Below are 72,089 nucleotides of genomic sequence, written 5' to 3'. Positions count from 1 at the left end.
GAACCTCAAGTACTCAATGCTCTTTCCAGCTAAGCTGAGGGTAGAGGTGGATGGTCGCACGCACTTCTTCGACCGGCCCGAGGCGGCTGGGGACTGGCTGGACACTCTGCCTGGAGATCGGGGCCGGGGGGGCGGGGGGGGCGCGGCTGGCGAGGAGGGCCCGCCGGAGCAGAATTGAGGGGTGACTGCATAGGCCGTGCTCTGGCCGTTGTTCCTTCACCATTTATTGATTGCGTATTTTCCCCTCCTATGGAGGTCGTGCGGGGTCTGTTGGGGGCTTCCCTCCTCCTCTGGGGGACTAGTTAGTATTTTAGCTATGGGGCGACAGGCACACTGCACTTTGGGGGGGCTGTCTGGGCTCATGCAGGGGTGCAGGGAGGGGGGAGTTTTGTTGGGACCGGGGGGTGGGGGGGGGGGTGTGTTGTTTGTTAGCACCGCAGGGCAAACCCGCTACTATGTTGTTGTTTTTAGGATGCTCGATGGGGGACGACCGATTGTTTCGACGTATGATGGGGGGTAGGGATTTGGCTGTGTTGTCATGGAATGTTAATGGCCTGGGGGATAGGATTAAGCGTGGTGTGGTCCTGCAGTACTTAAAACGTATTTCACCAGATGTTGTCTTCCTGCAGGAGACGCACCTTATAGGTAACTCCTTTCATGCAATGAACCGGCGGGGATATCGTTTGGCGGCCCATTCTGGCTTCACCTCGGGCTCGCGGGGGGTGGGTATTATGATCAAGAACTCGCTCCCGTTGGAGATTGATGAGGTGCGCCATGATGAGAGGGGACGTTACACGGTTCTGGTGGGAAGAATGGAGGGTAGAGTGTTTATCTTTATATCAGTGTACGTCCCGCCTGGGTTACAAGCCACCACATTTGCGGACCTGGGGCGCCTCCTTCTGGACCTTCCGAGTGGCCTGCTGGTGGTTGGAGGGGATTTTAATGCGGTAGCCTCTGGGTCTATGGATCGCCATCCCCCTAGGGACCTCCCCCGGGCACAGGCGTGGCTGCCCGGCCTTCTGGACACGCTGGGCCTGGTGGATTGCTGGCGATTAAAGCATCCTGCATCGCGACAGTACACCTTCCACTCGGGTGCCCATGGTAGCCTCTCGCGGCTTGATTACATCCTTGTCCCGGCGGCCCACGCAGGGAGGGTGGGGGAGGTGCGCCATCTGGCGCGGGGTATCTCAGACCACTCCCCATTGTTGTTGCATCTCGATGTCTTCCCGAGGGGGGATGGCAGGGTGGCCCCAATCAATGCATGGTATTTGCGCGACCCCACCATTCGTGCTGATTTGATCAAATCCCTACAGCGATATTTCGATGAGAATGTGGGGTCGGTCTCTTCGGCCATCTCCCTGTGGGAGGCTTTCAAGGTAGTCCTTAGAGGGGAGGCCCTCTCCTTTATCTCCCATGCCCGGCGGCGCGAGCGGGAGGAGGCGACCCGGGTAGAGGCCGAGATTGCAGAACTGGAGGGTGACCTGGGAAGCGGGGTAACAGACGACAAGTTGCATGTTCTACACCTAAAGCAGGCGGCCTATCGGGCCCTCGTCACGGAGGCGGCCAGGGGCCTCAGTAGAGAGCAGCAGGGGCGATTGTATGATGTGGGTGATAAGGCTGGCAAATTGATTGCGTGGTTGGATAAGAGGGAGAGAGCGAGCCGTGTGGTGCCTTTGATTGAGAGTGTTGATGGTGCGTGTGTCACTGAGCCGGAAGCCATTGTCTCCTGCTTCGCGGATTATTTCCGCGAAGTCTACTCCCCGGTTTCCCCCTGCTCGGAGGCAGACTCCCATGCCCTGCTTCGGGACATCGCACTGCCCTCCCTAACGGTGGAGGACAGGGATTCGCTGGACGCCCCTCCCACCTCGGACGAAATTGCCTTGGCTATTCGCTCGGTTGCATCCGGCAAGGCCATGGGCCCCAATGGTATTCCCATCGAGCTCTACAAGCTACGCCCGGATGTGTTGGCACCCCACCTGCGCGCGATGTTCCTGGCGGCCCACTCGCGGGGTTCCCTCCCGCCGGACCAGCGTCTAGCCACAATTGTGGTGATCCACAAGGAGGGGAGGCCCCGTGAACGGGTCACATCCTATAGGCCGATTTCGCTTTTGAACGCGGAGCCCAAAATCCTCGCCAAGGTGTTGGCCAACAGGTTGGTTGGCGTGGTGGGCGATTTGGTCCACCAAGACCAATCTGGCTTTATACCGCACCGCAACACGGCGCTTAATCTGCGGTGCTTGCACGGGGTGCTCGCGCGTGTCCCATTTGTGCGGGAGCCGGCCATCTTGGCGTCCTTGGACGCCACCATGGCGTTTGATACGCTTGAATGGCCATACATCTGGGCGATGCTGGCAAAATTCGGGTTTGGCCCGGGTTTCATTAGCTGGGTCAAATTGCTATATTCGGGCCCATTGGCGCAGGTGGTAGTGAATGGGCGAGTCTCGGCCCCATTCGCGCTGGGGAGGGGTACGCGACAGGGCTGCCCCCTGTCGCCTCTCCTGTTTGCCCTGGCCCTGGAGCCCCTGGCGGAGTGGCTGCGGTGGCACCCTTCTATCCGTGGTCTCCGCTGGACCCCCGAGTATGAGGACCGTGTGTCCCTCTATGCTGACGATATCCTTCTGTATCTCGCCTCCCCGCGTAAATCACTGATCGTCCTGGTTGATGTTTTGCGTTCATTCGGTCGCAACTCAGGCCTGGTCATCAACTGGGCGAAATCCTGTGTATATGTGCTTTCCGGGGAGGCTCCGGCCCTACCACGGGACTGTCCGATCCAGATTGCCTCCCAAGGTTTTCGGTACCTGGGTATCTATATCACTCTTGACCCGGAGGCCCGCTACGAGCGGAATTTGTTACCCCCCCTTCGGCGTTTGAGGGAGGACGTGGTGCGCTGGCGGCGTCTGCCGCTCTCGCCGCTCGGCCGAGCGGCCTTGTTTAAAATGATGTCCCTGCCACGCTTCCTCTACGCCCTCCAGAATACTATGGACTTGGTCCCGGCACGCTATTTCCGTGAGGTGGAGGGCCTCCAGCGGCGCCTGTTCTGGGACGGGAGGCCGCGCATTGCTCTGGCTAAATTGACGCTCCCGTGGTACGATGGGGGGGTTGCCCTCCCTGACATTAAACGGTATTACTGGGCCTCCCAACTAGCTGCAATTAATCATGGCCTTTACGGGCCCGCCTTGAACCCGGCATTCGAGATGGATAAGCTGCTCCTGCCCGGTGGCGATTACAATCGAGCGCTCTACGCTGGCGCGCCCGACTACCGTTTGACGGGACCGACGCGTGTCATGGTGCGTGTCTGGCACGCGGCTAATGCAGCTATGGGGTGGAAGGACCGTTTGACCCGGGCGTCACCGCTGTATGCGTCTGAGAGGTTGGGCTCCCTGTGGACGTCGAAGGGCTTCGAGAAGTGGGACACGATCGGAATCAGCACGGTGGGAGATCTCTGGACGAGGGGGGGATTCAAAACTTTTGAGACGCTGCAGGCGGAGTTCCAGCTACAGGGCAGTGAGTACTTTCGGTACCTACAGGTCCGCCATGCGCTGGGCTCCGTCTTCCCGGATGTCGCATCCATTCCGGAGTCTTCCCCCCTGGAGGACAGAGTCCTAGATGGCCATGTCCCGGACAGCACGATCTCCCTCATATACAAAAAACTGATCAACGATAGATCGTGCCTGCTGACTAGTCTCCGCGAGGCTTGGGTTGCCGACGGGCTGGAGCTGGACGATGAGGATTGGATTTCCGCGGTGGCCTCTCCGAAAGAGGTGGCCATCCCGGCTCGCCTTCGTTTCGTCCAGCTCAAGATCCTTCACCGGGTTTACGTGACGGGGCCAAGGCTTCTGCGTATGGGTTTTGCTGGTGACGGAATGTGTAAGCGTGGCTGTGGTGCGTTGGCGACTTTCATGCATATACTGTGGGAGTGCCCGAAGGTGGAGCGATTCTGGCGTGGTGTGCATGAGGTCCTGCGTGTGGTGACGCGTGTTGCGCTGCTGCCTGAGGCGAGGAGATGCTTGCTGAATGTATGGGAACCGAATGACTATTCGGTCCCGCAGACGCGGTGGGTGACTCTGGGATACATGATAGCCAAGCGCGACATTGCTCAATTGTGGGGATCCCAGAGGCCCCCTGCGGTGTCGGCCTGGAAAGAGCATATGGATTGGTGTATGTTTCGTGAAAAGGTGGTGTATGTGGCGAGAGGTAAGCCTGGGGCGTGGGTGAAAATCTGGGGCCCCTGGAACGCCTACCGCGGGGGTATTTGTGAGCCACCACTGCTACAGGCTGCCTCGCCTGCTCCGTCTCCCTAGACGGCCCCCCTCCCTCAGCCGCGGGCGCGCGGTCCCCCAGTCCCTGATCTATTCCCATTCCCCTCTCCAGAGTTCTGCTGCTGGTTTGGATCCCCCACTTATGGAGCACGTGCTGTTATTTTGTATCGCGGGTTGCCTTGCGGGTGTGGTTTTTTGGTGTTGTTTTGTTTCAAGAAAAGGGAACCGTACTGTGGGCTTGGAGCTGTGTGGCCTGCACCATTGATTACTCCTGTTTCACTGCTCTACACTGCCTAGAGACTTTTACTGTATGTGTGCAATATGTTTTTGTCATTCTAGCGGCCGGCCGGATGGTTGTAGGCCCATACCTGTAACTTTTACGAACTGCAATAAACGGTTTCAAAAAAAAAAAAAAAAAAAAAAAGACCGATATGGCCACCATCGTGGTCCTTCCTAAATCCCAGCCACCTTCACCTCAGTGCGTGGACTACCGTCCCATCTCCCTTATAAATACAGAGTTAAAATTGTATGCCATGATACTCGCCCAGCGCCTCAAACCCCACTTACACACACTGGTCCATCCAGATCAATGCGGGTTTATGCCATCGCACGGTATACCCAAAATTTTCTGCGGCGGCTTCACTCGGCCCTGGCCCACCGTCACCTGATTACCCCCTATCTCGCACTCCTCCTGGTAGATTTTGAGAAAGCCTTTGATTCGGTAGACTGGGGGTTTCTGGACGACATCCTGGCGGAGAAGGGTTTCTGTCCCCGCTTTCGCGGTTTCATCCGCGTACTGTATACTTGTCCGAGGGCGCGTGTCCTGGTGAATGGAGTTATCACAGAACCATTCCCAATCTGCAGGGGAACGAGGCAGGGGTGCCCGATCTCTCCCCTGCTCTTTGCTGTGGTGATGGAGCCCCTGGCGGCCCTGATATGCTCAAATGGACAGGTGCGGGGTTGGGAATGGCCCAAAACAGAAGCAGACAAAATCGCCCTCTATGCGGATGATGTCCTGATTTATTAGGCAGACCCTGCGAGTTCGGGCCCTCACTGCCTCTGGATCCTCCAGTCTTTTGAACAGGCTTCCGGCCTCAGGCTTAATCCTGATAAGTCGGTCCAGAGAATGTTTCGATTGGGAGTCCACCATACCGCTCCGCCGCTAATCATTTAAGTACCTAGGGATATGGGTGACTTTACTCCCTGAACTCAACTGGGCTCTTAATGTCACCCCCCTGGTGAAGCGGGCTAGGGCGGACCTGTCGAGATGGCAATCACTGCCTCTGAATCCCATGGGAAAAGTTGTACTTTTCAAAATGATGATTCTTCCCAGACTCCTCTACATGCTTCAAAATACCCCCCTCCATTTCTCGAGACCGTGGTTCTGGGAGCTTTACAGCCTATCTTCCAAATTCCTCTGGGGAAAGGGCAGGTTCCGATTGGCCCTGGGCATTTGTCGGATCTCTTCCTTTGATGGGCGCTTAGGGATAACCCATTTATATCTATAATACCTGGCTACGCGTTTGCTCTCCCTGCATGACTGGTTTAACGGAGGATGGTTTGATCCGGCTTATAGGCTGGAACTCAGTGAGTTGGGCCTATCCAACCTCTAGTCAATGATGTGTGGGGTACCCGTCCCAGCTTGTCTGCCGGAGGTGACGTGTTCCATGTTCCTGGCCTGGCGGGCTGCGCTGCGTCACACCCAATGGACCCGCAAGTTGACCCAGTGCACGCCCTTGTGGCAGGGTACCTGGCTCCGGGAAGTCAACGGGCTACAGGGCTTTCGGTCTTGGGACCTCATAGGTATTTCACAGCTGGGCGACGTTTGGGTGGGTGATCACATGCGCTTCTTTAAGGACCTTCAAGCCAGATATTCCCTACATCAGCTCACAGTTTTATAGATATTTACAGCTGCGCCACGCTCTCAAAGCACACCTCATGACTGGTACACGTCTCCAGGACCACAGCCCGCCTGAAGCGCAAATCATGCTGAGGGACCTGGGGAGGGGGGGCATCTCCCGCATTTATCAGACACTCATTAACAATACTCGGGGTTGACTGGTGCGCCACGCAAGAGAAGATAATGTATGCAGTGCGTGGCTGCCCCAAGAAATATCATAGGGCCTGGGGGAATTGGTTTGGAGGCATGGTTTAGTCTTGCTGGGAATGACTCCAAAACCTGTCTTTTGAATTCGTATGAGCTTGGCCTTTGGGTGGTCCAGATCATTGCTCATAATTCTTTGTTATCATGATATCTTGTTGATTGGCTGGTGCTTTTTGTAAAATCAAAAAAAACTTGTTTATCAAAAATAGAATTCATCCACCATGACTGACAATTCTTCCTCTGTAAAACAGGAATTTCTTCTCCAAACCATTATCAATAAAAAAAATTATGTAATGTTATGGTCCACAAGATAATAAATAAAAGAAGAAATAAGGAACAAGCAACAGAGAAAGCAAAAACATATAAACCAAAAGTTCAGCTTGAAAATGTTGTGATATAGTGGAATGGCAAAGGATCATGGTCTGAAATGGAATGTGGCTTATAGTGTGGTATGCAGGTGTAGATAATTAGGCAAAACACATCAGGTGTGTGGTGCGAGCATCCGTCCAAAAGCCACATGGAAAAGTCCAATGTTGAAAGCGTCCTGCAATGAAATTAATCTATTGGCAATTTGTCGCTGGAACACCGCCAGCACAAATATGCCTCCTTTACACGCATGCCGTCACCTCGCATACAATTACAACGCAGTTGTTACAATGACCGCGTTGTAACAACGCATACCATTACCCCGCAAGTTGGAACACTGACTTGCGGAGGGGGGCGATGGATGTTGGAATAGTATAATTTACTATTCCAACTCCAGTCTGTGTGGACAGTAGGGAAGGTGTTGGATTTTAAATCCAACACCTTATCCCCCCTCCACAAATCGATGTTTTGACTTGCGGGGTAATGGTATGAGTTGTTACAATGCGGTCAATGTAACAACTGCTTTGTAATTGCATGCGGGGTGAGGGCTGTTTACCCCGCCAGCACAATTGCAAAATCTAAATAGCCTGGGGGCAATCCCACCACACCGATGGTGACAGAGTACTGTTCACCAGCAGAGGAGACAGCTGCGTTGGCTGTGGTGAGATGCTTACACGATGGTAAACATTCTGTCTACATGGACGAAGGTTCAACCAGCATCTATATAGGGCGGTTGGGATTCCGTCAGCTTCGTGGAGTACTTGTACACTCCCTCACAGAGGAACGGCCAGTGTTCCACCAAGATCTAAATCAGGCCCTGGGCTGTACCTGGATGGGAGGTGCAGATGTCCCCCCTGCTGAAAATTAGATTTTAGATTATTCTCTTCCCAATAGTAGGAATGTGTGAAGTTACCTAGAGTTTCCAAACACATCTGTATAATTGTGATTTTTATCACTTTGTGATGTTTCTGAAATGTTCAAAGTTTGTAAAGTGAACAATATGCAAAAGTAGGATACATCTTCCAGCATGAGTAATCCTGTAGCACAAAGGCTTATGCAGAGCCCAGTCTAGGAGAATTCTCCTGTTGAAAAAAATGTTTCGCAGAATTCTCTTGAAATAATTATTTTTGGCGCAAACATCTTCTCCTACAAGCTTGCGAAGTTTGGCAACGTTACGTGACTCTGCAATCTTTGGAAACTGCTCAAAGTGAAAGAATAGCAACTTCTACATCCTTCATTGCCCCCACCCCCCCACCAAATAAACATCCAAGATGTCTTATTTCAACGTATAAGAAGCACTCTTATGATGTCTCTGTCACAAAAAAGAGATTTAGGCTAATGTGTGTCTGTGCCCAGATGTGAGACCCTTTTTCCAGAAACAGGTAAAGCAACCATCAAAAAATGGTAGTGGCTGGGAGTTGAGGAGAGGACAGTTAAGCATGATTTAGTGCATAAATACATTTAATTTGGCCGACAATAACTGACAGCAACAAATCAATGCACATACTAGGTCGGGCAATGGTCCCTGTGCAGGTGTTATTGGAAAGTGTGAGGGTACATTTTATGACACTATCATCATCTAGCGTAGAACTCTTGTATTGAGCTCTGCACAGATGATCTAATTACCTGTTCTTCTTACACGTGCACTCATCATGCACCTTTATCTCATGGCAGAATTGGTTCCAGCACCACAGCCTTGCTGCACTGGTGTACAATGAAAGCTATGCCCCTGGCTTGCAGGAAGTGTGAATGTGATCATGTGTGCCACGTATGCATCACTGGCAACATTCATCACACAACTCAGAGACACCGAATGGTCGACCATTGTGATGATGGATTCCCGCAAACAGAGGGTCAGGTTGGGTCTCTCGCAATACAACTAATCAGAATCTTCCTAATTAGTGTGCAGACATCCACCCTTGTGTAGCAGGCATAAAACAGATAGCTCATGTGAGAACACTGTGTACTGTGTGAAAAGAAACAACACAACTTCACCCTGTTGCATAAATTACAAATTTGACGTACCGCTACAAGGTGTGCTTTCCCACCACGGGTGGCACAGATGAACTAGTTTCAATGCACCAGCAATGATTGTGAAAGACAGGTTATTGTTGCTCAACAAAACACTATTCAATGTGTAACTGAAATAGAAGTATTGCTTCTGGTTTACTAACAATCTCATAAATGGATCAGGGCACCATGAAAACAGTGACAAACTGTATTTTGTTATTTTTTGTATCACACCCACCGTACTACGAAGAATGAACATTTTTAAGTAAAAAGTATGTATTAGTACAGGAACTATCTGTATCTCAGTACATCTAAAACAAACACAGAATATTATAAAAACAGCAAGAAGGCACAATAAAGCAAGAATAAAATATTTCCAACATTTTAAGAATGTCCTTTAAAATGTCACCTAGAGCCTAACACTTTAACTTCTACTTCTATGCGCTAAGAGAGCATGGACGACAGAGCAACTTGCAGTCTAGTGTTTCTTCGGAAGATAAGAGGCACTTCATAGCTTGTTGACAGCAAAGGCGGTCTTAATCAGTGTAGGTGTGAAGACAGTGTTCCCCGCGAAGGGCAAACACACTGCGGTAGCAGTCAGTCCTCCTCCGGGACTCCATATTATCAGTTGTAGGCTTCAGGTGAGATGTAGCATCTGCGAAGTGTGAAGAGTGCCGGCATTAGGGTAAAGCGTCTCAGATACTCTGCGATGGACCTCTCCTGACAAGTGGTCAAGTGGCAGTCTTTATATACTACATCTTATCAGAAATTGGAATTTCTGACATAAGTTTAACAATGTCAGACATAGATTGCGTACATCAAGATATTTGTTCTAGATATTTCCTTATGAACATATAATGTAACAGGGCACCAATTCAGACCACATTATTTTGGTTATATATCTGCATGTGTTAGTAATCAACCTTGACATAGTGGAAAGTAGACATTTGACCCAGACGAATGCTGCATTGATGGTGGTATCTGTCTCTGATCGAAGGGCTGAATGCTTTCACAGTTCTTAGAAAGATAAGGTCAGGTGACATCTGCGTCATGATAATGATTCTGCATAAATCTGAAAAAAAAGTGGCTTCCATTGTTTGAGAAGGAAGATGGCGGCCTCCATGAATCAAGATGGAGTCAAGCCCTATGTAAGATGGAGTCGGACCTTAGGGACTTTACGTCAACCCGGTTGGACTTGATTGTTCTGTGTTGAACAAAAGTGTCTCCACTTAGAAAGTGGTGTGCATTGGTGTCTGAGGATGCCAGGTGGAGGTAGATCCTTCTGTTGATGGGAAAGAGTTTATATTGTCTGGTCAAACTGGCCCTGTTTGATGAGAGTTCTCCATGTTGAGCGAGAGAACAAAAACCCATAACTTAACATTGGAAATGATCATTGGTGGAATGTGCAAATGTTCCTGTCAGCCTCATGTATAAGCTCCCATCTACCCAGATCTGAGTACACACATTCCAAGCTGACATGTGTAAGGCACCAGAGTGTGGCTGGGTCTGCTGATCTCAGAGGAATCCATGGCTCACCATTTGTAGCTTGTCACAAGTAGCAACGTATCCTCAGAGAATATGTATGGCTATAGTGGAATAGCGAGACAAACAACATTTAACTGAAGAAATGAAGAACATGGAAATAACTAGACTAAGGGCACGATTTATATATTGGCGAACGGGTTACTCTGTCACAACGGTGACGGATAGCCCATTCACCAAAATATAAATCCCATTATGTTCTATGGGATTTATATTTCGGCAGTAGGGATATCCCATCTGACAGGATCTAAATCAGGCTATAAGTTAGTTACATAGCTAGAAATACAATACCAAAATAAAATGGAGGAAACTGTACATACGCAACACATAGTATCATAGGAAAGCATTGGGAAATGTGCTCCGTGTTCTCCAATGCAAAATGCATGAAAAAGTAGAAAATTGTTCACAATGTCTCTCTTGAAGTTGACCCATTAAGGACGATGCCCAGATGTACGTTGAGGGATGATCCAACTTTTAATCATCAGAAATAGAAATGTTTCTTGAGCTTGCAGATTTCAGCCTTTCAAGCTTAAAACCGTCTTTTAAAAGCTCTTAATGAGATTAAATTAATTCAGTGAGCAGTCCCGCTGCTGTCTTGAAATTCTCATAAAAGTGCTGAGTGCTGAAAAACCTCTAAGAAGTGGCCTGCAAGGTTGTGACTTTTCAGATTTACTTGGAAGCTTGTCCTGGTTCTTCGGATGTGAAATGCTTCCTAATTGTTTGTACAAGTTCTGATAGCACTGCGACCATAAAGAAAAGTCCTTAAGCAATATCTTCAACGCTCATTCTATCATTGCTTGTGGGACACCCCCGCGCCACACGGCCACCAGCTGCTGCGTGTGCCCCTTGCCTCGCTGCTGCCTCGTTTTTGCCTCGTTCGCCGGCTGCCGCCGCTGCGAGCACTTTTTCCCCTTGTTTTGGTTGTTTTGTCAGGTATTTGTGCTTGTCTCACTGATCTGTTGTTTTCTCTGCTTTTCCCCGTTTTTGTCGCTATTTTGTGCCTGTTCAGTATTGTATCGTGTGTACCCTCCTTCCTGGTTGTCCGCCTACCGCTCCGCCCCCCGCCCTCCCTTCCCGCCACCGCCGCTTGTCCCCGCCCCTTTTTCTTCTGTAACCCTCCCCGCTCCCGCCTCCCAGCTGCCCCGCCCACCCGCGCACTTGGCCTTAAATGGCGACCGTGCGACGCAGGTGAGTGTGACCCACTTGTGGGACACCCCCGCGCCACACGGCCACCAGCTGCTGCGTGTGCCCCTTGCCTCGCTGCTGCCTCGTTTTTGCCTCGTTCGCCGGCTGCCGCCGCTGCGAGCACTTTTTCCCCTTGTTTTGGTTGTTTTGTCAGGTATTTGTGCTTGTCTCACTGATCTGTTGTTTTCTCTGCTTTTCCCCGTTTTTGTCGCTATTTTGTGCCTGTTCAGTATTGTATCGTGTGTACCCTCCTTCCTGGTTGTCCGCCTACCGCTCCGCCCCCCGCCCTCCCTTCCCGCCACCGCCGCTTGTCCCCGCCCCTTTTTCTTCTGTAACCCTCCCCGCTCCCGCCTCCCAGCTGCCCCGCCCACCCGCGCACTTGGCCTTAAATGGCGACCGTGCGACGCAGGTGAGTGTGACCCACTTGTGGGACACCCCCGCGCCACACGGCCACCAGCTGCTGCGTGTGCCCCTTGCCTCGCTGCTGCCTCGTTTTTGCCTCGTTCGCCGGCTGCCGCCGCTGCGAGCACTTTTTCCCCTTGTTTTGGTTGTTTTGTCAGGTATTTGTGCTTGTCTCACTGATCTGTTGTTTTCTCTGCTTTTCCCCGTTTTTGTCGCTATTTTGTGCCTGTTCAGTATTGTATCGTGTGTACCCTCCTTCCTGGTTGTCCGCCTACCGCTCCGCCCCCCGCCCTCCCTTCCCGCCACCGCCGCTTGTCCCCGCCCCTTTTTCTTCTGTAACCCTCCCCGCTCCCGCCTCCCAGCTGCCCCGCCCACCCGCGCACTTCGCCTTAAATGGCGACCGTGCGAACGCGCAGCGGTCACGCGCAGCGGGCGCGCCGATTGTGCGCCGAAGGCGCGCCAAAGGTAAGCCCGTCTACGCCCGTCCGCGCCTGGACCGCGCCCAGTGCCAGGACCCCTGGCCCCCGTAGAGCCCGACCGACCCGCCTGACGTACTCAGCCGCCACCCTCACCGCTCTCAACACCGGCCGACACCCAGAATGCCACCAAGCCACTCCAAGACGCACCCACGGACCATTCAGCTGCCACGCCTGCAAGTTCTCCTGCAGCCGGACCAGCCCCGCACCAGCACCCGCCAAGTCGAACTCCAGCAGCACCCACCTCAAGTGCATCCTCCTCAACACCCGCTCCGTCCACAGACACGCCATCGAACTCTGGAACCTCCTCAACACCACAGCCCCAGACGTTGCCTTCCTCACGAAGACCTGGATGAACGCCTCTTCAGCTCCCGACATCGCCATCGCTATCCCAGAGGGCTACAAGATCGTCCGGAGGGACCGAAACGCCAACCAGATGGGAGGAGGCATCGCCATCATCCACAGGAACACCATCCGCCTCACGACCAGCACCGACAACACCCTGACCAGCGCCGAACACCTGCATTTCCAGATCCACACCAACCCGAACACCACCCTCAGAGGCACCCTGATCTACCGACCCCCTGGACCACGCACGCAATTCAGCGACGACATCGCCGACTTCGTCAGCCCGCACGCCCTCCCCTCCGCTGACTACATCCTCCTGGGAGACCTCAACTTCCATCTGGAGAACAACAACGACCACAACACCAGCACCCTGCTCGACAACCTCGCCAACCTGGGACTCAAGCAACTGGTGTCCACCCCCACCCACCTCGCCGGACACACACTCGACGCCGTCTTCTCATCCAGCACAGACATCGACTTCAGCCACGCCACAGAGCTTCAATGGACGGACCACAGCTGCGTCCACTTCACCTTCAAGAGAACAACGACCCACCAACACCAGCAACACACCGCCCGCAGAAGCTGGAACAAGATCACAGCAGACCAGCTCGCCACCTCCCTGAGCCAACACCCTCCTGCCAGCTCAGCGAACCCCAGCCAGGCCGCCGATAACATCACGAAGTGGATCAGCAACTGCGCGGACGAACTCGCCCCGCTGAGGACCCCGCCTAGCAGACCCGGCAGCAAGAAGGCCCCATGGTTCACCGACGAACTCAAGAGCTCCAAGAAGAACTGCCGAGCCCTCGAGAAAGTCTGGAAAAGGGATCCGACACCGGACAACAGGACCTCCTACAAACTTGCCACCCGGAAACACCACCAGCTGATCCGCGCCGCCAAGAGAACAGCATTCAAGGACCGGTTGGACAACAACGCACACAACAGCAAGGAACTCTTCAACATCGTGAAAGAGCTTTCCAACCCCAACGCGGGAAACAACGACATCACCCCTTCGCAAGACCTCTGCAACTCCCTGGCTTCATACTTCCACAACAAGATCGCGGACATACACAGCAGTTTCAACAACCAACCAACGCACACCACGACCGACCAGCCAGCCCCCCCCACCACCACCCTCCACGCCTGGACCCCGATCAGCACAGAAGACACCATCCGCACGATGAACTCCATCCACTCCGGATCACCAACCGACCCCTGCCCCCACCACATCTTCAACAAGGCCGACGCTGTCATCGCACCCCACCTGCGAGACATCATCAACACATCCTTCGACACCGCCATCTTCCCCGAGAGCTGGAAACACGCCGAACTCAGCGCTCTACTCAAGAAACCAACAGCGGACCCCACCGACCTCAAGAATTACCGCCCCATCTCGCTTCTCCCGTTTCCAGCCAAAGTCATCGAGAAGACCGTCAACAAGCAGATGGCCGCCTTCCTCGAGACGAACGGATCCCTCGACCCCTCACAGTCCGGCTTCCGAGCCAAACACAGCACCGAGACCGCCCTCATCGCCGCCACCGATGACATCCGAGCCCTGATGGACAATGGAGAAACAGCGGCCCTCATCCTCCTAGACCTCTCCGCGGCATTCGACACGGTCTGCCACCGCACCCTAATACGGCGCCTCAGCAACATCGGAATCCAGGACAAGGCGCTGGAATGGATCATCTCCTTCCTCGACGGAAGAACACAGCGAGTCCGCCTACCACCTTACAAGTCAGAGGCCTCCGAAGTCATCTGCGGCGTCCCCCAAGGATCATCCCTGAGCCCCACCCTCTTCAACGTCTACATGAGCCCCCTCGCGGCCATCGTACGCAAACACCACCTCAGCATCATCTCCTACGCCGACGACACCCAGCTGATCCTCTCCCTGACCAACAACCCCGCCGCCGCCAGAGCCAACCTACACGAAGGGATGAAAGAGGTAGCCGAGTGGATGACGACCAGCCGCCTGAAACTGAACTCGGACAAGACGGAGGTCCTCATCCTGGGCTCCTCTCCCTCCGCCTGGGACGACTCCTGGTGGCCTCCCGCCCTGGGCACCGCACCCAAACCGACAGACCATGCACGTAACCTGGGCTTCATCCTGGACTCCTCCCTCTCCATGACCAGGCAAGTCAACAGCGTCTCCTCGGCGTGCTTCAACATCCTACGCATGCTACGGAAGATCTTCTGGTGGATCCCCACAGAGACCAGGAAGACCGTCACCCAGGCCCTCGTCACCAGCCGACTGGACTACGGCAACGCCCTCTACGCCGGGACCACCGCCAAGCTCCAGAAGAGACTCCAGCGGATCCAAAACGCCTCAGCCAGACTCATCCTCGACATCCCACGATCCAGCCACATCTCCGGACATCTGAGAGACCTTCACTGGCTCCCCATCAACAAGAGAATCACCTTCCGCCTCCTCACCCACGCACACAAAGCCCTACACGACCAAGGCCCGAGCTACCTCAACAACCGAGTCAACTTCTACGCTCCCAAACGCCACCTCCGATCAGCCAACCACGCCCTCGCCGCCGTCCCCCGCATCCGCAGAGCAACTACAGGAGGAAGGTCCTTCTCCTACCTGGCCGCCAAGACCTGGAACTCCCTCCCGTCCGACCTGCGCCTGACCCAAGACCACCTCTCCTTCAGGAAGAAGCTGAAGACCTGGCTGTTCGAGCAGTAGCGGCACCCCCCCCCCCCCCCAGCGCCTTGAGACCCTACGGGTATGTAGCGCGCTTTACAAGTGTCACTGATTGATTGATTGATTGATTGATTGATTGCTTGGTTCCCACACCAACTACTGCAACACTACAAGTAAAAATAGAATTCTAACTGGTCCATTGGAATTCCTCCTATGTGCCTGGAACTTCTTTACCACTCAGCCTTGGAAGAAATGATTCATGTAGACCAAACAAGGGACTTGTCCACCCTCAGCAAGGATGATTCACAAGGGATGGCTGGTTTCTCTGGAAAGACCATGAGAACCTGTATCCCTGTGGTCACTGCGTGGAGCCAGTCCTGGGACACAATGATGGCAATCTTTTGAAACTTCACAAAGTGAAAGTATGTCAACTTCTCTCTGCTTCATCACCCCCACACCAACTTAAATAGCCATGATGTCTTCTTTCAATGTCTATGAAGCATCTTTTTGATGACTTTGTCAGAAAAAATGGATTGTGTGCTAATGTATGCTTCTTTCTTTTGCAGCTGAGCCCAGCTATGAAGCCATCTTTCCATACACAGGTAAAATAACAATCAAAAAGCTGTGGTGTTGGGGTGTTGAGAGAAGAACCATTAAGCGTGATTTAATGCATGAATACCTTAGATTTTGGCAGACAGTAACCGACAGCAACATAGCACAAACAATACACTGACATGGTCTGGCAATTCTCCCTGTGCAGGTGTTATTGGAAGGTGTGAGGGAACAGTTTATGACACGAGCATCATCTTGCATACATCTTGTTTATTGGCCTAGAAGCAGGTCGTCTTATTACCTGTTATTCTTATATTTATGTAGACCAATAAGAATCATGTCTGGTTTCAAGTAAGCAATTGGTATTCTTCCTGGAAGACACCTGATTCCTCTATCTGAGGACTTTCTTACGTACAGCTTTTAAGCCTGCACCATGACATGCTGCCGGTGGAGGGCCACAGGGAGCTGCATTGTCTACATTACTCTTTAACATCTACATGGTCCAGTTGGCATTACTTTTACAGTCAAGAGGATTACACTGTTACATGTACATAGCTGATACACAACTGACTATTCAACCCTGCAGCTCAGCATTCAGGCCAACTATCTTTATCCCACAGCTGATGCATGGCCAGCTATAAAGGAAAATACTCTGCTTGTGACCATTGAATAAAAATGTGGCAGCCAACAGGCTAGTAAGACCCTATTTTAGACTGAGAGGTTCGGGTGTAGATGAGTTGCCCCTCCTTTGTAGAAGTCAACATCTTGTCTTCAGGCCTGAAGAGTTTGTTGATGCTGAAACATCACTATCTGCTTGAGGTCAGAGGGAGCAGCACCTGAGTTATTGATTTTATTGACAGTGTGCAGGTGTTCATCTGTAAGCTCTTCAATGTCTACTCCAGCATCAATGGAAGGAATAGAAAACAGGAGTATAGATCACATCCACAGTCACAAACTGTTAGAACTTGGGGGTTGTAGTTGGCAGAGGTAGGTACCTTTGACCAAATAGGGACCCTTGCTTCTAGTCAGGATAAGGGGGTACACTACTAAAATAACCCCTGCCCATCCCCTTGGTAGCTTGACACGAGCAGACAGGCTTATCTCAGAGGCAGTGTGTAAAGCATTTGTGAGCACATACAGTAACCCAGTGACAACACTACAGATGGACACCACACAAGTTGTAGTATAAACGTAAGTATTTTTATATAGACTTAACACAAGACCATAAATGACAAAAATCCACAATACTGTACTTTAAAAATGGTAGAAATAGCCTAGTTCTCTTAAGATAGTAAATGCGACACTTTGAGTTCAATGTACCTTTGGATGCGTAACGCTATACAACGAAAGTGTTGCAGGGATGGTGATGCGTCGGTTCCTTACCCGCAAGAACTGTTATGCGTCGGGTCCCTATTGATGCGTAGGGGATGCTTCGTTTCTTCTCGGCGTGGGGAGGTGATGCATCGATTTCTTACTGCGCTTCCATGGTGATGCGGCTCGCAACGCCATGATGCGATGAAGATCCGGTGCAATGAAACAAAAATAGCGTCTTCTCCTTGATGCGACACAATGCGTGCACTCCCGACAGCCGTGTGGCGACTTAACAATTCTTCTGAGCCGCGACAGGCCCTGCGACACGCTTCCCGGTGATGCAGCGGCATCTGAAGTGACGTCGATCCTTTTCTCTGGCGATGCGAGGCGCTTCAGCAACAATGCGACATGCTTTCACAGCGATGCGATGACAGCGGCTGCGACATGTTTCTCCGATAATGCGGCGGCGTCTGATGCGACGTTGATCCTCTTCTCCGGTGGTGCGAGGCGTTTTCGCGTTGTGAAGCGACAGCGGCAGTTTGGCGACACGCTTCTTCTTTGTGAGTCGCGCTTCCAGCTCCTTGCGACACACAGTCCCTCAGAAAGCCCAACACAACTGCAGGCATTTCCAAAGAACTCTTGGGGAGCTGGTGGGTGAAGTCTGTTGTCCCTGAGACTTCAGCAGGGGGCAAGCTCTATCTCAAGCCCCTGGAGATCCTTCACAAGTTGAATTAAGTACACACAAAGTTCCTTTCTCCTTTCTTTGGCAGTCAGGCAACCACTGCAGGCCAATCCCTCACGCTTAGGGATCGTCTCTCTTCAGTTTCTCTGGTTCCTCTCCTCAGCAAAGGTTTCTTCTTGTTTCCAAAAAGTGATCTATAGTTCTGGGGTCTGGGTCCCCATTTTTATACACAGTTTCTCTTTGTTCTCTGAAGGCAGAGAGGCCTTTGCCTAGTCCAAACCAGTTCTGGTCAGTCCTGGAGCACTCTGTTTACATGACTCCTTCTTTCCTTTCACAGTGCAGGGCAAGGACATCAGATGCACCACAGGAGGTGGAGCCAGCATTGTGGAGGGAAGGCACAGCCCTATTCAGGTCGCAGGAGCAGCTCCTCCCACCCATCTCTATTCAGCCCTGTGCTGACTCACCCTGTCTCCTGGAGTCCCCAAGCCCCTGTCACTCAAACTCCAGACAAGGAATACACAACCTAGCAGAGGCAGGCTTGGATGGTTAGACAAGAAAATACCTACTTTCTAAAAGTGGTATTTTGAAACACAGAATGTTAAAACCAACTTGTTTCTGTATCTGTGCTATTCTTGGTACAAGAGTTCCCATCAAGGCCCTGAGGATTTTACAGACATGTACCCAGGAATCTATTGTTATTACCATCGCAAAATTCCTGAGTTGGGTATGGGTGACTAGGGCTAATAAACTTAGTGCACACTGACCTGATCTGTTTTAAACCGTTGTGTGATGTGGGGTAGCTTGAATCTGACACACTGTAGTATAATGGGGTAGATGCCGTATGGCTTATCCTATTTCATATTCTTTTTTTTTTTAAATAATTGTCTTAAAATATAAGAAATGTTGAACTGTGGCTTAATATCCTATTTTAATTGTATCATTGTGTCTGTTAGATCAATGCTACTTTGCCATGACTCAATCATTTTAATCAAGTATTTTATAACTTGCTAACATTTAATTGATTGTTTGTCTTTTATGGTTTTATAATCGAAATAAAGACTCTATGAATGAATGAAAAACAACTTCACTAAAAGATGCATTTTATCATTCTGAGTTCATTCATACTAAACTCGAATTTCTACCTAGTTCCCTGAGTCAGTTAGGATTATAAGATGTAATAATCAAACTGCCCATTCTGGCCTATGGGGAACAGGTAGCCTTGCAATAGTGAAAAACGAAAATGGCTGTAATTCACTATTAGGACATGCCACATACCCCAGGGCATGTCCTACCTTATACTTACAATGCACTCTGCCCTTGGGCCTACCATAGGGGTGTCTGATATGAATAGATGGGGAGGTTAGGGACTGGCAAGTGGGTGCACTTGCCCAGTCAACATGGCAGTACCAGACTGCACACAGGCTCTGCAATGGTAGACCTGAGACACACTTTATAAGGCGGCTTCTGTGGGTGTCATAACCAGTGTTGTAAGCCCACCAGCAGCATTTGGATTTACAAGCCCTGGGCACACAATGCACTGTACTAGGGCCTAACAAGTAAACCAAATCAGCCAATCATGGAGCCACAAATCCATACATCAATTTACAATAGGGAGAGCATATGCACTTTAGCACTGATCAGCAGTGGTAAAGTGCCCAGAGTCATAAAACCAACAAAAACAGGTCAGAGAAAATACAGGAGGAAGGCAAAAATTTCAGGGATGATCCTGCAAAAAGGGCCAAGTCCAACACAAACCTACACCACAAGACATGTCCAGGAGAAATAATCTACGTCCACAATGCTAAAATGAATGTACAAGAGACCACCGTCACCAGGGGATTTGTCTAAGGTCCTGAAGGCCTAACACAGGCCTTCATTTCCACCCTGAGGAGGTTACTTACAGAATGTGAACTTGCTAAAATAATAGTGGACGGAGACTGGGATCTGGCGAGAGACCCTATCATCGATAAACCAGGTCACTGTGATCGTAAACAGAATAATAACAGGCCTCCACTGTGTGGTTTAATGGAAGACTACCCACCCTGGCACCTGCTCCACTGTACAGCACAAAAATAAACCTAACTCTCCTGACTGCAGTGTCTCCTGAAGCAACACCTGCAGAATGATCATGTTGAAATGTATGCTTCCAACAAGAAGAGGATACAAGAAATGCTTTGAAAATATAAGGGCTTCAAATGAACCTGTATTACTTCCTCGCAACTACTGTGGGCAGCAGGGAAAGTATATATATGAGGTAGCTTAATAAGAGACTTAGCTATGACAACGACACACAAGGCAGCTGAAGCTGAAAGGCCTGCCATAGACAATGAATTGCACTCTGTATAGCAATGTTACCGCAAATCCCAACAGAGGACAACCTACAGACATTGATTACCAAAACATGTCTTCTACTTTGAAAAAAGAATGAAAAAAAATGGAGGTGGCACCAGGTATGAAGTCACAATTTCGTGAGAACGAGTTGGTTCAAAGCAATATTTTATTCTTCTTTGTATGCAATATAAAAGCAACAGCCAATGCGTTTCTTTCCTTTTTAACGGAACTTCATCAGGGCTGCAATCAACACAAAACAACGTATAAATAACGACATTTATACAGACAAAAACATTTGATAGAAAAGGACAATATAAACCAATCGCATTCATGACACTAAAACTTAGATCACAAACATATATAGAAGAAAACAATTAATACACCATGTCAAACAATACGTATAAACACTACTGATCACTATCATAGGTGATATCTTCCTTTGAAATACATATATATGCACATACTTAAGAACAACCAATTTCCACAAATTAATACTATTTACAGTCATATAAATCAGTTGCCTCATTTTAGGAAAACTAAAAATGAAAAAAAACACAGCAGGTCTCGGAGCTGATTGGCATAGGATCTACATGTTTATGGGACTATGACACTGATGTGCGCGACATTGGTCGGCTGTGGAATAGTTTGATTATCTAAAAATTATTTGGACTGTTGCTGCACTCTGTTACCCATTTTATAATTTAAAGTACTGTGAAAATGTCAAAATGTAATGATGGTCGAGAGGAAATGGCACTAAACTTGTTCGGAATAAGTGGTGCAAAAGTAATTACAAATGTGGAAGTTTCTAGCAAAACTAGTCTCAAAACTTTATTCATAAGGCTAGAGAGACTAAGAAAGCAGGAATTGAGTAGATGGTGGGATGAGGTTACCCTTAAACAATATCTGGAAAATGGTAAAGTTCCTAGGGGACTCAGAATCCTTATCTTCCCCACCTTCGAAGATCTCAGTGAAAGTCTACTTAAGGAATGGGAAGAAAATTTGGAAGGTGCTTCACGCATTATGATGGAGATTCTGATAAGACACTCAATGGAAAAAGGGGAGAAACTGCAAGAGGAAATTGAAAAAGTAGAAAGGGAAATCAGTGAACTGGGAGAAAAAGAGCTTGTTGAAAAAAACTTTGCTATATTAAAGCAGGTGATGGATAACTATCAAGCATATATTAAGGACAAGAAATTGATTAAAATTAAAAGGGATGATCGTGATTACAAAGATGGACGTATCTATACTTTCGCTAAGAAGTTTGACCATCTATCAGGGACTGACGATAAAAAGAGAAATAGGGAAGAAAGGGAGGATGTAGATGATGTTCACTCTGTGAGTAACCTCTCAGTCTCTTCCACAAACAGTACGACATCTTCCAACACTAATCAGGAGATCCCTTTAGGAGAAGGGGCCTCGTCCTTCCAAAAGGAATTAGCAAAGTTACGAATTTCAAGTCGCATACAACAGAAAAAAGAGCTTGCAAAAACTAGGAGGGGAGGCCGTAAAAGGAAAAGGGGCCAACAAGCTGCCAGCAGAAAAAGTGGAGGTTGTAGTCAGATCCAAAAGATCTTGAACAACCAGACCCCTAATGATATGAGTTATAATGCTTGTGAGATTACTAGTCATTGCAACACGAGTGAAAATATCTCTGATTTGAGAATTGTAAATCTCTCTAATAAAATATTGGATGCAGAGGAAACAAAACTTTTGTGTAAAGGTCTTAACTTTTGTCCAACTCAAAGTGGAGATTTTACGAACATACATGTCGATCTTTTTAAGTTTACTAGGATTTTAAAACTTAAGGACTTTTTTTCAGAGCAAACTCCCAAACTAGTGAGATCAGTAATTATGAGGGAAGAAGGCACACATACCATTGCCGATGTACGTAATATCCAATGTCTCCTTTCAATTGTTGATGAGGAAGGCTCTGAAATGACAAATTTGCTTAGAGAATTGGATATTACACAAGATATTCCAACTGACAGTCTCCTGCGTCCCAAATCCAAGTTTGTCCCCGTAGGCGGGTATCACCCGAATATTGATATTTTCCATAGACAGGTAGCGGAGGATTTGTATAAACTTGAAACTTCAAGTAAACATGACGGTCGTACTAAAATGAATCTCACTTTTTGTGAACGTCAGGCACTTCAACGTCTTAGGGAAGCGATGAGATTGTTATTTGTGAAGCCGATAAGGGCGGCAACGTTGTAGTTATGAACCATTGTGATTACTTGAAGGAAATTGATCGACAGCTCAGTGACACTAACAACTACAAGAAGATAAGTGAAAATCCTATCCCTAATGTTACATTGAAAATCAATTCGGTATTATGTGAATGGAGGGACTCGGGTTTACACTGAGGATGAATACAGAAACTTACGGGTTGATTGTCCCTCCTTTCCATGTATTTACATTTTGCCCAAAGTACATAAGGGGGGACAATTCCCCCCTGGTAGGCCGATTATCTCTGGGGTGGGCTCGCCGACTGAGAAACTGGCCGAATATGTTGACTTAAAACTACAAAAACATGTTTTGGGTGTGCCATCATACATCAGGGACAGCAAGGATATTCTAGTGAAGCTCCAGGACTTTGAGTGGTCAGAAGACCTTATGTTTGTTACTTTCGATGTCGAAAGCCTCTACACCTGTATAGATAGGAAACACGGTATTATGGCAGTGCAGTCTTACCTTAATAAGGAGGGGGCAGAGCTATATGCACAGAACGAGATGATTGTTGAGATGATTGACCTAATATTGTTGAACAACTTTTTCCTTTCCAATGATCGTTGGTTCCAACAGATCAAAGGGACCGCGATGGGCTCTAGGTTTGCTCCCTCTTATGCTTGCCTCTTTATGGAGTGGTATGAGAGGGAGCATGCCTGTGCTAGATGTGCCTCCCCCTGGACACAGTATGTGGTGTACTGGGGGAGGTACATCGATGATATTATCTGTTTGTGGACGGGATCAGTTGAACAATTAGAAGAATATCATCATTATTTGAACAAGAATTTGTTAAATGTAAAACTTACCATGTCCCATCACAGAGATACCATCAACTTTCTCGACATAACTTTCTATGTCAAAAACTGGGGTAATACAAAGCAAGTTGTATCGTAAGGCAACATCTTGCAATTCCCTGCTCCACGCATCAAGTGCACACGCGAGTTCCGTCATCAAAAACATACCTTTTGGCGAACTAACCCGTGTAAGAAGAAATTGTAGTGAAAAGGAAACCTTTCAGGCTAATGTTGCGGAGACTAAACACAGATTCTTAAAACGAGGTTATGACATCAATAATGTGAATAGAGCTGAAGCAAAGATTAATTTGATCAATAGGGATACCACTCTGTGCAATAGACCAAAAAACAACAAAAAATGCTTAAAGAAAAACACTGTTGGAGTCAGGTTTGTTACTCAATATACCACACATTGTGATAAGATCTTCAATGTACTCCGTAAGAACTGGCATCTATTGACGGTTATCCCTGGGTTGAGAGAGTACCTAGGGAATAGACCTTCTATTACATTCAGAAAGGGCATGAACATACGTAATCTTTTATGCCCCAGCTATGTAACATCAATATCTAGTGGTGGAACATGGCTGCCTCCCAAACCTAAAGGTTTTTTCCGATGTGGGACTTGTATCATTTGCCCTATGGGCAGAAACAAAACAACTTCTTTTTCTTACAACACTAACCATATGTATACCATTGACCAGTTTTGCAATTGTAATTCTACACACATTGTGTATGTGTTGGGTTGCCCATGTGAAAAAATCTATGTGGGCAGCACGGTTCGCCCTTTGAAATTACGAATCCAGGAGCATCGAAGAGCAATTAGGGGCAAGGACTTCAGATACCCTATTACGGAACATTACAATTTGACACATGCACACGACAATACATTTTGGTTCCATGCGATTGAACACATCCCGGTGAATAGGAGGGGTGGTAATAGAGAGCTCATGTTAAGAAGGGCGGAAGCCAAATGGATATGTCGTTTACGTGCCACCCAACTTGGGCACAATACTGATAGTGAAATGCACTATTTTTTATAAAGTGGTGGCCCACTGAGCGATTGGAATTATACATCCATTTTTCCTGTATATCTCTTCCGGAACTTCACTTCAGGTGCACCGGCTTTGGGACGCTATCATTATACATATATAGATCCTTTTCGGATATACATTAGTATATTGGGACCTAGTTTGGGCTTCCTATATCCTTTTCTTCCAATTCATATTGTTTTTTACTTCACTAACAATGGTATTGTGGAGACCTATTGGATATGAACATATTAACTATTTCTACCCCCTTTTATAGCCTTTTGGGAGTTCGAAAAAATATGTCTTTTTCCTTTTTTATTCAAAAAGTAAGATAGTATGATATACATTCCTGATTTACTGATCACCTTTTATTTTTATATAGTCCGGGGACACAATGATTGGGAGATATCCTTTGAGACAGATTTTTATTTTATATACTGGTTTATATTACCAGATACCAGTTGCTTCCAGTTGCCTGTCATAAGCTGTATGGTTTATTTACATGCGCCCACCAAGACTTCTGAACATTTCAATATGGCGCCTATTTTATTGGTTTCAGCTCTCTGTTATTGTGAGTAATACTCGTTGCAGTATGGGACGTACTTTGTGCCCGTGCACAAGCTGGTCGGTGCGTTTTTGAAACAACAAATTGATACATTTGTTGTTTTGCATGTATATTCGCATTTTACCCTGGTTTTTTTGCTAATTTTTATCTTACTTTTGACATTGGTGTTATAGTTGTTTACACCTTCGTGAACCAGTCATCTCTTTGATAATGCCATGATATTATCGCTATGGGCGTTTGGTACAATAAGTATGGTTTGTTATATAAAGCAAACATTTGGAGCTGTATTTAAGAATTATGATCCAAATAAAGATGTGCATTTTACGAGGTTTTGCACATTCAAAGATGGCGCTGAGCGTATTGTTGTGATTAACGAACCCTTTTTCTCTTTCTGACGCTAAGCGTAATTTCGTGCGTCCTAGCAAGATACACTCTTTATAAGCTGCTCGTAAAATGGGTTTGGTTGCTTCCTTTCCGGACTGTGGGCTTGGAATCTCGCATCGAGAGGCGTCAATTGTAACGCTGCTATTACGTAAGTGAACACCTTGGTGGGCTGTGCATATCTTTGCATGACAGGTCGTAGATGTCGGCATATATTAGGTCGATGTCCAATTATTTATCCAAGTGCCGGTCTGTTATGTATTTAGCAAGTTTCGTCGTACACTAGGTTCTTATGTAGATTAACTACAACATGCGTTCCCTTTGAGATCTGTTACGTTAACAATGAGCTAACTTTGTACCCTGACTTTCTTTTCTTTTTCACTAAGAGTCGATATTATTGTTGAAACATTGATTCTTAGATAAATAATGGCCCGTTACAGATAATTTTGTAATTTGTTCCCTCTAATAAGAGCTATTGTCATATTAGAAAATAGCCCCAGTATCAGAATGCTGAATTCCATTTGTGGTTATTATTATGAGCCTACATCAACTGATGATGAGCTAGACATGAGATGTGTTCTTTGATTGAGCATGGAGCAATGGTGTTGTTCACATGTTTAACATATTTCAACTTAATACCTGGGGCATGGGTTATGTACAGACATGTGAGAAGCTCTTATGTTGTTGGGATAGGCGGGTACTTTTGACTACACAATTCCCTATGGTTTCTTTGGGGTGTCCACTGTCTGCCCATGTCCCATTAGCAGGTGTGCATTCATTTTTAATGAGCAGCCCCGCTAGGTGCTCAGATTGGGGGAACTATATTTTTTGTGCAGAAACTGTAATATATTGGGACCTTAACGGGTATTATTCGCTCATTTGTAGATAGACCATATCATACTTTGATGACCCTTATCTTGGACACTTACAGAGACATTATTCGTAAACGAACTATTTTGGCTACTCTCTGGTGAGATCTCATTTACTTATTCATTTGTTCACATTGAAAATGTTTTGTTTTTATTTGTATTATCTATCCACATTGAAAATACTATGATCTTTCTGTATCACCTGGAGTATGTCCAATTAAAAACATTTCAATCCTATATGGTTTCATATAACATATTGATTTATCCTACTCTTCCTTCATCTATTTTATTTTTCTCTCCTTTTTTTCATTTTTCGTTTTCCTAAAATGAGGCAACTGATTTATATGACTGTAAATAGTATTAATTTGTGGAAATTGGTTGTTCTTAAGTATGTGCATATATATGTATTTCAAAGGAAGATATCGCCTATGATAGTGATCAGTAGTGTTTATACGTATTGTTTGACATGGTGTATTAATTGTTTTTTTATATATATGTTTGTGATCTAAGTTTTAGTGTCATGAATGTGATTGGTTTATATTGTCCTTTTCTATCAAATGTTTTTGTCTGTATAAATGTCGTTATTTATACGTTGTTTTGTGTTGATTGCAGCCCTGATGAAGTTCCGTTAAAAAGGAACGAAACGCGTTGGCTGTTGCTTTTATATTGCATACAAAGAAGAATAAAATATTGCTTTGAACCAACTCGTTCTCACGAAATTGTGACTTCACACCTGGTGCCACCTCCATTTTTTTTCATTTTTCGTCTCTGGTTTTCCAGTGAGATCTAAACACAGCAGGTCTCGGAGCTGATTGTCACAGGATCTACATGTTTATGGGACTATGACACTGATGTGCGCGACATTGGTCGGCTGTGGAATCGTTTGATTATCTAAAAATGTCTTCTACTTTGGCAGAGAAGGATTTGGCTGCATATTAGAAAAAAATGTATGAGCATAGAGAAAACAAGGAAGAATGTTAGCCCTACAGCTTAAGCAACAGGAAACACAATCAACAATTCCTTGAATACTTGACTCTGGGGTAACATTCTACCAAAACCATTGGTTATAACAATTTTTTTTATCTCCTTCTAATCACATTTATGAGACACCTGACAATACAACCTGGGAAGAAGCACTAATGACATAGCTATCTATTCCACAACTGCCTCAACATCTGTGATATGGATTGGATGACGAGATCTTGGACACCAAATAGCAGAGGCAATACAACTAATGTAGATTGGCAGGGCCCCAGGGAAGAGAGATTCCCAATGGAATTCTATAAAGCAACATGCTCTATTGTAGTGTCACTTCTGGGGAAAGTCTAGCAAGAAGAGGGCCCTTCTACCAGGGTTTAACAGGGCATAGACCTCACTGATTCCTGAGCCCGGGAGAAATGCATCTTCTTTCACCAATTATAAGCTCCTCTCATTACTCAATTGGGATGTAAACATTTTGGCAAACACTTTTGCAATAAGACTTACCATCATTATCCACCTGTTGGTGCAAAAAAATCAGGTAGGTTTTGTGCCTAACTGCTCTTGTTTGAATAGTGTGGACACTCCTGCACCTCTAATGGCAAACCGGACAAGATGCTGGTGAGAGAATTATGTTTTTCCTCAATGTTGAAAAAGCGTTTGATTGAGTGATCTGTTTAAGACTCTGTGATCGTTTAGTCTGGGTCTCACACATGTAGATGATAAGTTGGTTGCACCAAGAACCTACAACAAGGATCAACTGTAGTGGGTTCCTCTCCAACAACATTGTGATGAGTAGGGGCATGAGCCAGGGGGTTGCCAGTTCCTTAATCTGCTGGCATTAGAAGATTTGGCAATAGCCGTCAGAACATCTCCCAAGATCAACTGGATTTGCATGGCATTGGGGGACCAACTCAAACTCATGCTGTAACTGAACAATGTGCTGCTGACCATAAGTAATCCGGAAGTCACTGATGGACCTCATTCATGACTTCACTGGTTTTTCAGGGTAGAAAATAAACTAGACCAAATGCAAAGCCTGGTCTATGATGCCCAATGCCACTATATGGGCTCAGGTCAATTTTCCCTTTAAACTGCCACTTTGCATACTAAAACAGTGAGGATTTTCCTGTTACAGTGAAGGACAATATTTTAAGTCTACTTGAAACAATGAAAGCTGAATTTGTTAAATGGGAAACACCACAGTTCTTTCCAGGAGTAGGGCCCAAACAGTGAAGGTGATTTGGCACCCAGGGTGAACTTTCTTTGTGTCATGCTACTAGTTGAGATACCCGTTTCCATGTTAAGGTTAATGATAGCCTGATACAAGAATATGTCTGGGGTTTGAGCCCACCCAGGCTTGACTTATCAAAGCTACAAGCTGCTACCAGTTCTGGAGGGTTACAACTGCTACAGATGGGGACATACTATAGGGCAATCCATCTCTCCGAGATTGCTTACCATCTGAATATGAAGAAGTAAACCCCAGACTGAATTCAACGGGAGAGGTACCAGCAACCAAATGCAACTGGAATCCATGCTCAATGTAATGAATCAAGTTTGTAAGAGACCTTGACAGTTCCATGTTAATGGAGTTGTTGTGTGTATGGTCCTCGACACATCAATCATTAGAGAAGAGATGTTTTTCACTCTGGTGCCTCTGCCTGGAACAATGCAGTATTACCCATGACAAATAGGATATTTATATGGAATTATTCAAAACCAAAGTAAAGCTAGCCTCCTAGGTTGGGGGACGGGAGGCGAAACCTGTGTTTTTTAACAGATATTGACTCACAAATTTCTATGTGTCACGCTTCATCATCAAATACTCACTCGATAAACTAAAGCATGTATCGGACAGGCTCAAACCTACTTTTGGGAGGAGCACCTTGATATTGTCCAGGATCACGTTAAAATGCCTCTGGGTGTCCCTTAGATAAGGCCACTTATTGGATCGCTGAAACGGGCAGGGTAAAATGACAAGAGGTTGGATGTATAGGGAGAATCAATGTCTCCTGAAACCATGGGTCAACATGTTTCAACTGGTGGTTATTGGCTAGAAATGTCATCCAGCTTTCATAATGACCTTCCAGCTTCCCAGTGTTATACTTAGGCTTCCAGCCTGAATTACACCACATTCTTACCATGCACACATACACATATGCATCTATAATACAGCATTTTCAGTTGCGAGGCACTTCCCAGTTTTGAGTTTCTAAAAAACAGGAAAAAATGTCTTTGATCTTCATTGTTGAGTTTCTCCCCACTTGTGTAACACTCGTGATTCACTGCATGCTGTAACACTCAAGAAAATGTACTTTTTGTGAGTAATGACTTTCTTTCACATCTATACAAAATGCACCAATTCTAACGCTCACTCAACCACACTCCTGTGTGTTCTATACATAACTGCACAAAAAACTGCACAACAACCCGGTCATCAGAATCTGACTTGCCCCACTTACCCCTGGCATTAGTATATCATTGAGTCTGGAGAACCTTTTATCACAATGCGTAGGAGGAAGACGTATTTAGGAATACACACTTTTAAAGGCTTTTTTTAACGCCCCCTGGTTAGGTTACAGACAGACTGGTCCAAACGCCACACACTGGAAAATAAATAAATAAAGGAAGAGAACTGTCGCAGTGATACAAAAGACTTCGGATAAGGTGTCCGAGCGACATCATACAGTCATCAATTTGGTTCCCGCAGCTCTTATATGTTGGAGTGCATGGGCTCCATCTTTTGTTTTCGTCAGCATGTGACGTACATGATGATGACCCTACCCACCTGTGGCCAATGAGACTCATCCTTGACGGCCACAGAATATGTTAGCCTATCGGGGATTGGCAATGTTATTTAGTAACCGTTTCACATTGTTTTTTAGATTACTATCATACAGGATAGCAGGTGTATATTCCATATGCCATACTCCATGTTATATAGCCTCATAAAGTATAAAAGCTGATCCTTTCATTTTGTGTTATCAGCCAGTTAAATTGTCTTGTTGTATAAGGGGTACATCGCAGTGCTGGAAAAGCTTTCCCTTGATGTTCCACAAGAACTCCCCATAAATATAATATCAGAGCAGGTGACAGAGGGTTTGATGGCGTAGGTGCTAACATATCCTAATTTGCAAGTGACCACACTCGTACTCATAACAATATCACACATGGCTCATAGTACTCAAAACGTTACAACACAAGCCTGCCCCAAAGAATGGCATCATTAAGTCCAGTTGTACTGGTAGCCAATCTAGAAATCCACCTCTGTTCCTTTTCTAACAGAAACCTGGAACCAACGTTACAGCGTCTGACACTTCTACTTGCTCAAGTACTGAGCGTTTCTATGGCATGACTGGCTTGACAATTGCTCAGCTTACATCAGATGGCGCCCTTAAAGCCTTAGTGGAATTATGATCTTGGATTCATTTGCACAAAAGCCAATTCTGCAAGACGTTTCGATAAGGGCAATGGTTATCCATCAAGGCAGGTCTGCAGCCATGAAATGTGGCACCCTCTCCAGTACATGTCCATTTGTTGAATTGGTGCCACTATAAAGCATTGATCTCAGGCCTGTATGAGCTCACCATAATCTAACTCCACTCAAAACCTATGAATCACCCCCTCAGCCCTAAGTGGCAAAGACTGCAAAAGTCATACTCTGAGGATGACTAATCAGATCTCATGAGAACTCATGACAAAGGCTCTGGGGATCACACCCCAAAATAAGCTTCTTTGAGACTGTGCGGGATTGGCATTGGTCCCCTTACAAACTGCATAGGGCCTAAACGTCACCTCTTCATGTTTTTGGCGCTATGCTTTATACTGGTTAGACTGCTTCAGCATACAAATCTACTGGTGACACTGCTGGTATTTTAAGAATTCAGAAGCTAATGTTTAGAGGAAAATGGTTACTACTACATCGCTAATGATATTAGTAGCTCAGGAAGATTTCTCTGAACATGATTAGCTCTTATTAAAAAAAAAGTCGGAGATCCCTAAACTTTGAAACATCTCCTATTTGCATTTTTGGAAAGAACTGAACAACTTTTTGTTCTGTCAATGCTTCAGATAATATTCTTTCACTTCTTACTGTTTAGATTGTGTTGGCCAAGAGACCTTCGGGGAGCACTATATGCTTTCAAAAAATGATAACATAACAGGAAATGACATAACAGAACAATACATTTTATAGAGTAAGAATATGTTGTGCAACATACGTCTAGGAAAACATGTCTAAAATCTGAAGCTATGTTTTAAGAGTAGGTGGAAACATATCTCCTTTAATTCTGCTTCACTTATCTGTAAACTGTGTAATTTCAATTGGTTTCTGCCTCACCAGAGAGATATTCATGGCAACTTGTGAAAGAAATCTTCAAAAAACGTTACATTTATACTGAAAAAGGAAGCAAATTCCACTTTTAAAGGGAGAATTTTCTTTTGCAAAACATGTTTTGGGCAGAAAGTTCTCAAACTGCACAAAGGGAAAACTATTCCAGCTTTGCACAGCTTGTAGGACAAAGATTGAATAGTCAGCATACTGAAAATTAAAATAAAACTTTGAAATTGAGATGGTTGAAAATACAATTACAACAAAATGATTACAGGAAATACTGTCTTCTGATAGGCAGATAATTTAGGTATTGAATTGTTAAGAAAGTCTATTTTACATTATCAGAGGATTGTAGATAAGGGCCTCATATATATTTATTCACAACTTTTATTTCTGCAAAGTAAGATCCTTTCCAGTAGGACAACCAGTAGGATAACCCATTAGTCAATTGACATGTTGGATCAGAACTTCCAGTTCCCAGGTAGAAGGACTTTGGCCACAAACATGGCTTTAATAATCTTATCGCCCCGGGATGCTACATATATTTGCTACCATGTTAGTGTTGTTTCTTTTAGTATTTTACAATGTTGTATGACAATCACAATCAGTAGATATTGCTTATGGTACACTCAGGTAAGGACGTTGGGCGTGGTTGATGAAGAAGATCATCCCTTACCATTCTCATGTTATCCAGTTCTGAGACCTTTAGAGATCATGGTGGGTCGGGCAATGTTTAAGTTCTTGATAATGTAGTCTCATTAGTGATGGCTCCTTTCCTTCTTTTATAGCTGCACCTGTTTATTCTAACATATATGTGAAGAAGACTCCAAGAGGTAAAGCCTTTTTTATATACATGAAGGGCTACATTGATCTTGTCATATGTTTTTTGTTTTTAATCTCTATTGTGTCCAGATTAGTTACTGCTTACTACCAGGTACTGGTTACTTACACAAAGTACTTGATAAACATGTCCATCCTCTTACTGTCTGGCTTTACTGAACATGTGAGATAGCAACATGTAACAGGTTTGTATGCTGGAAGCATCTTGGTCAGATTTTTGTTGTTGAGTATTTTTTTCTGGCAGTACCTTTGTGTGGTAAGTTTTTAGTTCTTGAGACACTTTGTGCTTGTTTTTTTCCCTGGGATGTACAGATGCATATGACCACCTGTAAGAGGATTTACATCTGGAGATTAAGCCACATTTTTGAGGTAGCCTACATGTCCCCCTCACAATAGTTTCCTCTGTACTGTTCATCTGTGCCTGGAACTATAAACCTCTTTTAAAGGGTATACAAACATAAAAGTGGCTATCAATCAATCTATCAATTAATCAATCAATCAGGCGTTTGTTGAGCACGACTACTCACTCGTAAGGGTCTCAAGGCACTGGGGGTGGAGGGGGTGCAGACTCCAGTCCATCAAGGAGGGGGTCTGTCGAAGCCAGGTTTCGAGGTTTCTTGCGAAGATGGGGAGTGATGTTGTCTGTTTGAGGTGGAGCGGAAGGGCTTTTCAGGCCTTAGCCGCAAGGAAGGAGAAGGAGCGGCCTCCCAATCTGGTCTTTCTGGTGCAGGGGACCACGGCGTAGGAGAGCTGGGCTGACTGTAGGGCCCTTTGGGGTGCGTGGAATTTGAGTCGGCTGTTCAGGTATGCTGGTCCGGTGTCGTGGAGGGCCTTGTGTGCATGGGTGAGAATCTTGAAGGTGACTCTAGCCTCCATGAGGAGCCAGTGGAGTGTGCACAGGTGCTGGGAGATGTGGCAGTGTCTTGGCAGGTTGAAGACCAGTCTGGCGGCGGCGTTCTGGATGTTCTGTAGCTTGCGGGTGAGGTTTTTGTTTATTCCGGCGTAGAGTGCATTGCCGTAGTCAAGTCTGCTGTTGTAAAGGGCGTGAGTGATGGTCTTTCTGTGTTCGAGGGGGACCCATTTGAAGGTCTTACGTAGGAGGCAGAGGATGTGTAAGCAGGAGGACGAGACGGAGTTGATCTGGTGGTCCATTTTGAGCTCGGAGTCCAGGATGATTCCCAGGTTGCGAGCGTGGTCCGTGGGGGTGGGCTGGCTTCCGAGGGCGGGGGCTACCAGGTGTCGTTCCAGGCATCTGGGTTTGGGCCCATGATGAGTACTTCTGTTTTGTTGGTGTTTAGTTGTAGGCAGCTGTTTTTCATCCATTTTGGCGACGGCTGCCATGCCTTCTCGAAAGTTGTGTCATGTCGGTGTTGGGTTTGTTGGATAGGGAGAGGATGAGTTGGGTGTCTTCTGCGTATGACACAATGTTGAGTCCATAGGTTCTGACGTTGGGGCGAGCAGAGCCATGTAGACGTTGAAGAGTGAGGACCCCTGGGGGACTCCGCAGGTGGTTGGTGTAGGGTCCGAGAGGAAAGGGGGGAGTCTGACCCACTGTGTCCTGCCGAGGAGGGAGGAGAGGATCCCGTTGAGGGCCTTGTCCTGGATCCCTGCATCGTGAAGTGTGCATATTAGGGTGCTGTGAGAGACTGTGTCGTACGCCGCTGAGAGGTTGAGGAGGATGAGGGCTACTGTTTCTCCTTTGTCCAGTAGGGTGCAGATGTTGTCTGTTGTGGCAAGGAGGGCAGTTTCCAAAATGTGTTTTTTTCTGAAGCCGGTTTGGGAGGAGTCGATGATGTCATGCTCTTCGATGAATGTGGCGAGTTGGCTGTTGATGGTTTTCTTGATGGCTTTATCTGGGAACGGGAGCAGAGAGATGGGTCTGTAGTTTTTTAGGTCAGTGGGGTGCGCCAAGGGTTTCTTCAGGAGGGGGTTGACCTTGGCGTGTACCAGTCATCAGGGAACGAGGCGGTTACCAGGGAGCGGTTGATGGTGTGGTGGAGCATGGGTGCGATGGTGTTGGTGGCTCTGTTGAAGATGTGGTGGGGCAGGGGTCCGTGGGGGCCCCAGAGTGGATGGACTTCATTGTCTTTAGTGTGTCTTCGGTGGTGAGGGCTGTCCAGTTGTCAATTGCTGGCTTCAGGGTGTCGGGGTGGTTGGTGAGGGTTTAGTGTGTTGGTTGTCTTCATCGAAGTTGTCGTAGATGCTCTTGATTTTGTGGTGGAAGAAGGTGCTGAGTTTGTCGCAGGAGTCTTGTGAGGGAGGGATGTCAGTAGACTCGCTGGTGGGTTGGCCGAACTCCTTGATGATGTTGAAGAGTTCTTTACTGTTTTGTGCGTGTGTGGAGATTCTGTCTTCAATCGCTTTTTTCCTCATTTTTTTTCTGATGAGTTGGTGGTGGGCGTTGGTGGCGGGTCTGAAGTTGCTGTGGGCTTCTGTGGATTTGGTGTTCCTCCAGACCTTTTCAAGGTGGCAGCAAGTGTGTCTGGACTCTCGAAGTTCAGTGGTAAACCATCTGGCTTTCTTGGCATGGGTGTTGTTGTTTTTTTTGAGGGGGGCTATGGTGGTGGCGCTTTCGGAGATCCATCTGTGCAGGGTTCGGGCTGCCTTGTTGGGGTCGTAGTTTACCGCAATGGATGGGGTGGATTTGCTGAGTGAGCAGGTGAGCTGGTTGTCGGTGATTCTGGTCCAGTTTTTTCGTGGGAGCAGGTGCTGGTGTCTGTGGATGGTGGGTGTTCTGAAGGTGAAGTGGACGCATCGATGGTCAGTCCATGGGAGTTTGGTGGTGTGGCTGAAGGTGATGGATATTTCTGTTGTGAAGAGGGGGGCAAAGGTGTGTCCTGCTGAGTGCGTGGGTTCGGTCATGATCTGGCAGAGTCCAATGTTGTGGAGATTGTCCAGGAGGGATGTGGTGCTGGGGTCCAGTTGTTTGTCGAGGTGGAAGTTGAGGTCTCCCAGCAGGGTGTAGTTGGTGGATGCGATGGCATGCGGGGAGATGATGTCCGTGATGGAGTTGGAGAAAGGTTCGCGGGGTCCAGGGGGTTGGTAGATGAGGGTTCCTCGGAGGGTGGTGGTAGGGCTGGCCAGTATCTTGATGTGAAGGTGTTCTATCAGGTCTGTGGGCTCGTCGGGGAGTGTGCTCAGGCGGAGGGTGGATTTGTGGACGATGGCGATTCCTCCTCCCGGGTGGGTGGGGCGGTCGTTCCTGGAGATCTTTTATCCTTATCGATGGCGATGTCCGATCCCGAGGTGGTGTTGGTCCAGGTTTTGGTGAAGAACGCCACGTCCGGGATGGTGCTGTCGAGAAGGTCCCAGATTCCGGTGGCGTATTTGGAGAGGGATCGGACGTTAAGGAGGATGCATTGCAGGGTCTTCGGTTCGGTTGTGTTCTTGTGAGCTGGTTGTGCTGGATCCATGTTCTTGGCGGTGCTGTAGGTGTGTCGGCAGAGGTGACAGCTGAAGGGTCCGTGGGAGTCGGCCGGTGACGCTAGCTTTCAGTTGTTGTTGCGGCCTGGGTTGAGTGCGTGGAGCGCCGCTGGGTCATAGCGTTGGCGGTGCGGAGGTCAAAGGTTCCTGACGCTGGTTGCGGTCGGGTCACGGATGGGCGCAGACAGGCTTGCCTTCGGTGCCCCTTCGGCGCTCCAGTGGCGCGCCCGCTGCTCGCAGCCATACAGCAGCCGCCATTAAGTAGGGGTCGCGGAGGGCTGGACAGCTGGGAGGTGGGAGCGGGGAGGGAAACTGGAATGGGCCGGTCGTGCAGGGGGAGGGGCTGCGGGGGCAGCAGCAGCAGGTAAAAAACAGGCAGAAAGGGCCAAAAAAAGAGAGGAAAGAGTGGAATAGGGTTGAAAAAGTGAAAGAAAAGTGGAGGAAAGACACAGAAGGAGAGTGAAAGGGGGAGATTGAAATGAGGGAAAAACGAGTGAAAACGGAGAGAAAAAGCAGAGCGATAGAAAAGAGACAGAGGTCCACTGGACCACCAGGGATGAGGCGCAGGTAAAACCTGCGGGTGGAGGAGGGCCTCGAACACCAACACTCGAGAGTGCAGGGGCTTGGGGTAAGGCCTCACTTAATGGTGGAGCTGCGAGGGATGGAGACCAATTTCACTGACAATGAGTCAGTGGTCTTGCTATTCAATAATTTCCAATAATTTACAAAGATACTCGTACCTGGACGGATATAAGTGGTTTTTTGAACAGAGTGCAAGTACCATTATGTTATTTGGGCACCATTACATATATCTAGGCTGCCCCTTTGCTTAAAATGCATTTCAAGAATCAGGATAGACCTGAAGGCTTTTATCGTTAGAAGCACCATTAGAGAAAGTGTATGCCCTCTGTCGTGTGTCGGACATCAGGGTAGCAGGGTAACAGTATCAGTTTCCTGATGTAGAGTCAGCCCTTTAGTTGAGCAGGCCCACCCCTGTGTTGACTGATTTGTGTGCTAAATATTCTTCTGCCCCCTCATGGTAAGCCTTAGGTACTATAGAGACTGGCTTGAATAAACATTGGGCTTCTATTGGGAGCCAGTTTAGTGTAATAAAGATAGCAAAGATGTGGTCTGATCTTCTACAATGAATAGTACAGAATGCACTGGTCTCATGAGGAGCAAGGTCAGTACTGGTTTCCATATTGCAGGCGTCTGTCTACAGTGGCAAAGTGGTGAAAAATGATAGATTGGAATGGGATATGGAGCGATTGTCAGTGATTTTGCAAGCACTCCTACCATCCAGTTTTCTGTGTTTGGTATATGGCTATTTGTCATGGATACGTGCAAAGAGATGTTTAATTGCATCAGGAAGGATTTAGGGGGATCCATGTCCAATGTCAAGAGCTTCAGATGAAGGAAGGATCACAGGAAGACTCCTTCTTCAAAAGGTGAGAGGCTCTCAATAGCGTCCCACAGATTTATTTACTGGGTGCAATTGAAAGCATGTGATTTAAAACATCTCGGAACTATCCTCCAGGTCCCCATCTGATATTTTAAGACTTGAAGAAGGGATGAATGATTGACCATTCCAAATGTTGCTGCCAGGTAAGGAGGAACAAGAAGACACACATTTCCTTTGTATAAGATGAACAGTCCCTCATCAACTATTTGTAGCATTGTCATATCAATGCTGCAACTGGACCTAAAACATTATTTAAAATAATCAAGGAGGTTTCTTTGAATGTATCATGCTGCTTTGCAGCACATTTTCTTCAGAGCTATTTCCATGATGGATAAGTTGGATACTTGACAAAAGTAGCTATTTAGATGTTCGTTGTCCACAGCCGTCTATTTGAGAAGAGGGATAGCCTGTCCAATTGTGTGGCAGCCAGAGACTACTCCTGAAGTGTTGACTGTGATAGTCAGGTAGGAAGTGATGAAAAAACACTTGCCGTTCATAAACGTTACAAGGATAGCTGCAGAAATATTAGATGATGGACTAAGGGCAAACCATATGTTCCATTTCAAACTTCACTGCGAAATTGCGGAATTTTGCTGCAAAATCAACTCAAGGCATTCTTTACAGACAAAGATGTCCCCCAAACAGAAGGTGACATCAACTTAAGAAGTAAATCTACATTCTGTCCTCCAAACTCCTCAATACAAGTGGAAAGTCGAGAATCCCAAAAAGCCAAAGAAGATGTTCCACAACTTAACAGGAAAAGAACAACAAGCCCTATAGGAATTAAAAACCAATCAAGACCTGGGCATAAAACCGGCCGATAAGGGCAAGGCATTGTCCTATTAAAGAGAACTCCTTACAAGACACACTGCAATATATGCTTTCTACAGACCCCTGATAAGGGATCCCGAGTCCCGACCCAAGTCTACACCAAATTTTCAGCAACCTGGTAGAAAAAGCAGAGACTCACTACTGGATCTCTAAGAAGGAAGCTGAATTCCTAGTGATAAAGGCACCCAGAACACCTTACTTTTACTTGACACAAATATATTGGTAGGCTTAGACATCGAGAGCTTACACACTAGTCCTGCACAGGAGGCCACACTGCAAACAATTGAGGAGATCTTGCGAAAAGAAAACCGGCTCTTCAACACACCTAGGCACTTCATTCTAGAGTGCAGCTGAGTAGCATTGACAGAGACCTTTCTTAAGTTCGAAGACATGTTAAACCTCTAGACCCACATAACATCAAAGGTGAGCAAATTTGCCCCAAGTCAGGCAGGACTATACATCAGCTCTTTTGAAGACAAATACATTTTGCACAGCTCACACCCCTACAAAATCCAGATGCATTTCTGGAAGAGGTTCATAAATGAAACTCTTATGATCTTGAGGGGGCCAACCGATACCATTCCAAACTTTCTCAAATGGCTTAACACACATGATGAATCTCTCAAATTCCCACATACATCACAAGTTACCACACCAGACGTCTTGAATGTCACCATTTATGCTGAAGGCACAAGTCTCAAAACTCGAAATTACTATAAACTCACTGCCAAGATTAGTCTTCTCTCATTAACAGTTTCCACCCATGACTACTGAGGGAAAATCTACCCTACAGTCAGTTCTTGCAAATTCATCACAATTGCAGCGCAGTGAAATACAAGTTTATAAATGCAAGTTTATAAAATACAAGCTAAGGATCTATCAGAAAAGCTGCAAAAGAGAGATTACCCCATACCATATCATCAATAAATATCAGAAGAGAGCCAGGAACCAAAATCGGGAAAACCTACTGGAACCCACAGATAAAACCACAGAGAACGACATCCTCACATATATGACAACTTACAGCACGGACTCGAAAGTGGCCAAAAAACACTGGTGTATAATAACTAGGCCTGGGCAAAATTTCCGTTCCGTTCGCGGAATTTGCGATAATTTGGCATTTCCGCGTTCCGCGGAGAGCGCGGAAATGTCAAAATTGCCGCATTCCGCAGCTTTGCGATAATTTGGTTCTTGCTCGCGCTGTAAAATAATACATTCTCGCGCGCGCACGATCGCCTTACCTTAATCCCCGCGTTCGCCGACAAGTTTTCCCGAACCGGTCGCGTTCTCCATGAGATGTTGTATTGTTTTAGCCATTTGCGCTGTCTCGCGACACTTCGCGTCCGCAGTGACGTCATGCGTCGCGCGATCACGTCTTTCTTCTCGCGATCATGCAACTGAAAACAAGATGGCCGCGCCCGCGAGCAACCGCAGGGGTAAGTTAGCGACCCGCAACCATGCAGAAAATATCGCGAACGGGCGGGAAAAAAACTTCCGCATCTTCGCGATATTTCCGCTTGTTTGCGGAGATTTTTAACATTTTCGCGATAATTTGCGAAAGTCACTTTCGCAAATTCCGCCCACCCCTAATAATAACATCCTGCAATTTACAATGACCCAAACCTAGATTTTCCCACAAAAGGAGTAGGAATATCCATGAACTGCTAGTCCATACACAACCCTAACCACACGGACCAAAACAAACACAATCCTTACTACATGGAGCCGGCAACCAGTGGTAGGACATTTCCCATGTGGCACGTGTGTGGTGTGCCATCTAATAAAGGTGACAAAAGTCTTACAACTCTGTGAAAATCTCAAATGGACCTTAAGACGACATACAAACTGCGACACTACACATGCAATTTATATGATCACCTTTCCCAACAAATTAAGATACATTGGCATGACCTGCAGAAAGGTCAAGACATGAATCATAGAACACTGGAGCAACATCAGATGTGAGAAAATTACCACATGTATGAGTAATCACTTCCTCTCTCTGCAACACAGAGCTGATGACAGAGAGTGGGCCATCCTGGAAACACTGGATGGTACCAGCATCCTGTTTCAAAAAGAACTGACATGGGTTGACCACCTCAAAACCTTTGACAAAGGACTAAATGACCATATTTCCTGGTGAGCATTAAACCAATAGAAGTACATTTAATTCTGAAATCTAATACTCTATGAGAAGGAGACCCTTTCAAACAAAATGTTGCTAAATAAATTCACTCACTTTCCATTAGAGCAACTTCCTGAAAACTGTTGAAATGTTTGTTCCCTCCGTGCACAAGGGACTATATTTGCCACTATTTGTTCAATTTTGAACGCTTTACTTTCGCACACTGCCTCAGCATAGCTCCTCTATCACAGCTCCTGGCGGTCTCAGACCCTGCATCCAATGGGAATCCGATACTCAAGAACATCTCCCACCAGATTCCCTTTGGTAATAGAATGGTTCACACCCATTCCCACAACCTTCTGACATTCATCGGCAGCTGCCACTTCCGCACCTTAGGTTCATGATGTAAATTCGTAAGTAACGCTACCCAGTGCCATAATAATCTCCTAAGCACCCTTTTTTAGCACACAGGCAAACTGACTGAATATTTTCATCAAGCACTCCTAACTACCACCATATTTGTAAAGACTCCCCTCGATCTCTGCACATACGGTGCCTTCAGAACACATTTGGCCCCGTTTTAAAAATAAATCCAAACAACTTCACACCGAGTACTGCACACGCGATTTTTCTATTTTAAATGCCGGCATTTAGGCCTCATTGTGCATCTCATGTACTCACGTACTCCAAACTCAGTACAAAATAGACTCACATAATAGTACATAAGCCGTAGTCACAGATTGTAGTATTTTTATTATGGACACAATTTTTTTTCAGGACAGCAGCATTTGCATTTATATTTTCTTTAACACCAAGCTGTGCACGTGTGACTGCATAGTCAGGCCTTTTCACATCTTTTACCTCCTTTACATTTGATTAGTGTTGAAAAGTGGGTTATTGGCAGGGCTAAGTATGCACCTACCACTTGTAATAAGGCCACCAACACGGTGTAGGGTCCAGTAAGCGCCTCAGCAAATTAGCCCCTTGTTCAACCTTTGGTAGCTGACAGCGAGCAGTCAGGCCTAATTTAGGAAACAGGAGTGTAAAACATGTAAAGACACCAATACACCAAATAAATAAGTTACAATACACATTAAAAATCTCACACTTATTTATACAAAAAGGAAATATTTTCATGAACAAATAGACACCATAACAACAAAAATCCAATGTAGGGAACCGGAGATATGAATTTTTAAAGATTAACCACTTTGTAGTATTTAAAAACTTATTGTGCCACTCTGGGACATCTGGTCGCGCTTGACTGGGACAAAGTTAAAGTTTAAGTTTGAGGCCGACAGTGATGAAGTCCTGCTCGGATACACTAAGCAGGAGGCCCTGGTCAAAATGTTACCTTCACACTTAGAAAGTTTTCTGAGGCTTTTTCTCCCAACATCGCTCGACCCTCCACAGTGAGTGATTGCTGGCTTGACTTTCTACGAGGCCACGGTCAAATCCTGGAAGTCTGGAGCTCTCAAGCTTTCAGTGGGGTGAACTTGAAATTCAGGCCGGGTCAGGGTTGAAGGTAGCCGGCTTGACTCTCGACGATGGGTTGATCACCTCATGGAGTTTTTTTACAAAAGTTCTCCAAACTTCAGGCGCTGCTTCCTGAAGGTCTCCTTGTAGGTTCAAAGTGTCCAGAACACCAATCCAAAGGTCCTCAATAGTCTTTGGAATGTTTGGACTACAATCCCCACAATGCAGCTGCCAAATCCTTAAAAGTCCACCGGATGCTCTCCAGGATGGGGACTCTTGGTGGAGATGATGCAGGTGGGCTCTGTTAACCTGTAGCTTGCAGGAAGTCCACTCCTTAATCCTTCTTGAAGCAAGACACAGTCCTAGGCTGTATTACTAGAATGTGCAGCAGGTGCAGTCATTCAGAGTGCAGATCCAGATTGCAGCAGGGCATTCCACCTTCTCCTTGTAGTTTCAGGCAACAGATCTGAGAGACTATGCAGCTCTCACATATATTCTGGGGCCACAAGCAGGGGGGCACCTCTCTCCAATGAGATTCTGGGTGGCACCCAAAAGTATGACAGCTTCTGCCCATGTGTGGCACCTTCTTTCCCCACAAAGCACTGTACATCTGAAATCCATCATGGATTATTTCTCTGCAGAGGGGTGAGAGCTGGCTAAACCAGCCCCCAGTGTGACTCATTCCCATCAGCTTTCCTCCCCTTGACCTCTGCAGATTCCTCTCCTAGGCCATCTGGCTGGGGCCTTGGATGTGGGGCAGGGGCGCCCGTCATTCCTTACTCATCTGCTCTATCTTTGAGCTCAGGTTGATTTACCCGGCTCCTTTTTATGACGTGTCTTCCTCAGCAGCAGAGCTGTCTCTATCGGATAACCTCTGCTCCTGCCAGTCCACTTATCACCTAATCAAAGCAGCCTGGCTTAGCCTGTAATGGCCAACCAATCAGCAGAGACCACTAGAAGCTGGATTTTGGCTTACAGAAGAGAAAGTTCTATAACTTCTCTTCTGTACTAGTTATGATAAATTCAACAGTGGAAAGTTGTTGACTTTATCAATACCAATCTTTTAAGTCCTCGAATGCTATTACTCCTTTCCTAGCAATAGTTGTACCTAAATAAAATATTGCAATGGTTGCCTATGCAGCTAAGTATCTACAATAGGGAAACATGACATGGACAGTTTTTTTTCCTCACCAAGGCACACAAAACATCTTTTATAAGGTCCCTGCTTATAGTTACATGTCCCCACTCTGGGGAGGCCTTGAGGGGTCCTAATATGTAAAGGTAAGGTAGAAGTATCACTTTTAAAGTGCCCATACCACCAATGTCGAGTTTGCACATAATTTACTTTTAAAGACAGTTTGCAAGGTAGCTTGCATCCCCTGGCTCTATTATCTACCAGGGACTTATAGGGTCTGTTGTTGCCAATTCCAGGGGTACCCTATTTCATGCACCATTTTAAACATAGCACTGGCCCTGTGTCTGGTTAGTAGAGCCCAGGGTATAGTCTGAGGCAGTTACCACCAGTATCATGCAGCAAAAAACGGGGGTGAACAGGGCAAAAGGATAACTTTCTAGCATGACTACCCAAACAAAAGTTGATGGGTAACTAGCCTGCACCCTGGTAGTCCTCCTCAGCTAAGTGGAAAAACCTGGAAGGTCCACCCGCATTGGCATGGGTATCCCCAGGTCTGTGAAGTCCATCCTCTCTAGAGAAATGGATCACCTCAATAGCTTGGGATTCTCCCTTCCATCTGCATGAGCCACCTGAAAGGTCTGCGGTGAGTTTTAACACAAAAGTGAGTACCAAACAGGTACATTCTCAGCTTTTTTAGGGACCAAACCACAGCAAAGGCCTCTCAATGGCACTCCATTCTTGTTCTCTGGGGATATGTCACCTGCGAATAAAGGCAACTGGCTGATCGAGGCCCTCCGCTTTTACTTGCGCCCCAATCCCTTGTTCTGAAGCATCTATCTGAACCTCAAATTCCTTTGTGTAGTCAGGGGCCAGTAACACTGGCCTTCTGACACTCTGGAGTCCACATCACCACTTTATTTGGCCTCTTCTTAGAAGTATTTTCTGTCAGGGGGAGCCACAATGGTCCTATAGTTCTGAACAAATATTCTGTAGTACCCAGTTAGAACAAGGAATGCCCTGACCTGTGTCTGGGTATTAGGAGCTGTCCAATCCAAAATGGTTTGGATTTCGGCCTGGAGAGGTTGTAACTAAGGAGCTCCACCTACCAAGTGACCCAGATACACCACAGAACTCTGTCCTATTTGGCACTTGCTGGCCTTAATCGTCAGATTTACCTGCTATATATCCTGGATCACTTCCCTTAGGTGGTTTAAGTGATCCTTCCAGGTGGCTCTATACACTGCTACATCTTCAAGATAAGCTGTACTAAACTGCTCCATCCAGACAGGACCTTGTTCGCCAACCTTTGGAAGGTGGCAGAGGCATTCTTTAAGCCAAAGAACATTCCTTTGAACAGGTAATGTCACTCTGGTGTGGAGAGTACTGACCTCTCCTTTGCTCCTTCAGTGAGGGCAATCTGCCAGTATCCTGAAGTCAAATCAAATGTACTCAGATACTTAACCTATCAATGAGCTCATCCGTTCTAGGAATAGGGTGAATATCACTCTGAGTGACTCTGTTGTCCTCACAGAACCTTAACTCTTCCTTTCCCTCCTGGTGGCCATGTGTGGGCACCAGAACCACTGGGCTGGCCCATGGACTGTCAGAGGGCTCAGTTACTTCCAATTCCAGCACCTTAGTTACCTCAGCCTTGATGCTGGCTCTGACATGGTCAGACAACAAGTACAATTTATTTTGGAGAGGTAGGCTGTCAATGTAGTGCACACACCAATGGTATACTAGGGAAAAAGCCAAGGAGAAAGCTCTGCTTCAGAAGTATAAACTCGCCATCTTTCAAGCTAACTCTCACTTCTTTACCAACAAGATCCTCGCTTCAGGCAATTCTTCTAGCATGCTTTTCAAGGTGATCAAGGAGATCTCCGAACCTTCAGGGACACAATTGTTGTCCCCTTCTCAAGACCTCTCCGACAGAATACCTGCCTATTTCCATGACAAGGTACTTAAAATCTTTCGGGAGCTTGACCATAGGGAAACAGAAGAACCTGAGGTCAAGGAGGCCGCTCAGAACCAAGTGATAGGGAGTGCTCCTTTTACTCTTGCAGTTTTTCCCCAGATTACTGCTCAACAAACTCTGTCTCTCTTCATGGGCCTTAAGTCTGGCTCTCCCTCAGACCCCTGTATGCCCCTCACTCTCAAGTTGGTCCTTAATCCGATTGTAGACTTCCTGTGTAAGGTGTTTAACAACATTCTCCGTTCTGGCTGCTTTCCGGACACTTGGAAGGAGGCCATTGTTATTCCTCTTCTCAAGAAACCCAATGCTGATCCCTCTGAATTGAAGAATTTGTGCCCCATTTCACTTCTCCCTGCCCCCCCAAAAATCCTAGAGAAATTTATCAACACTGAGTTGATGAACTATTTTGAATATCATGAGATCTTAGGTCAGTCTCAAAATGGTTTCTGCGCCGATCACAGCGCTGAGTACGCCTTTATTGCTGCCACTGATCACATCCGCATGCAGGTAGACCAGGGTGGCTCGGTAGTGCTGATTTTGCTCAATCTGTTGCCTGCTTTTGACACTGTTTACTCTACTCAGATCATCCAACGCCTGCAGGAGGTGGGAGTCTCAGGAAAGGCCTAGCAGATCCTCCACCCCTTCCTAACAGGGAGATCGAATATCATTAGTTGCAGGGGTATCAGATCCAAGGCCTTCAGCCTACCCTGTGGTGTTCGCCAGGGCTCATCTCTGAGCCCTACCCTCTTTAATGTGTATGTGACCCCGCTGGCCAAGCTTGTAAGATTCTTTGGGTTCCAGGTGATTTCGTATGCAGACGACACGCAGATCATTGTTTCTATCTCCAATGAGCTGCTGTCGGTAGCAGAAAAATGTAACCAGTGCATGGCCAGCACTATCAGGTGCATGCAGAATCACTCTCTTAAGATCAATGCAGAGAAAACTGAGTTCCATTGGGCATATTATCAAGACAGGCGATAAAATTATCGCAGCTTTAGCGGCAGAAAACTGCTGCTAAAATGGCGATAATGGGCTTGATAATATTCTCTATGGAATTCCAATTGAAGCCCATGTTAGTTGGGAAGGGCATCTAACCTGGGTTTCAATTGGAATTCCATAGAGCATATTATCAAGCCCATTATTGCCGTTTTAGCGGCAGTTCTCTGCCGCTAAAGCGGCGATAATTTTATCGCCTGGCTTGCTAATATGCACCTTTTGGTCCACAGACCTCAATCTGGTAAAATGCCTGGTGGCTGGCAGATTGCAGTCCCCTCCCTGCTCCAGCTAGGACAGTTAAAAACTTGGGGGGCAGTTTTGATGAGGGCTTGAGCTTCGAGTCTCAGGTCAGCCGCACTGTCAGCACCTGCTCCTATATTCTGAAAACACTCAGAAAGGTACTCCCATGTACTGCAGCAGTACCTGATCGACCCACCATCATTGTACTAGTCACCTGCTGGCTCGACTACTGCAATGCCTTGTACCTTAATATCAGCATGGCCTCCCTGAACAGGCTTCAGGTCGTCCAAAACGTGGTTGCCAGGTTGATCCTTAATATCCCTAAACAGCAGTCAGCAAGGGAGGGGCTTCGTACTCTGCATTGGCTCCCTATTCGGAAGCAAATTTCTTTCAAAGTCCTGTGTACGGTTTACAAGGCCTTGCATAGCAAAGGCTTGCAGCAGCTGAAAACCATGTTTCAATGGTACGTGCCTGGGAGTACTCTGAGATCTTCTTCCCAGAGAAAACTGATCTCCCCAAATTCCGCAAGGCCAGATGGGTCGGATGCTCCTTCTCTGTGGCAGCCGCAAAACTCTGGAATACCCTGCCCTCCTCTATCTCCCATGCGGAATTGCTCCCGGTGTTCAGAAAGCTGCTGAAGACTTGGCTTTCCTCAACATAGTCAGCAGCTTTGCATTCTCCTTTCTCTTCTCGACCGCCCAGCGCCTTAGCACCAATGGGTACTAGTGCACTTTATAAAACCTCACCCTATCCTATCCTATCCTGTGCTGCCGGTCTGTCAGTTTGGGGAAGAGTACACCTCCCTTCATTGACCCATCTTGTACATTGTTGGAGAGGAGGTCGGGCAGTGGTTCAGAGTCCCCCTCTTCTTCCTCATCTGTGACCAGTATCATGGTCATGTCTGTCTTGTCCTTGTAGGGTTTCACTCTATTGACATGCAGGTCCCTCTGAGGGTTCCTAGGGATATTAAGGTCGACCAAGTAGGTAGCCTCACCCTTCTTCTCAATGATTGGATAGGGCTCAGCTCACATGACATGGATGGCCCTATGAGCAGCCGGCTCTAACACCCATACCAACTGTCCAGGAGTATACTCGGGTATGAGAGACTTTTGATCTTACCAGTGCTTCATGAGCTCCTGGCTGGCCTTATACATGTGCTCTGCCATGCAAGGTCTCAGGCCTAGCATATAGTAAAGCACATTGTCCTTTGCTACGTTGAGAGGGTTCTCCAAAGACTCTCTCAGCAGGCAAAATGCCCCCTGTACAAGGTGCCCAAACAACAGCTCAAAGGTACTGAAACCAAACCCTTTTTGTGTTACCTCCCTGTAGGCAAACAGTAGGCATGGGAGTAGAATATCCCATCTCCTCATGAGGTTGTCAGACAACCCATTGATCATGCCCTTCAGGTTCTTATTAACCCATTCCACCAGACTATTAGTCTGTGATATGGGGTGGTAAACTTGTAGGTAACACCCCATTTATTCTTTATCCCTTACAGATAGCCGGACATGAAGTTTGTGCCCCTATCTGAAACGACCTCCTTTGGGAACCCCATCCTGGTGAACACACTAAGTAGGGCACTAGCCACTGACGGAGCAGTGACTGCTCTGAGGGGTATTGTCTCAGGGTATTCTGTGGCATGGTTCACTACCACCAAGAAATACTTATTCCCTAATGAAGTTCAGGTTTTTAGGGGGCCAACAATGTCCACTCCCACTCTCTCAAAGGGAGTCCCAACCACTGGCAGTGGTATCAAGGTAGCCTTTGACTAGCCCTCTGTCTTGCTACTGGCCTGACAGGCGACACAGGAGCTACAGAACTCCTCCTTCTCAGACATATGGGGCCAGTAGAAGAGATTTACCAACCGGTTCCAAGTCTTGTTCTGCCCCAAATGTCCTGCCACGGGGATATCATGACTTAAAGTCAGGAAGAACTCTCTGTACATCTGGGGTCCCACCAAACTCCTAGTGGGCCCATCCTTGAGGTATATGGCCTCAGTATAGAGCAGTCCATCTTCCCCGTAGATTCTGTGGAACCCACTGTCATCCCCATCCTCTTGCTTTAAGGCAATCCGCCTCAAGCCCTCAAGGTTGGGACAGTCCCTCTGCCCCTGAGAAACCTCTTTTCTGGAGGGTCCATTAAGCTCCTGTCATTTCTGCCAAGTCTGACAGATCTGGAATCCCTTCCTCAGAGGCTAAATCCTCCCCATCAGGGTCAGATTCCTGCTGCACCTCTGGAGTTCTCTGGGCTGGATCACCAGAACCAGTGCCCTTGTCCATGGATGCTTGGCCCATTGCTCTATGGTCCAAGTATCCAGAATTACCCTTCTGGCTAGTCTGTGACCTGATCACAGCACATACTCGCACAGGAAGCTCCAATATTCTCATATTGAACCCACTCTCCAATTCTGACCATTCAGGTGCTTTGAGTTCATTTTTCAGTAAACTCAGCACTGGGATTGATGGAGACACAACTACATTTATAGGGCCTGTTACACCTCCCCATTCCAAATCCACCATAGCCATTGGATGTAGTTTGGATCTGCTGTCTGCATAGGTCACCTGGTGAAACTCAGCAGGCAGGATCTGCTCTTTAGACACCAGTGTGTCCATGACCATAGTCACACTGGCTCCTGTGTCTCTCGGAGCCTCAACCTCAGTTCCATTGATGGTAGGTCTCTGCCTGCACTTATCCATGCTTGGAGGTAAGGTGGCCAGGGTTGCAATTTCCGCCCCACTCAGGGACACTAGGGTTGCCTCTGTCACTTACCTACTCATAGCTGGAGCATTCTCCACCTCCACAATTACACTAGCAATCCTGGGGACTGCCGACCAGCATCTCCATTCTTGTGCCCTGGCTGATTGCAGTCAAAGCACTTTCCCGCCTTTGTGGGATCAAAGAACCTACCATTCTTTTCCTGAAACCCCCTCCCCTTAAAGTTGGAGTGGTACGGGCCCCCTTGCCTTGTTCAGGTTTTTGTGGGTCTTTTGAGGACTTCTGTTTTTGACCTTTTTTTCCTCTGGGCTTTCCCCTGGGTGTGGAGACCTGTCCTCCCATCTTCTTATCAACCCCCTGGTGCTGATTGGAAACCAGGGTTCCCATCCACTCATCAGCTGCCCTGGCTAGCTCCCTAAGACTAGATGGCTTAGAGTCCACTACGTATTGGCGTAACTTCTCTCGCACACAATGAGTCAAAATGTGTTCTTTCATAAACAAATTGTACAGCCCCTCAGGTGTAGTCACTTGATTACCATCAATCCAGCCTTCTAGTGCTTTTTCTGAGGAGTCCACCAAGGACTGAGCTCACTTTGTGGGTGTTCCTAAATTTCACCCTGTACTGCTCTGTTGTCAAACCAAATTTCTCAAATAAGCATCTTCTCATGAGGGTGTAGGATTTAGCTTCACCCCCCTCTAGGTACAGGAGCCTATCCTTTCCATATGTAGGGATCAGCTTACACAACAGTGAACCCCAATGCATGGGGCGGACGTTCCTCATCTCAAGGCCCTCTCAAATGCTATGAGCCATTTGCCAATGTCACCTCCTCTGTGTACCAGGGTACAATCCCTGTGGGGAGCTTGAACTCAAACCCCACCCCGGGATACCTCAACTGCTTCAGTTTTGCTGCCACCATTTCTTCTCTCCTCCTCCTTGCCCGCTTCTTCTCAGCTAATTCAAGCTTTTAAAGCTAGTTGGGCCTCAAGCTACCTCTCTGCAAGGGATTGCAGTGGTTCCTGTGTGGGGGACTCTGCCCTCCTCACACCATCTGGAATTATGTATCTAGTACTGTAAGCAATGGAATAGGCATCATCATTAGGCCTGGGCGGTAAATTCCGTTTCGCTCGCGGAATTTGTGGAATTGGAGTAATTTTGCATTCCGCGGAGAACGCGGAATTGCCCAAAATTCTAAGTTCCGCGACTTCACGTAATTTTTTGCTTGTTCGCGTTCTGAAAAGGCGTGTTCGTGAGATATTTCCACCAGAGCATGCAAACAGCGATCGTGAACAGGAAAAAAGCATCACGAGCAAGCAATACTGCGTGGTCGCGGAATTTCTGCGTGTTCTACGCAAATTCAGTCCACCCCTATCACCCTCCTCCTGGGTGACGTTGGGGGTGGGCCATCTTTCCCCTCCCCTTCAGTCTCAGAGTATTACCTGGCCCAGGCCTTCAGGGACCTAACCAACGATGCCTTCCTAATCTTGTTAATAGCAAGTAGCCCCCTAGCCTTACACAGAACGCTAGGCTCAGCCACGTTGAATTTAGTCAGTTTATCCAGATACAGCTCAATGATATACCTAGTTTTGGGTCTCAACAACTATCATTCTGATTTTTTTTTTAAATGGAAAATCAAAACAGTGGATTAAAAATCAGTTTAGTCCAAATTTTAGTTCGAGGATTTTTAAAGATCTTACTTAATTACTGTATGATGTATTCCAAACACAAGTCCGAATCCCACCGCTGCTACCCAATGTTCGAAAGTTGGTTATTGGTAGGGGTGAGTATGCACCTAACACTAGTTATAAGGCCACATAAATGGTATATGGTCTAGTAACAGTCTCAGCAAATTACCCCCTGCTCTGGGTAGCTGACAACGAGCAGTCAGGCATAACTTAGGAGACTGGAGTGTAACGCATTTAAAGACGCCAATACATCAAATAAGTAAGACACAACACACAATAAAAATCCCACACCAATTTATAAAAATTGAAATTATTTGTGTAAACAAATAGACACCAAAACAACCCACCCAATGTATGGAACTAGAGATATGATTTTTTAAAGATTAACCACTTTATAGTACTTACAAACATATAGCGCCATTCTGGGACATCTTCTGGTCGTGCTTGACTGGGATAAAGTCAAAGTTTGAGGCTGACCGCGATGGAGCCCTGGTTGGACACACTAGGCAGAAAGCCCGGTCAAACTGTTTGCTTCACACTTAGAATATTTTCTGGAGTTTTTTCCTCCGACATTGCTCAACCCTCCACATCAGGCCGTGTTCAGTGAGGGTTCGCTGGCTTGACTTTCAGAAAGGCTCCGGTCAAATCCTGGAAGTCTGGAGCTCCGGAGCTTTCAGTGGGACGAACCTGAAACCAAGGCCGAGTCATGGTTGAAGGTAGTCAGCTTGACTCTCAGCGTCGGTCGGTCGCCTCACTGAGTTTTTTCACAAAAGTTCTCCAAGCTTCAGGAGGTGCTTCCTGAAGGTCTCCTTGTAGGTTCAAAGTGCCCAAACCACCAATCCAAAGGTCTGGAATCTCCTACATAGTCTCTGGGATCTCCACAATACACCTGGCCAAATCCTTAAATGTCCACTGGACACATTCCAGGATGGGGACATTTGGTGGAGATGATGCAGGTGGGCTCTGTTAACCTGTAGCTTGCAGGGAGATCCACCCCTTAATCCTTCTTGAAGCATGGCACATTTCCCAGGGCTGCATTACCAGATTTTGCAGCAGGCACAGTCATTTAGAGTGAAGGCCTTTGGGTGCAGATCCAGATTCGAGCAGGGCAGTCCTTCTTCTCCTCGTAGTTTCAGGCAGCGGATCTGAGAGACTATGCAGCTCTCAAATATTTATTCAGTGCTCTGAGGTGACAAGCAGGTGGGCCCCTCTCTCCAATGGAGATGCTGAGTGCAACCCAAAATCATGAAAACTTCCTCCAAAGTGTGGCATTTTCTTGTCCCACAAAATTTCCAAAATCCAACATGTATTATTTCTCTCCAGAGGAGTAAGAGCTGAACCAACCGCAGTGTGGCTCATTCCCATTAGCTCTTCTCCCCATGATCTATGCAAATTCCTGTCCTAAGCCTGCCCTCTGGCTGGTACACAAGATGTGGGGGTAGGTACACCTGACATTCCTTAACGATATGTTCTCTCTTTGAGCTCCGTTTGATTTACTCAGCCCTCTCTTTCTGACCTATCCTCCTGAGCTGCAGAGCTCTCTCCATCAGATAGCCACTGCTCCGGCCAGGCCAATTATCACCTAATCAAAGCAGCCTGGATGAGCCTGTTAAGACTGACCAATCAGGAGAGACCACTAGAAGGCTGGATTTTGCCTTACAGAAGAAAAAGTTCTATAACTTCTCCTATGTACTGGTTATTATAAATTCAACAGTGGAAAGTTGGTGACTTTATCAAAACCAATTTTTTAAGTCCTTGAATGATGTTACTCCCTTCTTAGTAATAGGTATACCTAAATAAACAAGCATTTGCAATGCAATAGGTCTCACATTTACGAGAGTTTGAGCTATTGGCATTGTAAATGACAATGCCTTTTATGTATGTGTTTTTATAATGAATAAAAAGGCATTGTCATTTACAATGCCAATAGCTTAAACTCTCGCAAATGCGAGACCTATTGCATTGCAAATGAGTTTGTGCTAAACATTTTTTTAAAAGCATTAGGACAGAGCGTGTCCTGCCTGCAACAGCAGGCAGGACAAAGCTATTTGAGAAAATAGTGCTCAGAGGCTGTAATTAAAACATACCGAGGAACAACACACATAAGGGGGGTGTCGCCATGGGAGGTTACAATGAGGCAAGGTGGTACTAAGGAGGGACTACTAAGGAAGGACTACTAAGCCTATTGACCAATGAACAGCCACAGTGGACAATGACAAGCCAATGAAAAATATGGGTGGGGCTTGAAATCCCTACCCGAATACAGCATGCCTTGCAGAGCAGAGCATTCGCTGCCCAGGCTCAACCTAAAAAAGACTGCTGTAAAAGAATCCTTGTATTTATAGTGCTACGAGATCTCAGTCTGTCAGAAAGCACTGTAATTATGCAAGTCATTAATTTAAAATTGTTTACAGTAGGCTGCAGCAAAATCATTGTTTAAGCTTACAAAAAAAAGTGCTTCTTCCATATTGGACTTTCTGCCAAAAGTTTTATAAGTGTCAAATTAAAAAGATGAAATACAGAACTAACCTGAGAACACCCTTACATTTCAAAAATAATAAATCTTTGTCACCATTAAGCATAGAGTGACTCTCTTGATTAATTCAAGTGAAAATATGATGGTTGTGACAGGCCATGAGGGGTGTACCTGTGGATTTGATTATTTTTTACTGACCTCAGACTCTACCAGTGTGTCCGACGATATAACTAGGCTATTAATGAAAAGTATTTGAGAATGCACTTCTCCATTTCAGACATAACCTGTGTATCTAAGGTTCTGCTTCAAGATATGATTACTATCGGGCATATGATCGCTGTACCCTGTTAAGTGACAGATGTGCCCTCAGCATGGTATTGCGGCAATCTGTTTATCATACAGAGGACCACTAAATGTACATTTTGTAATGGTATCTTCTTTGGCAGTGTTTTTATTATAGTAAAATTGCTCTACTTTTTTGACAGTGGCGTCTCTTCCTGTGATCTCAGCAATGATAATGTTAATGTAATATTATTTCACTTGTTGCTACAGGTCAAGTGGCATGTCATCGGGATCAAAGGGCATGTTCAAAGGGCATGTATTGTCACTTCCGCGGTCCCTGGTATTTTTTTAGAATTTACATCCATGGGCATAAATGCATTGAACATTTTAGAGAATTACTGCAGCAAACAGGTCAATTAATAAAATGATCGTAAAGTGAACACCGAGCCTTCCACATAAGGGTAATTTTAAAGGTAGGCATAGGGGTTTCAAGACCGGACGGAGAACCAACAAGAACAGAGCAATAACAAGAGAAAACCAGGGTGCACACTCAGGACAAAGGACCTGAGCCAGCCCCTAACCTCCTTACCTGCAGCTCCATGAACAATGCCCACCTAGCCGTTGAGACCCCACCATAAACCAACCACATTGCGCCCGTTATTGAATCAAGCACCACGTTAAAACACTCGAAACAACTCGCCAACAGCCCGCACGCAACGTGCTGCATAATTTGTGATGCGTAGTGAACACGGCGTCAAATTTAACATTATGCCGCACACAAATGAATAAATCCAGCACCCTTGTTCCCCCCATGACGCCCGGCCGGTGTGCTCAAAAGGCTCACCCAAGACTACCCCCTACATGAACCACATTGCACCTTCTATTAAAGTCTGGCACCACATTGAAAACCTGCCAACAGTGTGCATGCACTCGCTGCACAACTTGGGACGTACAGTGAACACAGAGGCCAAATTTAACATTAATCAGTCCACAAACGAATGGTGTGAGCACTCTTGTTCCTCCCATCATGCCCACCTGGCATGCTCACGAAAACCTGGAGGCCTCAACAGCGCCGCTAGGAGACAACGGGACAGAACATGCCAGCAGTGCGGGAGGGAAGGGTTTGTGAGGGGGATGCACAATTGACCAAAATCACAGGGGTCTATTCGTCCTCTAATCCCACGAGCATCAACAAAGGAACCTTGCAAAGAGTTACAAAAAAACACATGAAAACAGTAGAGCACGTCGTCCATTACGCATGTTAACAAAGGAATATCAGATACCCTACTTGCCTCCGATTCACAGTGTCCGTCACAAATAAAAAGACATTTGTAAGAAATGGTGTCTATTCATTGAATTTGTCCAGCTAAAACTGCGGCTTTTCAGAGAAAGTTGCATGACTTCCCAGAAGTCACGGACCTGCTCGCGAGAATGCCTTAACTGCAAAGGGACGGACGGGCTGTCAGAACTCACTTGTGGGAAAGCTTAAGCCACAGAGGCACTTAATGAATCAGACAGTTACCCCACCCCAATGTGCGCCTCCAAGAGGGGGGAGCGGAACCCAGGTGTACAAACATGGTCACCTTCTAAAGTACAGGAAGAATGTTTGACGTTGTGGAGGTCTGTCTATGGCGGGGGGAGGGTGTCGGTCCCCTGCCCAAGAAGTGATTGCCGTCTTGGCTCCAACCCGTATGGTGAGAGGGTTGGGGGAGCAGCGTGTGTCATTTGATGGCGGTTCGAGGCTGGTCTTTATGCCTAAGCCTTTCATCCTTCTGAGGTCGGTTGGGGTCCTTTGATCTACTTGGCAGATATGATGGTTTGGATGAGAACCCGACAGGATGTTATGGGAGGGGGTTGTGCGGAGTAAGCACGATCAAGTGGTTTTGGAGTATGGTGGGGAGGGCGTTATCAATGCGGGTCAGGTAAAGGGGGATTGGGGTTGGGGCAGAGACAGAGGTGCACGGGGGGGGGCAGGAGGGCACTGGTTTGGGCAGATAGAGAAGAGGCAGCGACGTGCCTGGTTACAAGGTTTAATGGGGGAGGACGTCCAAAGGAAAGAATGTTACAGATAAGGAGAACGGGGTGGGGGCTGGCTGTGATACATGGGGCGGTGCCTCACATCTGGTTGGTACAGGGGGGGTGAGGTTGTATAGGTGGTAAATGCGGGGGTGGGGTTCTGTATGGGCCTCTTCTGTCTGCGACTAGGCAGACCACAGCTTATAATTAACACAAGCATTTTCAATGCAATAGTCTCGCATTTGAAAGAGTTTGAGGTATTGGCATTGTAAATGATAATGCCTTTTATGTGTTTTGAAAACCAAATAAAAGCCATTGTCATTTACAATGCCAATACTTCAAACTTTGGCAAATGCAAGACATTTGTGCCATTCGCACTTTAGCTGTATACATCGGAAGCTAAAGCGCAGATGCCGCAATTGCTTAAAAAGTAAAGAAATAGAAATAAATTTCTATTTGGTTACTTTTTAAGCAATCGCTGCACCCGCACTTTAGCTTACTAAGTTTACAGCTTAAGCGCGACATTGCTGATTAATTCCTAGGAGAGAGGGGAATGTCTGGTCGTTTTATGGGCACTCATGATGGAACTTTAAGTTCTAGCTTCTTTGCAACAACGTCAAAGAAAAATAAGTTTAAAATGATAGTTTGCACCAACTTTGGACCGCGAGAGATGTATTCACGGCGCCTGGGAGACCAATAATAAACAGGCTTTCGTCAATTGTTTAAGGGAGGAGACGCGACACTAGGGCCCCTCATTGGATGCCTGGAGCTGTGGGGGGAGCACACTTGCAGTTTTCGGAGTCCTTGGCCGGGGGTGGGGAGGGAAGGGGGGGCAGCAGGATCTGAGGGCTGGGTTTCCAGAACGCAGAGGTCAGAATCCTAGTTTGTGGCTCGATACACGGTCCATAGCCATAGAGGACTGGAAAGCACTCTGTGGGTGGGGGAGGAGGCTAAAAATGCACACAGGGGCGGTGTGTTTTTCGCGCTGCCTGGAAGTGCAGGAAAAGGGAGGGGGGAGCAGTCATCGCTGCAGGGTCGTACCTGAGGAGGTGGAGCATGGGAGAGGTTAGCGAAGGCGGGCAGGGGTGCGTGCATTCTCCAGGAGCCCTCGGCCGCTAAAGTTTACCGAAGGAGAGCAGGGGCAGTAGCTACATGCTGTGGCAGGAGCACGTGAACAAAGGTCTAAGGGCAGCAAGCCCGGGAGTTGAGTGCGGCCGTGAAAACGAAAGTAAGTGCAGGAAAAGGGAGGGGGGAGCAGTCATCGCTGCTGGGTCGTACCTGAGGAGGTGGAGCATGGGAGAGGTTAGCGAAGGCAGACGGGGGTGCGTGCATTCTCCAGGAGCCCTCGTCCGCTAAAGTTTACCGAAGGAGAGCAGGGGCAGTAGCTACATGCTGTGGCAGGAGCACGTGAACAAAGGTCTAAGGGCAACAAGCCCGGGAGTTGAGTGCGGCCATGAAAACGAAAGTAAGGGCAGGAAAAGGGAGGGGGGAGCAGTCATCGCTGCAGGGTCGTACCTGAGGAGGTGGAGCATGGGAGAGGTTAGCGAAGGCGGGCAGTGGTGCGTGCATTCTCCAGGAGCCCTCGGCCGCTAAAGTTTACCGAAGGAGATCAGGGGCAGTAGCTACATGCTGTGGCAGGAGCACGTGAACAAAGGTCTAAGGGCAACAAGCCCGGGAGTTGAGTGCGGCCGTGAAAACGAAAGTAATAGCGATCGCGATCAAAGCGAAAGTGATCGCGGTCGCTTGGACGGGAGCGCTGTGTGGCAAGCACGCGAGTGGTGCGTGCGCAGCAGTGATTGGCGGCTGCGCCCGTGCACGCTCACGTGCACTCAAGCTTTAGGCCACAGGCAGCACTTTAAAAATCCCAACTACAAAATGTCTCTCCGAGCCAGCGCATGCGCTGGGCTCAGCGAGACCTAAAAACTGCAATGTTAGCCAATGGAGCTAAGTATCTACAATGGGGAAAAATGAAATGAGTAGTTTTTCCCTCACAGGGCACACAAAATATATTTTATAAGGTTTATAAGTTACATGGCCTCCCACACCCTGGTACACCTGGGGAAGAACCTGGGAGTACCTAATATGTAAAAATAAGTTAGATTATCAGTTTCAATGTGCCCGTACCACCAAAGTCAAGTTTGCATACAATTTACTTTTAAAGACAGTCTGCAAAGTCAGGCTGCCTTTAAAATGACAGCAGACGCTCAGCAGTGTACACATGCAAGTGAAGGAAATGTGATGGGCCTCTAAACTTCCATACCATATAATATACTATGGACTTATAGGTAGTTTCAACCCCCTAGCCATGTTATCTACTAAGGATGTATATAGTATGTCAGTACCAATTGTGAGAATTCATTGTTAAAGAAAGGCTGTAAGGCAGGGCTGCCTTTAAAAGGACAGCAAGAACACAGCAGTGCACACATGCAAGTGCAGGACATCTGCTGGGCCTCTAAATCTCCATGCCCTATTATATACTAGGAACTTATAGAGTTTGTCATTGCCAATTGTAAGTGTACCCATTACATGTACCTTTTTAAACCTAGTACTTGCCTTGGGCCTGGTTAGAGGAGCTTAGGGTACAGTCAGAGTCAGCTACCACCAGTATCATTTATCAAAAATGAGAGTGAACAGTTGCAAAAGGATGAATTTATAACAATTAGTCACTTCTAATCACAACCAGTTGTATGTTTACCAAAACGCTCAACATCGTTTTGAGCATGTTTAGGTCAAATCATCCTTCGCTTCACTAGATCAATCCTCCACCTAATATAGTTTCCCAACAGGGGGTTTCAATATAAGCAATCTGGAACACTATTTACACTCTAAGTGAGAAGCTGAATTTCACCATTCTGGACGACAGAGACATGGAAGCACCATGTAGGACCGCCCTCCTGCACGATGAGTCAAATGATAGCTTTAAAGAACCTCAATGATCCCTTTAAAGCTCCCCAGGGATTCTAACTCACCCCCCTTCTTTTCCCTGCAATCCTTATTCACCTAGGAGACCAATCATGCCGTACCTTGCGCTCTCTTTGTATTTTACTTATTCCCACATATTTCTTAGTAGCATGCACTTATGCCAAATTTAAGTTTTATAATATCCCTCACCACTATGTATATCTGTTAGTAATGTCACAGAAAATAGTATAGTTAGACATTCATGAGTGTCACACCAGGGGCTGTTACTACAGAAGTTCCCCGGGGCGCAATAAACATTTGCCACAGATTATTGTACATCCCCTTCTGTAATACCGATAGCACTGGTGCACATAAAGCATCAGCGGTATCATGAGAAGGTGTTCCCTCTGCCATTACATGTTGATGCTCAGAAATCCGGTCTCACTTCAAGGGAGCAATTGTCCTTGAAATCGTCCACGTTAATTAAGGAGTGAAAAACGCTTAGGTCTACAACTTCAGGTTACACCGTGCATTTGCCCCAATGAAAATCCCGTGATCTCTACGCGGGATTGGAAACGCGCCGCCATTTCCTTTCACATCTGGCTACAAAGGGCACTAATAGACGCTTTTAATCTCTGTAGGGACTTTTGAACTCAATATCTACCCCATAGAGCAGCATATATCCCTTGTAGAAGCAGATTCCTAAACTGAGCCAAGTCATGGGGCCTCGAGGAACAGCTTTGCACAATTTGTATGAACTATTGCTGGTGTAAAAGTGTATTTTGTTTACTCATGTGTATTTGGTTTATTGTCACATTCAGTTATTTTGCACAATGTTTTTATCTGCATAGTTTCAATATCACAGTTCTTGTGGAATTGATGTGTATTTGACTCTGACAGGAGTAAATTGTTTTTTGAAAATGTATTATTGGATAAAAGTATTGTGAATAAGACACAATCGGCTTATGAATCTATCGGTCCAAGCTTCCGTCTGCTTCAATAAAAGAGCAGCATGAAAAATTGATAGCCAGGTGCTTTATTTTTGTAATAGTATTTAATCGTCCTACCTAGCGTCATTTGGATGAAACTCCCTTTTCATTTGCCTTGTCATTCTGGAGCAGCCCTCTTTTTTGAGTTTGTTTGTGAGGTGCAGCGGGGCATTTTGGTGTAGGGCTTTATGTGTGATGCATGCTGTCTTGCATGTAGATCTACCTTTGGTGGGGAGCCAGTTGAGAGCCTTCAGGGCTGGAGAGATGTGGTCAAAGCATTTATAGCCAGTGATAAGCCTGGCTGCTAAGTGGAGCACAGATCTGAGTAGGGCTAGATGGACTTTGGGGGTTCCTGTGAGGACAGCGTTCCCATAGTCGATTTTTGAGAGAACCGGGGATTGGATTGCCCATTTGAAGTCTTCAGGAGGGATGAAGGGTTGGATTTTCTTCAGGTGACGGAGAGTGAAGAGAGCTCCTTTAGCAGAGTTTTTTATGTGGTCATTGAGGGTTAGATTTTTGTCAGTGATTTCGCTGAGTTGGACAAAGAGAGCGAGCAGTTGAGTGTATTGAGGTTAGAGATCCAAGTTTGGATGGGCAGTCTGTTATTTTTGGGGGAGAAGAGGATGATTTCAGTTTTCTTACGGTTTAGTTTGAGGTGGTTGGAGTGGAACCAGTGGTGGATCTTGTTTAGGGTATGGTTAAGATGAAGTACATCAGCGTGAGACCTAATCTTATAGTAAAGTTGTGTCTCGTCAGCATAGAGGTGGTAGTTGATTTCTGCTTGTTTCAGGATGAGGGCAAGAGGTTCCATAAAGAGGTTAAAGAGTGAAGAGAGAGGATAGAGCCTTGGGGGACGCCTAGGGAAACTGGAGGAGTATTGGATAGACAGTCGTTCATTTTGACTTATTGTGTTCTGTGTTGGAGAAATGAGGTGAACCATTTAAGGACCTGATCGTTAAGTCCAAAGCGGGACTTGAGGGAGTTGAGAAGAGAGTTGTGGTTGACTGTATCAAAGGCAGCCAAAAGGTCAAGGAGAATGAGTAGGCAGGATTCAACGGTGTCAAGGGAAGAGTGGATGTCATCAATTATATTAAGCATGGCGGTTTCCGTGCTGCAGACTTTTCTGAAACCGGATTGCAAGGGGTCTAGAAGGTTTAAGTTGTTTATATGTTTATCTAGTTGAAGCAGAGCACATTTTTCCAGGTCTTTGGACAGGAGAGGTAAGTTAGAGATGGGGCGGAGGTTGTTCAGGTCATTAGGGTCTTCGGTGGGATTTTAAGGGATAGGCGTGATTTGACCGAGTTGAAGTGAGTCCGGGACACAACCTGTGGAGAAGGAAGTGTTGATGATGTTGGTCCAGTAAGGGGTAATGATGTGGTTGAGATTCTGGATAAGACTGGAGGGGATAGGGTATTTGGTGTGTGAGGATGGTTTAAGTTTGGTTATGATGTTGAGGACTTCGAGTTCAGTCACAGGGAGGAAGTTTGACCAAGATGCATAGTTTTTTAGTTGCAGGGGGGAAAGCTGGGTTCTGGGGGGGTAGTAGCGAGAAGGGGAGTGGAAGGCTGAGGAGACGGGGCAAGCCGGTGGGATCATTTAGTGTATTGTCAGCGACAAGAGGGGAATTGGGTGGGATCACAGTTAGGTGGAAGGAATGATCGATTTTGGCAATTTTATCCGAGAAGAAGTTGGCAATTTCCTCACATCTATTAGTTGATGTAGTAAGTTTGCTGGGACTTAGGATATTTGGTTGCAAACAATGTTAAATAATTCTCTGGGTCTGTTTTTTGCCCGATCGAGTTGTATTCGGAAGAACGAGGCCTTCTTTTGGTCAGTCTAAGTGTTCGCCTTTCTTCATTGAGATCAGAGTTAAACCAAGTTTTAGATGCAATGGTTCTTTGTTTTTTTAGTTTGGGAGGGGCTAGGAGGTCTATGACCTCAATGGCGGTCTTGTTGAAGTGTTCAGTGAGCTCATTTGCATCTTGGGCGAGAGGGGTGAGAAGAAGTTTAGCTCGAAGTTTAGACTCAAGTTCTCCAGGAGGGATTTGGTTGAGGTTTCTGGTCCATTTCAAGGGTAGGTGGTTTTTAATAGGGGGAGAGGGGTGCGGATTCGATCTGGAACAGGATGAGGTGATGGTGAGACCAGTCAATGGGAAGGATGCTGGAGATGCAAGTCAGGTCATTATTGGATATGATGGCATCGAGAGTGGCACCTTTGGTGTGGGTGGGCGAGTGACAGAGTTGAATAAGGCCATTGATTTCAAGAAGATTGAAGAGATGGGTGACTGTGGGGTCAACCGTATCTTCCAGTGGATGTTAAAGTCTCCAAGGAAGACGTTTTTCGAGTTGGAGAGAGGATTAAGAGAAAAGGTCGGATAGTTCCCAGGCGAAGGGAAGTGGATAACCTGGAGGGTGGTAGATATTATGTAGGCGAATTGGAGGGGAACCCTGAATAGTGAGTTTGGCGCGAAGGTATTCAAAGGTTAAGTGTTCAGAGTTTTTAACACAGGAGAGTTGCAGTTCGTTTTTGTAAACAATAGCTAGTCCACCTCCAATTCTGTCTTTTCTGTCTTTCCTATTGATGGACTAGCCCGGCGGGTCGAGTAGGTCAAGGATGGCCGTAGAGTGGTCATTAAGCCAGGTTTCAGTAAGGAAGGCTATGTCGATGGATTCACTAAGAAGGGTTTCTGAAATTTCAGTTGCGTGTCTGACAGCCGAATGGCAGTTAAGGAGCATGCAGGAGAGGGGCTTTGGTTGGCTTTGGTGATAGTGCATGAACGTATGGTGGTAAATTGGGTTAGGGTCTGGGCGAGATGGGAGAGGAGGGGGTTCTGCTCGTTCCCACAATCACTGGGATGTTGGAGAAAAGGGGGGTGCATTCAGGGATCAGGTGTTTGGGAGGGTGAGAGTTGCATCGGTCTGTGGTGGCAGAGGGGGAGAGATAGTTTCTAGCACAGTGCAGCGTAGACAATCTGTTGTTGAGGGGAATAGTTTTCCAGAGGTTATGTTGTGAGTGGTGAGTGGGGCAGGGGCAAGCAAAGCCATTTTGATTGAGGAAGGCCTTGCTGTTCAGAGCTCTGAAGTCTTCTCTGAGTCTCATAAGATCCGTCTGAATGGTTGAGAGATTCAGTTCAATGTTGTAGAGTGTCAGAGCGATAAGGTTGAGTGTTAGCTCGGGTGGCGAGGCTGGGGTGTAGCATGGGGGTTCACTGTTGGCCGGGGAAGAGAGCCTGATGGGTGGAGGGGGGTAGATTCTGTGTGGAGGGGTCAGAGGGGAGCTAGTGCAGTAGGACGTAGAGGTGGCGGGTCACTCATGCAGGTAGGTCGAGAGGCCAGGGGAGGTGAAATGTTGGAGAGAGGGGAGGGGGGGAGGTAGGGTCCAGATGAGGGGGAGGAGTGATATTGGGTAGAGGAGGTATAGGTGAAGGGGTGGGAGCAGTGGGAAGCAGTGGGTGAAGGCATCTGGAATTAATTACCTCCGCGTTCGTGGGGTGAGTGTAGTTTGTGGTATGTGTTGTAGGTGTCGGGAGGGGGAGGGTGGTTGTTCAGGGGGATACGGGAGGTGTGGAGGGGTCATCAGTAGCGAGGTGGGTTTGGGGAACTCGATTGTTAGATAAGGTGGGGATTTGGGTGGAGGGATGCTCAATTTGTGTGTCTAGGGGGTGTGGGCTCTGGGCTGGTGGGGTAGAAATGTGCGTGAGAGATGTTTGGGAGGGAGGGGGATTAGGGGTAGGTTTGGATAGAAGGTCATCTAGGGAACTGTAGTGGTGGTCGACGGTGTTGCGGTGGTGTTTGGATGCTTGAATGAGAATGTTGCCAGATTTGAAAATGGAAATGTCGATTACTCCGCTAAAAGCTGGGGATGGGGAGGTCGAAAGTTTGAAACCATATGGGATATTGCCGGATTTAGTGATTGCGAGATAGTTGAGGGAGATGCTTTTCCATTTGGAGGGGTGTTTGGAGCAGAAAATAAGGTTCGTTTTTATAGGCGAGGTAGGAGTCAACAATGAGAGTTTCGGGGTGATGAGTCAGTAATGTATGCTTAAAGTTTTTCTTGGCATGTTCGGACAGATTGGATGGGTATACGATGTTCCATGAATTTGGACCATGTCTTGAGAGGGTGGGATCTGGGGGAGTGGGGACGGTAGATAGGGTGGGCATGATGGGCCACCGGGGGAATGGGGGAGTTAGGAGGAAAAAGAAGGGAGGGGTAGGACAGAAGAGGTGAGAGGTAGGAGGCATTAGAGATGGGAGGTCGGGGGGAGAGACGCTAGGGGACGAGGGGAGGAGGAGGTGTGGTGGGGGAAGGAACCAAGGGTCGATCAGATGTTGGAGATATAGAGAAGAAGGTGTTGGGGGGGGAAGCCAGGAGGGTAAGACAGAGTATGAATATATTAACAAATATAGTAGGGGGGCAGAAGAGAAAAAAGTAGTGGGGGGAGAAGGGGGAGAGGGGGAGTTGAGAGAAGAGAGCAGAGAGGGGGTGGAGAGGGAGTAGAAGGGACTAATAAGTGGGGGGAGAGCGTGTAGCAGTGGGTGAACAGCCAGAGAGCACCTAGATTAGTTAAATGTACATCAAGATAACAACAGTTGGCACTCAATATAACATTCAAGAAGTGCAAAGAAGGTTCAACAAGCGTAACAGTACTTATAGAGATAGCATAATTATAGTGGTAGTACGCCGGAAACAGTCAATATTAAAACATGGTATAGTGAGAGTAGTAATGATAGAGTAGTGAAGCTACTAGGGCTGGAACATCATCACTCAGGATAACAATCAAAGAGTAAGAGAGTAACAATAGTTATGGAGTTAGCATAATTAAAGTGATAGATAGAATATAATAAAAATAAAAATTACATTAGGGGGGCCTAGTAAATCACTATCAGGAAGCTAGAGTTCTGGATTGTCAGTAAGTTGAGGGGAGAGGCTGAGGGCAGCCCGGGGGCAGGGCGCGGAGTAGATGCGCACTCAGGAGAACTCGAGCGGCAATTTAAAGCTCTGCAGAGGACTCCAGTGAGTAAGGGTGAGGCACAGTTGTTAGGGCGTTGGTGTCAGAGGGAAGTCTTAGTCCGTGCCATCACTGAAAACCACTTATTTATTATTCAAATAATACAGAGTTAGAACAGGAAAACCAGGAAGTTTTTGTGCCATTCCTGTCCAGGCTACTAAGTTCAGAAATAAAAGAAGGCTCGCAGAATTACCTCAGGGCTGCAGCGGCACGAGCGCAGGGAGGGGCGAGGTTGGGCTGGTTAGTGGTGAGATCGCAGGGGTCGGGAGGAAACATATGTCCTGGCTTTTTTTTGTGGACAAATGGATCGCCATTATAGGGTTTAGGAAGTGGTGGCTAGAGGAAAATCGCCATTTTGGAACTGGCAGAGAGTCACCATTTTGAGGAGAAGTTTATTGAAGATGAGGTTGGCATAAAAAAGAATAGAAATAAAGTAGGGAAAGACAACGTATATATTAAAATTACAATTGTAACGCTCCGATAAACTCGTTCAGGCCAGTCCGGGCCCCCAAACAGAGGGAGGGGATCAGCCCAAGTGGTCAGAGAAGGGGCAGGGCACGGAGGCCTCACCAGGCCCTCACAAAGGCCAGAGTGGAGGCAAGGGTCAGGCACAGCACTCCACAGGCCCCACCAGGGTGCTGTGCGGCAGCAGGAAGCCGAATTAGGTCATCGAGACTTGTGTGACTCTAGGATGTGGTCGGATTGGAGGCAGAACACTTATGTCTCTTCAATCTCTTCTCGGGGGGAAGGCTCCGCTCCAGCCACTGCCATGTTCAGGCCATTTGGTGGAGAGACGGTAGAGACGATAGAGCAACAGGAGGAGGATGAGGCAGTGGTTAGGGTGGCGGAAGGGCGAAAATCCAGTGACGCCGGAGCTCTGCACACCAACGGGAGCCGATATGCCAGGGGAGCCCTCCCAGACCCAATCCGACACCGGGAGGAACACAGCTCCGAGGATCCTCCTGCGCCAGCAGCAACGTCGAGAGAAGAGGTGGCTGAGCAAGGATCGATCGACTCACGGGCATACGCTGTGCCTCGTCCCAGCACTCAGTTAGAAATTGACCACGAGGGTCTCCCAACGTCTGTAGGGAGAGGAGGGACTCATTCAAGGCAGGGAACACTCCGTAATAGATCCGAGTGGAAGCTGATGGAGGACTCATCTCCGATCCGAGCAAGGAGGGCCCAATTTCGGCAAGGAGCGGCCAGACACGCGAGGCGAAGGACTAACCAGACATCGGATGTCAAGCAATCACCCGGCGATGCACGAGGGAGGCAGGCGGTGGAGTGGTCGCATCCCAGCACAACTGGGTGAGGGGTTCTCATCTAAACCACATCAGATGGCAAGAGGTCATGCCACAAGCCAGCGGTGCATCAGGGTGGCCATCGATGGAGTGAACCCCCATCAGCACAGCTGGGTGTGGAGGGCTCATCCCCAACCGGCCAGGGGGAGCTGTTCCCGGCGAGCAGCAGCTTGGTTCGCGATTCGGCGGATCTTGAAGTCGTCCAGTGTCGTCTCCAGAGGGGTAAGTTGCACTGAAGTTTGATTTTGATGAAAAGTGAATAGATTGGTTACAGGTTGCTAGTAGGATAGATGTGGCTGGGTGGGTAAACAAGGGATATCTACCGGATTGAGAGTCCCTAACCCGGGAGCTTCAGGGGAGAGCTCCTACTCGGCAGCCATCTTGCATCAACGTTTCAACAACAGAGAAGGGGTTAAGATAGCCATCTGATGAGTGCACTTACATGACTGGTTCGCTCTCAATAACACCTTTTCCGGAAATGACTAAGTTACGTGCTGAACATTTTTACCTTTTACATTTATAGGAGTTGAACAATTTGGTACATATTTACTAGTGGGTAATTTCTGGTATAAATTGTAATTGGGTCTAAGAAGACCATGTCCTTCATGTTTATATCATGATTGTATTTGACAGTATCACACTATATGATATACAAGGCTGATTAAACCGTCTGTTTCTAAAATAATACAGAGATAGATGTGTGTTGCACGTGCAGTGCGGTGCTACACACCCACTCATGTATTTTTAATGTGCCTCACAGTAGTACTGACATATGTGATACGTACTGGTTTCTAACATCTCTCACCTTTTAATGATGTGTGATACGTGTCAGTATTTAACAACTCTTGCAGCTTTAAAAAGGCATGTGATACATGTTGGTTTTTAAAATTCCTCCAATTAAATGACGCTGTGTGATAAATATTGTTTTTTAACATTACCCCAGTTTTATGAACGTGTATGACATGTCTTTTTTTAAATCTCTCCAGATTTGTGAAGACGTGTTGAACATGTTGGTGGTGTGAAAAGCTGGCCACATTTCTGAAGTCTGCTTATAACTTCAGCAATTTTGCAATTTGAAATAGTTGATAAGGTTAATGTAATATTGCATAATTGTGCAAAAACATATTTTATTGGAAAATTGATCTTCGAAAATTCTCCAGCTAAATCATGCATTTTAAGGAAGCCTATCCCACAAGAATTAATGTGAAGATCGCACCCTTCCTAACTTAAATAGCATCAAGGTTGACAACTTTGCACAACTCCACTAATGAACTTTAAATTTACCATACCTCTAATTTAAACATTTCCACAGTGTTGATGAGATTCGCGATACATACTGTTCTCTGAGAGTGTATCCTGTTTCTACAGCAAAGTCTAACAAATATTTGTGATTTTTTCTGCAGTTTACGAGAGAGAAAGCAGACCGGGCTTCTTATTCTCAGCCTCTAAAGTGCAATAAGGTCCCCAGACAACCACAAAATCCAAGTTCATCAATCGCCAGACTATGTGTGTGACCACGCGCTAGCTGATGGATACAGCGATCCACTGGAGGAACGTTGTGCTGTGACCAAGAGAGCATGAGGGACTGCAGGTTACCACCCGCATTATGGGCCAGACATGGAACACTCATCGTTCCGCTCATAAACTGGCCAATAGGATATGAGGGATTCTTTGTCATGGACACTTGATATCTCAAATCTGAAAAATACAGCATTGTATCTCGTGTGGACTGTAATCATGGCTTTTCTCCATAGTAAATGACCTGGGCCACAGCTCTGCTCAATTTTCTTCTTGTCAGACCCTTTTGCACAGAAAGAACAAACTATCCTTTCTACTAAATCTTGGCCGGTGCTGAGAATATAGGATGGCCCTTGCTTTAGTTTCTTCCTGAAGGTTTGATTTACTGTTCACCTCTTGTTGTCCACTTAAAAGAGGCCTGATGTTTTTTGGGCCTTAGAGAGAGTAAAATGAACAGCCCTTTCTCTTGTAAACAACACAAATAAATGCAAGAAAACCTCAAACCTGAAGAACTGTGTCTTCTAAACATATTATCAGTAGATACATAATAAAACATCCATCAACAACGTGTAACCAGTTCTTTTGAACACAAACAAACTGCGGCCCAATTTGCATTCCAAGCGTGATTTATTATGGCAAGGACAACTCTACGCGTTTCGGAGCCCTGTGCTCCTTGTTCACAATAAATATAGCATATATATGTATAAAACATTAAACCCAGCCCTTTATTAAATTGAAAGTGATGGATGAAGTGGCGGAGAGGGTCTTGAGAAAGACATATTGTTACACAGTTGCATGAACAGACAAAAAGAGTGTTATATCTTTCTTTGGCGGTTCTCGATCGACTGTCTTGTGGCCGCTTTAGTGCTCCATTGGGTGCAACAGGCAGTTTGTACTTGAAATAATGCAATATATCACAGTACACCATAAATTAAGATACATGTAATGTAGGGTAATGTCACGTAATTTAACATAATAGATTTGTATTACTAGTTTCACAAGTTACATTAAGACACTCATATTCAGTGCTTGATAAATTCATACAGCCAGCCTATCGAAGAAAAGCTGGGCAAAAAATTTGTAACCGAAGCCAAAAGGGATTGGAGCAAACAGAAGGGAAAATGTATAGTGTGAATGAGAGACTGAGTCCAGCCTACTGCGTTACAGAGCAGTAGGCTTGTGCTTGGCAGCTGCTATCTCACATTAATAGTTATGCATTTCTGTTGTATAAAAATATTCAGACATTTTGCCACAGCAATGTGCCCTTTTCCTGGCCTGCTGATACATAATTCAATCCTCTCTTCCACCAACCCCAGCTATAGCATCTTTCTGTCCCAGGTCACCCTCTCAATAGACTCTTTTCCTGGCTCTTGAAGAAGTATTACCCAGATGTTCAAGGCCATAGGATTCCTTATTGCTCTTGGCAGTCACAGGGCAAGATCAGTTGGGATTGACATAATCAGTAGCAACTCTTTGGGCATGTTGAATCCATAATAAGAAACTGAGGGTAGAGGATACTTAAGAAATACAGGGCACATATGTCCACATCAAAGATAGCTCCTGAAGTAGACTGCCGTAATGGCCCATCAGAACCTCTGTGTTTTAAAGCACAAGAAGGTCCCAGGTGGTGGGGTCATGGATTGAAAACATTATTTCCCTATAGCACAAGAGACACTTAAACAAAAAGATTTAATATATGCACCTTGGAAAGAGACTGGAAAAGACATGTGTTTATCCTTTACACCCCCTCAAAATTATTTAAAATGAATGCAAATAAAGAATACCAAAGCACGCTACCTTCTCCAAAAAACAAAAACAAAATGATGATGGAAGTTATACACTGTCAAGAAAGGCACACCACGATATCCTGTGGTCCCCGGAAAAAGAGAAGAAATACAATTTAATTTCTAACCAGTCTCAACACATCCATGGAAATACTCCACCTTCCACAAACACTTTTCAGGAAGACCTCTAGAGATCACATACCAATTTCACTTCCATGTCATAAGCGACCTACACAAACATTCACCACAGCCAACATCCTGCATCTAATACCTTGTGTAGCCCAATTGCCAATGGTGTTGTCTTTGTAGTGTCTTGTAAGTTAGGGATGACGGGACCCTTTTGGTTCCTGACAGACTCAGTAAAACAGTGACGTAAGTGCTTAGATGTGGGTGATAGAATTCATGATGTAGAATGCTCTGTTAATAGTTACATGCTGAGGAATAAAGACGTGTAATACCAAGCTCCATGAGTGTTGTGATCATTTACATGTACCCGGGCAGGGGAGGATGTTACAGCTGGCAACGAAATAGGAGATTATATAAACCCCACGAAGAACCGAGAGTGCTCTCCCAGAGAGTTTGCGGTGGTCCAGCAAACTGCTCGTGCGTGCCACATGTGCCTCAATTGAAGTGAAAATCGACGGATGGAGTGTGTGGAGTATAAGCGACACTTCAGCCAGTGCAAGGCCTGTGAAGAAAGGGAAGGCCTGACAGAAAGTTTGTTCGTCCTCGGCTAGATATTTGCTGGTAAAGTTGAGACAAGAGATACTGTGCCACAGCTTAACATAGCCGTCATTCATGCTGTACGACAACGCTAAAGGCAGCGACCACCGAGTATAGAGAAGTGCTAAAGGCGGGGATAACTGAGTGTAAGGAACCGCTAAAGGGGGAAAACATTTATAATACAAAGAAACACTAAAGTCAGTAAAAAAACATGTACAAATCAAAGGGGTGAGAGTGGTGAAGACCCTGTGTAAGAAACAAAACCGCTACTCACTGCCAAAGAAGCAGACAGTGCTTTATTACCAGAGAGTGATTGCGATAACCCAAATGTTAGCACACGGCTAGTTCTTACTGAAGGAGCTGGTTTAAGGGGGTAGCAGATTTTGTCTGGTCTGGAATCAGAAAATTCCACCGGTTATGATGCTACCGCATTCTTAAAAGCTCCGCCAGAAGACAGAATATTGGAAACAGACCGAAACCTTTGATGATTTCGTTGATACGCTGGAAGAACCAATGACAAAAAGTTTGTTAAATAGCTAAAGAATTTGGCTGGTGAAGGCGTAAAAGAAGTGATAATGAAAAGACCATGCAGTGATCTACCATCAAATCAAAAAGGTGTTAAACACTAAGTTCAATCCAATGCCAAATGTCGACTATGAGAAAAATAAAGGTGGTGAAACGTTGGATGAGTTTGTAGAAAGATTTGATTCGCTCATCAAGCATTGCAAGTTCAATGAGTTCAATGTTAAAGAGGCCATGCGTCTCAGAGTAATAGGAGGTTGTCTCTCTGATTCCTTCAGATGATGAATGCTGAAAGAGACACTCAGCTTGGCGCAAATACTCATGGCTGCGAGAGCAGAAGAATGAGCTGACAGACTACTGCTCCAGCGTGGAGTGCAAAATCCCTCCCTCCGTCACTGACCAAAGATCTCACATACACACATTATCCATACGTTGGCTGGTGGGGCCCATAACACCAACATTCACTCACCATTAATCCGTGTTTCTTGGGAGGCAACTATCTTCCAAACGTCGGCATGAGAAGGAAATACCACTTGACCCTAATGAGTGACAAATCTACACAACCTTCTGATACTCAGTAGGCCCTGAACTTCACCTTTAGTATTCTTCTCATAAATCGGGATGGATCAGTTAGTTGCTGGTTTAGCTTAATTTCTAATTCTCTAATTAATCTTTTCGTTAACACATTTCAATGAATAAACAACCCAACTCATTTCTGTTGATATTCAATTTCAATCTTTATATAAATATTGCAAATTAAATCATTCATTTGATCAAGTTGCCATTCATATTTACCTATTCTGGCTAAATGTCGTCCTCTATGTCAAATCTGGCAGTCTCGCAAATCTATGCCCATCAAATTTAGTAGGTTCAGTTCAACAGGAGTTTGGGCATTAATTCAGTCCGTCAAAGATTCAGGCAAACAGCTGTCCTGCAGCGTCACCGTCCTCTCCGTCAGCATAACGTCAGGAAATCGAGAAAGGCCAGAAACGAACCCGCACCAACCTCTCTATTCTACCCTAATTTATAGTAAAAATCATTGACAAATTGTATCAAAAACGGGTCTTCAAATGTTCTGATTGGTCAATTGAAATCGTCTGACAGGATTCCCACCAAAATAAAGTCTCTGAGGTCATTATACTTGATTGTTCCGGTTTTTAGTAGCACATTATTGTTCTTTCAGAAAACCTGGCTTGTGTCCCAGGGTTCAGTCTGGTTAGGGTCATGACGAGGCCACTGTAGCTGGCGTCAGCGCAGGTGCACTTCACCCAAGCCTTGTTCGGCGTCGGCAGTCGGGTTAGGCACCAAAGGCAGCTATCTTTCGATAGGCCCAAATGGTCAACTTAAGCAAAAGAAACACAAAACGTAATTAATACATAGAAATGACTAAATAAATGTTATTCCCTCACTAATACCCATATGTGTGTGTATTTATCTAGCATTAAGCAACACGGGTTTATACTAACAAAATAAAGCACAAATCACAAATACATCACAAAAGCGACATATATCATGCAATATTCTAATTGTCTATCATTAGTATGCGTACATATTTTAGTTTATGGTTTAATAAAGTCATGCAAAGCAATCCCACGTGTATTTCAGTCATTAATAAGGTTGATTAGTTAATTCCACTTCAATCCATTAATTCGATTATAATTAATTAATTAATCTAATTAGTAAAGATACAAAGTGGGGTGGGTATACAAAATTTTTGTATTACCCGCTCCAGCAATCCCCCCTTTGGTGATTTTATCACCATACCACCCAAAAATTTTGTTCTTTTTTACGGAATCTTTAAAATGTTTTCTTGCTCTTAATCATAATTCAGTTTCACCTACGTCTTCTCTTCTTGCTGATTCGTACATACTCTCCTTCCACTCCTCCAATTCTATCTCCTCAATATCCCTTTCTTGTTTCTTATCTTTTCTTTTTGATTTTTCACTTTTTACTCTTTTCTTGCTTTTATTCTTCTTACAACAAATACAACCTAATCTTATCACTAAAATTATACAAATTACACATGTTAATGGAAACAATATTTTGCCTACAAATGTACTACCAAGCTGTACTAAAAAAAATTTAATAGCAGCTATTTTCTTTCCAATCTTTTCCCAAACACCTTCAGCCTCCAGTGGTACTATTTCATCATGCAATTCAGTAATATTCTTAATATACATTTTCAGATTTTTGCTTTCGTCAGGAAAATAAGTACAACAATGTTGAACCTTCAGCATTCCACAGACTCCACCCTCTTTTGCCAATAATATATCAAGGG

At 46.4% G+C, this 72,089-nt stretch overlaps 1 long non-coding RNA gene across 1 annotated transcript; it reads left to right on the top strand.

Moving 5' to 3' along the window:
• Window positions 1–15,902: 15,902 nt before the first annotated feature.
• On the top strand, window positions 15,903–67,334 carry LOC146808746 (uncharacterized). The gene is made up of 3 exons (XR_014965486.1): window positions 15,903–15,941; window positions 32,181–32,225; window positions 66,668–67,334. It is a non-coding gene; the product is annotated as an uncharacterized LOC146808746 (long non-coding RNA).
• The last annotated feature ends 4,755 nt before the right edge of the window (window positions 67,335–72,089 follow it).

The sequence above is a fragment of the Triturus cristatus genome, chromosome 7, assembly GCF_964204655.1.
Source record: "Triturus cristatus chromosome 7, aTriCri1.1, whole genome shotgun sequence".
In the NCBI taxonomy this organism is placed as follows: domain Eukaryota; kingdom Metazoa; phylum Chordata; class Amphibia; order Caudata; family Salamandridae; genus Triturus; species Triturus cristatus.
This window is presented reverse-complemented; position numbering and strand designations above follow the sequence as displayed.